The following is a 68,057-nucleotide window of genomic DNA, read 5'->3' as shown; positions in this document are numbered from 1 at the left end:
TACTCGTTTGTGATTAAAAAAAAAGTTATAATGGGCCATCCTCTTTTTTTTTATTGTTGGTTTATTTATCTCAGTAATAAAGTATGATTTTACATTATTTTCGCGGTTTTATTTCGACCTCTACGTTTGGCTCGATTTAGGTTGTTAAAAATCGATTTTAAGATAGATTTTGGCTCTTACCTCAAAAACCACTGGTCTAGTGAGAAGAGGCATAACAATCAAAGTTGTAAATAAGAACATTTTCCATCAAAAACGTTCCTTGCAATTTTCTTGTCTGCCTAAAGTATTGAAAAAAAATTATATTTCAACTTATCGTTGGCGAAACGCTAGACTAAAGAAATACACGCAAATTCGAAAAATATGCTTTATTAAAATAAAGAATGGACATTAAAAGTACGAAAATTGAGTAACATTTGATAGAATATATTCTTGTCATAATAAGTAATTGGGTGCATCAATCAACTCAGAAGGGCGATAGTCTGGAAAAGAAGGAATGTTGGTTAGGCTCTTAATCAGTCGTAATTAACGTTGAAAAGTGTCCAATTAATTATTGGGAACGTTATGTTTATGAGGAAGGATTTGGGGGTAAAAACGTGATTTTTGGTCGGGAAATTTTTTTTTCAAAATATAGGGCGAGTCCTGAGGATGATTTAGGAATGAAAACGTGGCCGTGAAGGATTTATAGGGAGTTTGGGGTAGAACATTGAATTTCAGATCAAATCGAATATTTTTATGGAATATTTTTTAAAGATCATTTACCATTTTTAATGGATTGTCCTGTATTTCTCCAATGGTTCGGCTTCCTCGATAAGTTTTTGGTGAACATCACTCAGAGCCTAAAAACAGAATTTTAAGAGCAAAAATCGTTGAAACAAAAATGTGAATTTGGCTCGTTAAAAAACCAAAAATTACATTAAAAAAACCTGTACAATATGGAATTAACAAACTCAATATAAATCGATTATATATGTTACAGGGTGTTTCAGAACTATGGGATCAAACTTCTAGGGGTTGTTTAGTGCAACAGTAAAATCCATTTGAGTACAGGAACCCATGTCCGGATATGTGTCACTACGGCCCTAAGACGCGTTTAAATTTAGAAAAAATATTAATTACCTAAATAGGATCTGATGCATTTATTTTTACCATTGGTATATGATACCATCACAACAATTGTTCAAAATGTCTTCCTCCAACCTCAATACACCAATTTAAACGCCGCACATGATTTCGGCGGAGTACACTAAAAATTTGATTCTCGTTTTGAATGATTTCAAATGCTGCTGTTATTCATCCAATTAAGTCTAGCTCTGATTCTATTGATGGAGTTTCGTAGACTAAAGACTTTACATGTCCCCACAAGAAAAAAATCGAGCGACGTTAAATCGGGTGACCTAGGAGGCTAAGAAACTGCTCCACCTCTGGCAATCCAACGGTGCCCAAACCGCTGAGCCAAATACTCGCGTACTTGTACAGCAAAGTGAATCATCAACAATGCCTGCCCATACGTTGACAGACCAACGATTCTGATGTTTTCTTGGAAAAATTGCATGCAGATTTTCTTCGTCCCAAACATGGCTATTCCTACTATTAAAAATACCGTCTCTTGTGAAAGACGCTTAATCAGTCCACAAAACATATCGTAAAAAATTTGGTTGTGCAATGATGTGATCCAGAAGCCATCAACAAAATTGAACTCTAGGATGATAATCGGTTGCAGTCATACCTTGAACTTTCTGGAAGTGGTAAGGATGGAGTTGTTGCTCGTGTAGTACCCGCCAGACAGAAGCGTTACTCGTATTCATATTCTTAGCGACGTCACGTGTGCTGTTTGATGGTTGACCGTCAACTTGCTGAAGTACCTCTTTTTTAAAATCGACCGTTCTTACGGTTCGAGCAACACCAGTATCATGCATCTTGGTCTTAAACATGCTTGTCTCAGCGAGTTGCCAATGAACCACAACAACTTTTTGTATCCAGGATGCTGTCGTTCGGGATAATGTTCATGACACAACTGCGATGCTGCTCGTGCATTGCAGTTTGTTGCTCCGTATGCCAAATGCATATCCGCCAATTCTTGATTGGTGAACTTTTCCATTAGCAATAAATGTTTAAAAATTGTAAGCTATAAAATTTTTAAACATGACATTGATAAGCCTTGATTTTAAACAATTGTTGTTATGGTTTCATGTACAAAAACAAATAAATGCAGCAGATCCTATTCAGGTAATTAGTGTTTTTTATAAATTTTAACGCCTCTTAGAGCCGTAGTGGCGCATTTCCGGACATGGGTTCCTATACTCAAATGGATTCTTCTGTTGCACTGAACAACCCCCAGAAGCTTGATCCCATAGTTCTGAAACACCCTGTATACATACAAGCTGCTGTAGTTTAGTTTTGGTATGGATAATTGTCGCATAGACAAAGACAATCATCTATTGAAGAAAAGCACTGCCAACAAGGCATCAGAATGGTATAGGTAATGTGCAAGTGACAACATAATTTGCACTTTTTAATACATAGTTCATGAAAAGAAAAAGGTAACCAGGTTGGCAATAGGAATCTCACATTAAAAGATCACAGAAAACAAAAACTATTTCCAATGCCTGTAAGATATATTGTGTAAATAAAACTAGAAAAGTCTGGACCCCTTCTAACTCAATGATTATAGGAGATATTTATTAACTTACCTTAAAATATTTAACAGTCTTAACTCTCAACTCCAGAGTGGCATCCTCGTCGCAAATAATCAAAGTATGGGGGTGCTGTTGAAAGGCCGACACGGTCCACATATGATTCACGCCCTCCTCGATCGCTTTGTAAAGGGCGAACGCCTTATGGGACCCGGTGATTAGGATCATCACTTCTCTGGCGTCCATTACTGTGCCCACACCGACGGTGAGAGCCTGTTTCGGCACTTTATTGATATCGTTGCCGAAGAATCGGGCGTTCGCCTCCAAAGTGTCCTGGGCCAAAGTTTTAACGCGAGTCCTCGAAGCCAAAGAGGAACCGGGTTCGTTAAAGGCTATGTGACCGTCGGGACCGATTCCCCCTATAAATAAGTCGATTCCTCCGGCCGCGGCTATTTCTTCTTCAAATTTGTTACATTCCTCTATTAGATCCGGTGCGTTTCCGTCTAGTAAATGGGCGTTTTTCGGTTCGATGTCGATGTGTTTGAAGAAGTTGTTCCACATGTAGTAGTGATAGCTTTCCTGGTGATCTCTGGGCAATTTTACCTGTTATGAATAATGAAGAGTTTAGAAATTGCAAAGAACTTAGCACAGCACTCTGTTTAACAGAAAAACCCCAATTACCAAACAGCAGATTAAATAAGTATTACTCAACTAACAATAATTCACTTACTTACTAAAATAAAAACTAACAATATTTATGAACATATAACAAGGTATTATACTAGGTCAGATTAACAGGAGGAGTAAAGATCTAAAATAGATACTTTTTATTTTTTGCAAGGCAGGTATTAAACTTATCTATAAGATATGTTTAATACCTGATATAAATAAGAGAAGGCCGCAGTTTATTGGTTTGGACTCTACATGACATGAAGAGAATAATAAATTTTGATGTAATGATTGATGAGGTACTAGAAATTTAATTTTGTGTAATAACTTGTTTGAAAGCGAAGAGGTTTGAAAAGTAATTTATTTAAAAAAGGAATTTAAGATCATCACCATAAAAAAGTACTTGTGAGTTAAGTAAGTACTTGAAACTTATATATTTCCTACTATTGGGCAAATTAATGAGAGCATACTGAATCAAATCATTAGGACAATAAACCTCCTACAAAAAATTTAATTTTTTTTAACTGTATCTACTAAAGAATTAAATACTGTAGGGGGAAACTTTAGTTCAATTGCTTGAAAGGAATCATAAATGACTCCAAATGGCTGGTCAATTATTTTCTCATCCCTGGAAGATGAAAAAAAGTATGTCAAGTGCCTGGTCTTAAATCTATTTTTGTTATAAATTAAGCACATTGTTTCTTATATAAATGTCAAATGTGAGGATTACAGCTCAAAACAGCCAGATGTTTATTCTTCCATAATGGGAACAATAAGGAAGGTAAATTTAAAGGACCCTTGGAAGATAGCATTATGTGAAAGACGAGGGTGTCTTTTCAGAAGAAGGACCATCAATAAACAAGACCAGTTTAAAACACAACAAATACAAATACCAAAATATACTATCAAAATGTAAGAAGTCTTAAAAGCAAAATGGAGGTATTTTATACCCATATACGTTCCGAGGACATAATTGCTCTTATTGATACCTGGCTGTAGTTAAGAACAGAAGTAACTGGTAGTCTACAATGCTTTTATGATCAGCTCTATGCTCTTTTCAATAGAAATTATTTAGTCAAATATTAAGATTATGCTACTATTCTACCTATATTTGTATATATCAGAGGCAAAGTATGACGGTCATATTAGAAGTACTTCTACATCCTACCCCTATATAAGATTTAAATTTTTATAAAATCAAATGGTAGTAACTTACATATTCATCCATATTAAAAGTTTTAACATATTTGAATGAAACTTTTCCGGCCTTATGGAACTCGATGAGCTTTTGGTACATGCCATATGGAGTGCTTCCTATATAAATCAATTAGGTAATAATTAATATAAGAAATTTCTAACTTATATAAGGAATTTAAATGAACTTACCAGTGGGCAGGCCTAACACAAAATATTTATCTGGCCCTGGATGGAATTCATTGATTTTCTTCATAACATACATGGCAGCCCATTCGGCTACTGTACTAGAATTCTCTAAAATCACTAGCCTCATTTTTTTGTTTTGTTCTGTAGTTTGAGAGTTTTATTCTGTTTAATGGTGACAACGTTCTCAGAAACGTAAATAATACGTGGCTGCAGGAAAAAAATATTTAATGGAGGACTATATAAAGCCAAACTTGTTTTCCCAGTTTATCAGTTTATTGACCTCAAGAAGGTTTATGGGAGGAGGAGGAGGGAGATAATGCAACTAATTACGATAAGAGGTGCTGATTATCGTTATTGAACAAATAAAGGTTTAATGGCAGGATGAATCGGTTTCTGATAAGACTGAATGCATTCTTGTTTGTTTATTATATCGTTTTGAAAGTTGTATAAATTTTAATAACTTTGAGGTTATGTTGTTGACAATAGCTCGCCCAGTGTTGCCGCACTTGACCGACAGATGTCTGGTAAAGAAATTTAAAGGTTAATAACTGATGTTTGTTTCGCGTTTATTGAATTAATGTGGTACATAGTATAAATATTAATTAAATAGTAAAAAAATATGAGCATTATTTGGTGTTAGTTTAAGTGAGTTCATTAGTATTGGCAACACTGTATTAATTGCTGCGATTAGCGTTTCGTTAACTGACGGCTTATTTTCGGTGTTGCCAAAGTGAGGAAAAAATCCCGGCTTTGAGTAAACAAGTGATAATAATTCTTTATATTATTATTATTAATTTTATTATAGACTTTGTATTTCATTGTATTATATATTATTGAACATTTGTTTCATTAATCATATTATAAGAACTTAGTAAAAGTGATATAATTTCCCTAAGATAGAGAAATTTTTTTGTAAGTCTGGCAACTTAGTAAATCAAGCACTAACAAAAATTGTATGGTCCACAACATTATCTTATTTTTTTTAAATAAAGCAGGTAAAAGTCTGATCTGAGAAAAGGCTATTTGGGATGACTCTTCTACTTTTTTCATAGCCTTTGCTACAAAGCAACTGGGCTTAGTACTATTAAAGTAACAGTGTCGCTACGCTGCTTATACTATTTAAATATTTCTGACTTCACGTCAGCCATATATGTCTTTCTCTTCAAAAAAGTTTTCAAATCTTCTTTTTATGTAATGGACTTTGCTGCAAAACAGCACGCTGGACTTATAACATGTTGCATTAATTCTAGTAGGCTTTTATAACAAAAGCAATAGTGTTGTTACATTATTGACCCTTGCTAATAGATTTTTTTCTTCACGTCAGTTACATGACATTTCTGTTTGTGCGCTGACGTGAGGTTAAAAACTATCAGAGATATTTATTTATACAGAGTGCTTCAAATAAAAAAAAACTCTTATATTAATACCATCAATTTGCAAAAACAAATAACAAACTGTTGTATCAGAATCAATTACTGTCTCTTGGTAGGGTACTTCGGTTTGGTGACCCCCACATAGCCGACCACCTCGATCGGTCTGACCCCCTCTAGCTCCCCGTGCACCCCGGTGGCCTTCACGTCAGTCTCGAAGCCCCGGGCGCTGGCCAGGGCCGCCTCCTCCACCAGTTCCGGAGGGGCGGCATAAGCGGCCGCCTCCGCCGCCTTTACCGCCCCCGCGAACGCGCACATCGCTTCCGCTTTCGCGTATTTGTCTACTGCGTCGGTCAACTCTAGAATTTTCCCATAGTTTCACAACAGTTGCTTGTTTGTCAACCTCTCACCGCTTTAACAAACATTAATGTGGCGGTGAGACGTTGTACAAACCGAGAAGTTGTATTAAATTACCAGTATCTGGTTCCTTTCTTAAATCAAAGACGATTTCCACTTGACTAGCGGTAGCCTCAGACACCCGTTCCATAACCCCTTTGGACATATTGAGCAGATCGTTTTCATCCAATAAACTGAGGGCTATATTGGCCGGGGCAGCCTCTTTGCCTATACTGGAGGATTTGTGCTTTTTCAGTTCCTTTTCCACTGACCTATCGAACCTGAATTGAGCATTGAAGTGAATCCGAAGTCATTTATAACGGAAACATTATTTCCAACCATTCCAACAAAGATTCTTCTCGCACCCCATCGGTTTTTTTCGATTGTGCCGCAGCTTGGTCTCTGGATTGCTCTTGGCTGAGCAAAGGGTTCGCGTTCGAGGGTGTCTCTGACACATTTAAATTGGTCGGAGTATGAGTGATATTCTGCTCCATCCTTCTATACCTGGAAGACATCTGGCTCGCAGTCTACAAAGGAAATGGTTCAAGACAAAAACTTAAATCCTAAATCGCGTCTTTATAATTGGCCACCTGATCCAGTAATTCGGATAAATTAATATCCTTGGGCATCCAGCTCAAATTATAATCGATTTGAGATCCGAAAGTGTCATATTGACTGGGATATCCGTATGGGCCAGGTGTGGAAGCTCTGGCTGCTGCCGGAGGGATTCTCATGGCACCATATCCGGAATACTGGAAAAATAGAGACTTGGCTACTATACTAAATGCACGTGTACATTTCAGGATAGCGTAAAAGTGTCAAAGACATAATATCATCATGGTTAATTGACCTCAAACTTTTTAAAAAATCAATGGTTTACCTGTTCGTTGAAGCTGGCCCCAAGTTGTTCAATCGGTGACGTTTGGCCGCGATCCATGGAAAGATGGATGGTCCTATGGGAGGCTCCCCCGACCGCCGGGGTACTGGCCGCAAACGAGGCTTGAGGCTGGAGAATCCCAATATGGCTTACAAAATATCTGACATTAAATTAATCAATTGAAAATGTACTATTTACCAAATTTCCGGGAGCTCCGCCACATCTCCCTCGACCTCTACAACTCATTTTATCAATCAACCTTAAAACTGGAAATTTTTCGATAAAATCCGGAAGGAAATTAAAGGAAATTCTTAAATGCTGTAACCGTTTTTTTTGAGTTTTTGTGACAGTTGTCAATTGTATTTGAGGTTCGGAGGTTATGTGCCAGCAGGTGTGGTGCCAGGTCAATTGGTCGGTTTTCATGGAAACTTATTCCTTATACGAGTATAATTTTTCCTAAAATCGCTTACTGGAGCACCATTTTGAAATTGGGAGATTTAAAAAATTTGAGCGTGCCTTAAGTCAACGCTCCTTTTTTTTTATTTAAATATATCCAATCACCTTACAGGTAATAAACCTAATTATAAGTATATAAATATTAAAAATTTTATAGATACCTAGTTACTAGAAGATACGTACGTTACAATTTAAATTGCAAAAAGCAGAATTTTGTCCTTTCTACATCATAATGGCATTTTGTCTGCAAATCAGTTTGGATTTTAAGCCGGTAAAGGGACTCATGATGCTGTTTTTAGCTTTTTGGAGAGCGTCTATGTGTCCTTGAATTCTAGAGAGTCATCGGCGGCAGTGTTTTGTGATCTATCGAAAGCATTTGACTGTGTGGATCATGGAATAATGTTATCTAAGCTCGATAAATATGGTTTTAGGGGCGTAGCGTTGCGATGGTTTGAGTCCTATCTATCAAATCGTACTCAGAAGGTTACAGTGTCTGGGCGTTTGTCTGCTTCTAGATCCCTAAAATGCGGCGTTCCCCAGGGTTCAGTGTTGGGACCACTGTTATTTTTACTGTATGTGGATGACTTGAGTTCATTGAAACTGCAGGGCAAGGTGGTTCAGTTTGCTGATGATACCACCATACTATGGAGCCATAAAAATTCTGATTATATTAAGACTTTTTTATCAGGATGGTGTGCTTGCAACAGGCTCGTGTTTAATGTAAGAAAGACGTCTATTATGGGGTTTAAGTGCGATGTTCAGGGTCTGATGTTTGACGAAAATTCCCTCTTGCAGAATAAAGAGTGCTGCAAGTTCCTAGGAATTACCATTGATGGTCGCCTTCGGTTTGAAGATCATATTTTACATTTAGCTGGGAAATTATCTTTTGGATGTTTTGCAGTAAGAATGGTAAAACAAGAGCTGGGAGGGGTGGTTGCACGTTCAGTGTACTTTTCACTTATTAAATCTCATATTCGGTATGGCTTGCCTTTTTGGGGTTTAACCAATAAAGGGCTACTTAACATTTTCTTTGTTATTCAGAAAAAAGCAGTTAGATACCTGTGTTCTGCTAAGTAAGATTATTCTTACGTAATATAGCACATTTTCTTTCTTTCTTTCTTTCATTTAATGAGTTATTATGTAAGAAATATAAAACAATTAATTTATGTATGCAGTGGTCCTAAAACAATCAGAAATTGATTCCTTGACTCTAGCCATTTGGCATATAAATATTAGCAAAGTTAGCTTTAAACATGCGCCATATCTCTACCTCAAATTGCTCAAAGCCTGCTAAATTGATAGAAAGTAGAATATTATACACCAAATTGAAGCCAATTAAATGATCTATAAATTGCTACCAAAACAATAATTCTAAGTCGGTTATTCATTTCGAAAATGAAATTCAAAACTCATTAAACATTACGCAAACAAAAAATTTATACAATATTTGCTTATGCCCGGGACAACACAGTAATAAACAACGAAAAGCCAAAAATAAATTGAAATAACAAAAAAGTGACGCCACTGGCCCCCAGGGGTCACTGGAAGCACAAAACATTCGATGATAGAGTCCGATGATCAAAGTTAATACAATTAAGAGGATTTTAATATGGACCAAGAACAACAACGTACGTAAGAGCTCGTACCGTGTTGTAAGCGTGAATTTGCAATTTAAAAAAAATGTTTAAAAAACATTTATGGCGAAATAGGGACGTTTTAAGGACTTTTAGGAGTAAACATTCGGAAAAGTTTTATAGTAACGATGCCAGTTTACCCCGGCAGGCTGACGTCGTGATTATCGGTAAGTCTGGATAATGTGTTTTTTTTGTTTTTAATATAAATTCGGTTATGTAATGGTTTTTGTTAGGTGGTGGTATAGCCGGATGCAGTGCGTTCTATCATTTATCCAAAAGGGGAATTAAGCCGATTTTAGTTGAAAAAAGTAAAATTACGGCCGGTACGACTTGGCATACGGGAGGTTTAGTATGGAGTCTAAGGTTCGATTTTGATTTTTCTTAATTAATTTTTTCGTTAAATATGAGATGATTTTAGGCCTAACGATACCGATATTCAAATATTGCATCGCACCAAGGAAATCTTAAAAAGTCTGGAAAGCGAAACCGGAGTGGATCCGGGATTTCATAATAATGGAGGGATTTTTATTGCTCGCACTCCTGTAAGTTAATATAAAATGTTACTTTTGTTTAGACCTTAAATTAATCTAAATTGTCTTTAATTTATTATGTAAAACATAAATAAATATTTTAAATGTTATTAATTAGATAGTGGTGCCAAAACGTTTTATATGAGTCAAAAATTAAGTCACTGGTGCGCCATTTCATTTGGAAGGTTATTTTCGCATTGTCCCGTTACTACCTCAAATTACTTTAGGTCTAATTAATTTATGTACAAGTAGTATATATCAAATTAAAGGCAATTAAACCAGCTATACGGTGGTATTAAAACACTTGGCCTAAGTCAAAAATAATTTTCATGGCCTGCTATTTTGTTAAAAGGATCTTAGGAAGGTACATTTTAAAGCTGACATGCCTCTGCCTTAAAGTACACAAAATGTAAAATATTTTATATCAAATTAAAGACAATTTAATTAAGTAGACAGTGGTGCTAAAAAGTTTTTTAAAAAAGTGAAATTTAGCCGCTGAAGCGCCATTGTGTTTGGTAAGTTATTTTCGCACTTGGCCCGTTTCTACTTCAAAATATTTAAATTTGATTTAAGTTAAAGTATTATATAACAAATTAAAGGCAATTAAGCAAATTATACAGTGTGTATCTTTGAAGGATATATTTCGAAGCTGCCGTGCCTCTACCCCCAATTAAACAAAATTTAAAATATTTTCATTAAGTATTACACATCAAGTTAAAAGTAGTTAAATACTCCATACATCAGTTTCAAAACATTTCCGATAATTTAATTCATGTTGTCCTATAGGAACGTCAAGAAGAGTACAAAAGACTGCACACCTTAGGGCACTGTTTCAACATCGAAAGTCAACTGATAACCCCAAAAGACGCCCAAAGGATCGCCCCTATATTGAACCCCGGTTCGTTCTATGGGGCTCTCTACACCCCCACTGATGGTTATGTGGATCCGTCTATGTACTGCAACGCCTTGATCAAGGGCGGCGTGGCCAACGGAGGACAAGTAAATAAATGCTTTTTTCTTGGTGCGGAAAGTGCCCACTTTACGCATTCTTCCGTCATATAGGTATATAATAATAATTTTTCTTTAAAGGTTTTCGAGCAAACGGCCGTCAATAAGATTTGGACCCAAGAAGCGATTCAGGGTCTTAAGAAAATCGTTGGAGTGGAAACTGATAAAGGTATATATATAACTCTTTAAGAGTGAGGCAATTTAGTATTTTTTTACTTCTTTTAGGGCCAATTAAAACCAATACGGTGGTGAACGCGGCTGGGGCATGGGGAAGGAAAATCGCGAACATGGTCGGCATCGAAATCCCATTAACACCCATGAAACACGCGTATGTGGTGACCAACAGCGTGGAGGGTGCAAAAGGTTCGCCCTCGATCAGATGCCACGACAGTTCCCTTTATTTTAGGCCCCAGGGGGACTCCATTTTATTTGGCGGCTACGAACCGAACCCCGTGATCCTTAAGGAGGTACCGGACGATTTCGATTTTAAACTGTTCGAATTGGACAAGAGTGTGTTCGAGACTCATTGGAAACACGCGGTGGAACTCTGCCCCTCGTTCGAAAAGGCCGGCATCAAATCGGACGTGTGTGGCCCCGAGGGTTTCACCCCCGATCATAAACCGTTGGTCGGCGAGGATCCCATCGTTGTCGGTAAGGGATTTTTATGAGACATTGATTTTATGACACTGATTTGTTTGCATTTCCAGGAATGTACTACAATCTTGGCTACAACTCCATGGGAATGATGTTGAGCGGGGGCGTGGCCGAGCAACTGTCCTATTGGATCGTCCAGGGCAGACCGAACTGGGACATGCACACGTTTGACATACGGAGATTTTCGCAACGACAGAAACCGGATCGGGCGTGGGTTACCGAGACGAGCCACGAGAGTTACGCCAAGACTTACAGCATCGTATACCCGCACGATCAACGGTTGTCCGGAAGAAACCTTCGGATCGATCCATTTCATGAGGTATATAATACAACCACTACTAGGGCATTATAATTCAATAGTTTTGTTTTTAACAGCACTTGGTGGCAAATGGAGCCGTGATGGAAGAAGCCCTGGGATGGGAACGTCCCGGTTACTTCATAACCGAAGACCGAACCGCCCCAGTACGCGGCTACGACTGGTACGGGTACTACGACCACGTGAGAAACACCGACCAACGCTACGAGAAAGAACTGGAACGAGATTTGACCTTTGACTTCTCCAGGAACATGGAACTGGTGAGTCTTCAATTTTCCCCACGAACAGATCCTGGATTTAGTGAAGCATTATTTAGATCAAAGGGGAGGCATTGGCGGCGAGAAACAACGTGGCCCTCTTCGACCTCTCTTGCTACACGAAAATGTACCTGGCAGGTCCGGATGCCGAGGAGGCGGCCGATTGGCTGTTCACCACTCATTTGAGTAAAACCCCAGGGAAAGTCTCTTACACCCTCTCGTTAAACTCCAAGGGGGGGATCGAGTCTGACGTCACAGTAACCACTTTGGAGGAGGGAGCCGGGACCCTTGTGGGGCCCATTTTGAAGGTATTCAATCATTTGCTTTGATCTGAGCGGCATACTGTATATAGTCCAGGTGTATCAGAATTTTGAAGATTCATGTGAAATATTGTGCGTGCAAAAGGGTCAAAAAACCTTAGGTTTAACCCAATAGATTTAAATTTATTATTAATATAACTTATTAGATCTAGGCTTAACTCTGTAAAATATAATTTAAGTTTTAGGTAAGAGAAAATTTTATTTTATAGGGCAAAGGGTATTATATAGTAGCAGGAGGCCAGTCTGGATACCAAACAAAGAGCCACCTGAGAAAACAGCTGTTTAAGAAGAACTTCCGCTCCAGAATAACCGAAATAACCGACAGATTGGGAATATTATCGCTCCAGGGGCCGAAGAGTCTGGAACTGTTACAATCGATCACGGAATACCCGATTACCGACGAACGATTCCCAATCGGGATGTCCCACATTATCAAAATTAATGGATACACCTGCCGGGTGATGAGGATCAGCTACATCGGAGAGATGGGTTTCGAAATTCACATCCCCTATTCGCATTGCGTGGCGGTTTACCATAAGGTGATCGAGGCGGGGCGTGGTTTCGATCTGAAGCATGCCGGTTTTAGAGCTTTGGACTCTTTGAGCATGGAAAAAGGTAATAAGGTCTATGAGGTCCAACGATTTCCTTCCAGGCAGTTGAAGTAGTAGAAACGCTCCTTAATCACCTAAACTTCTTCGTATTCCAGGTTATCACTTGCTAAACAAAGACATCAGGATTGACGATAATGCGGTGGAAGCAGGCTTAGAAAGGTTCTGCAGGAAGGACGGCCAATACCAAGGGAAATCCGTGGTAGAGCGCGTGAAACAAGAAGGACCGTTAAAAAAGAGATGCTTTTTCACTTTACAAGATCCAGTGGCTTTATATGGCCTGGAAACTATTTGGAGGGATGACGTCATCGTTGGGTACTTAAGAAGGGGGGATTACGGCTACGCTCTGGATTCGCCTATAGGAATTGGGTAAGTGCATTGAGTCCTCCATATTGGTCACATTTAACGTGGGGGAGGATTTTCCTTTCTCAGCTACGTGCGGCATCCAAAAGGTAAAGTCGTGGGAAATGAATTTTTGAAAACCGGTGATTACCAGATCGAGGTGAGAGACAGAAAATATCCGGCCACCTTGTACTTGAAAAGTCCCTTCGATCCGACCAATCAGAGGCTGTTGGGCAGATACGAGAACCAGTTCGAGGAGCAGTCGCATTTTGAGGATTAGGTTTAGTTTAGTGAGGTTAAGTGTAAACGGTAAAAGATTGAGGGGTTAATTTGTTAAAATAATGTATGTTTAAATAAATAACAGAAAAGTGAAGTAAGTTTTTATCCATTTTTAAGTGTATGTCGCCATACTATCTTAATTGACCGCATTGACGAACAATTTTGGGGTGAAAGTTCAAAAAATAATTTCATTAATTCCGGATTATTTTTATTAAAAAAATGGCTGGATTATAATGCTCTCTATAGAGAAGGACAACAACAGATGTCCTCGCTGTAACGTAAGACAGAAATATTGGGCATTGTCAAGTCATCTAAAAGATGTGTAGTCCAGGCCTTGTGACATAAATTTTAAGCTAAAAATAAAAAGGGCAGGTAAATATTCTTAATGAAGCACCCGGACTAAAGCGTATAGTGATTTTTATAGTCGATAATATATTTACGAATTGAAAAAAAATTCTTAATAATTTTCCGTTTTGTATCTTTAAGTAAATATGGCCCCTTTTTGCATTAAAACGCTCTGTTGTTCCCTCCGTTGTATGTAGTCCAAGCGCTTATGACATCAATTTTGAGCAGAGAATTGTATTTGAGATTTTAACCCTTTCGGTACCGGTAACGGCAAGTTCCGACAGGAAGAAACTTGTCCCTAGGCCCAGTGTCGGCTGTATACGACAGGGGTGAAACAAACTGATAAAACCAATGTCGCTTATTTGCGACACCTTTAAAAATTAAATTTCTCACAGGGACCAGTGTCGGCTAAATCCGCTCAGTACTGCATTCCCCACAGGCCAATGCCTTGAGATTCCAACACTGTCGAACATAAGGAATGTGATGTTGGGTTGTGTCCAGCTCCATGCTTCAAAATATATCATGAAGAAACCCACTTCTGAAGTGAATATGTCTTTTGAGCTTTTTTAGTATGATGGGCTCTTTGTTTTTTTTTGTATTTGGGTATTAGTTCTAGGGCTTCAATTTCAGTATTAATTGACCTTCTTTAGTTCTATTTACTGTTGTTTGTGTTTCTAAGTATGTTTTAATAAAATAAAAAAATATTTATACTGTTTTATGTTTTCGTCGGATATAGCCGTCACCGGGTCATATGACCATCCAAAAATTCTGGTCCAGCAGGCATGTTTTTTCGTGGACGCATCGGTCCTGAAAGGGTTAAGAAATAGTTTTATTAAAGCTCCTGGACTAGCACGTAGAATTTTTTTTACTCGATTTTGAAAAAAAAAGCCCGGACTATGATACTCTCTATAAATAAGAGCAAGAATAGTTATCTTCGCGTTAAAGTAAGACAGAAATATTGGGCGTTGCCAAATCATCTGAAGGACATAGACATGTAGTCCAGGTGCCTATGACATGAATTTTAAATTGACAGTTTCTTTTAAGGTTCAGAAAATTTCATTAAGACAAATAATAATAATTTATTTATAAAATTACCCTTAAAATAAATAAAATAAAATAAAATCGGAATGCATCTAGTCCAGTTGGCATAACAGGGCCATGCTCCTTTTGATCCAATGAGAGGGAGGCTCCAGGGTGTTCAATAAAATTGGCAACACGTAATTGGTGGAGTGACCGGTGGTGGATAACACCCCCCTTCGAGCAGAGGTTTTATATACCGGGGATAAGTAGCGAGAACCTGAAAAAAGATCAAGTTTTTATCTACAGGCTCTAAGTTATTAAGTTTAGGATCTCCAGTAGGTTTTTAATTTTAATTTTGGCATAATTTTCAGATACATCCAAGACATTTGAGGACTCGTAGCTTCTGGAATTTTTTCCTTACTCTCCGATTTTGCCTTTTATTAGTCCAGGCTTTTGAAAAATAAACTAACTAAATGAATGGGGATTCTCCAATCTATTACAGGCATTTTAAGTTCTTTATCTTGCATCATCCAGACATTCTTTCTCTTTTTAAGAATTTTACGCTTCAACTTCAAAGAATTTTCAATTTTATTCCAGGCATTTTTTGCACCGAGGCTTTCGAGGCAATTTCTTAGATATTCCAGACTTTCAAAGTAGCTTTTCTTTGCAGCCATTTGGAGCTATTTTCTTATATTTTCCCTATAAGGAAAATTCCCTTTCATTTTTTCTTTTAGTAAAATCGTTGTTTATCAGCTTTCCGGAGAATATTTTCAAATACTTTCCAAATCCTGGAATATATTTTTCAGGCATTTAAAGTAGGATTTTCATTAGCACTTTTGCAGCCACTTTTTTAAACCTTTGATAAGGTCTTAGTAAGATTAAAGTAATTTTCTGGATTTTCCAGGAGTTTCCAAAAAATTTTCCACATTTCCGAAAAGCCAAGTGATACTGCAAATCTGAGATGTTTTTGGGGATTAAAAACAAAAGAAAACTAGAGTAACTGATTAAAATTTTGAAAGCAAAAAAAAGTGAGACAGAAAGTGTTAAGAAGACAATAAACCTCTTCCTTGAACTCACCTGGATTGTACTGATCCATTTTGATCGGTATGATCCATATTTGAGGCATGACGTCATTGAGTACCTTCGGTAAAAGCTCGGCGATCACCCCCTTAGTCCGATCGTACCTCGCCCCATCGGTAAATAGTCCGTAGATGTAGGCGCCATCTGGGGGCGCGGCCTCTACCACGTCAGTCTTCAGAATGTCAAAGTCAAAAGTCAACTTATCGATCGGGATCGTGTACTTCCGGGCAAAGTTCTGCTTCACTCCGGTGAGGAAGGCTTGAGTGAAAAAGAACCCGGACACCCAATAAGTGGCCGGTTTGCCGGATTCGAACCACTTTTGTAAGAATTCCAGGCGACTCAGAAAATCCCCGACGTAATTGGGGAGATTTTTCAAGGAGGGATAGGAAACGGCCGTCCATTCGGTCGGTAGCCTTGCCAGGATTAGGGAGGTGGCGAAAGCCTCTAGGGCGGGGGACATTGCTACCAATCCTATACGAGAATATTGACTATAGATTTAATTAAAAAAAAGTCTATTCAAATAGTACCTTGAAGGGCCTTTAACATGGTAACCAAGGAGCCCTTGATGGTCCTCAGAAGTTTATTGAACCGCTCCATTTCTTGCACCAAGACAGTGTTCATGGACTCGGTATATTCCACCGGGTATTTCTTGTAGGCCTCGGCAATGTTAAACGGGTCTGGGACTTTTGATAAGATGTCCGAGCAGACGGTGCTGATGAAGTTATCCGTATCTCCTATACAAGAAATAAGAGTCACCAGAAGACATTATGAGAATATATTTGGGAAATTTCGTTACCTCCTCCACCTCCCGACGTTTCCCCATAAGCCATCAAAACCGAACTGAGCAACAGCCGGGAGTCCTGTAGGTCCCTGGTGATCCCCGCGTTCGTGTGCAACCCGAAAACTTCCGGCGGGTGTAGGGCGGGCAAAGTCTGGATATGTCGGATGAATTCCGGGTACTCGATTTTCTCCGGTAAACCGTAACAGTCGCCCACTTTACTGAACACGTAACTCTTTTTGGAGACGATTTTCGGATTCAGGAAGTCCTCGAGGATGGTTACTATCAGTCTTCTGTCCCAATCGTCCGTTACTCTACCTATAAAGGCAAATTAATTAAATAGCGAAATGCTTAATAAGTGTAAAAGTAAAGTTTCACGGTTTATCAACGTTTTGGGAGTCACATGAAATATTTTCATGATTTTCTCCGGACAATGTCGAGGAGTTCCTGAGAATGGATTTGAGATTAAAAACCTCATTGTAGGTTAAAAATTTGGTTAGTTAAGGCAGTTTTGGTTGGGCAAAGTGTTTTTTTTGGCTGTATTTTCTTTGTAATTTTCGAATTTTTTGCTAAATATTAGTTAAAAATATTATTATAGGAGTCTTACTCGAAGAAAAGGCGTTTCTTTACCAATAATTTTATACCAGAACAATATTTGTGGCTCAAAAACTTACTGAGTTAGAAAGAATTTTATCAGTTAAGGACCAAGTGCCATCGAATTTGAAGTTTTTGAAATTCATATTCATTGATAAATCTTTTTAGGCGTAATTCAGAAACCATTCAAGATATTTTCATGTACTTTTATATTTACGGATTTAGGACGGTTCCTAAGGATTACTTTAAAAGTAAAAGCATCGTTGTAGATTATATATTTGGATCGTTAAAGCGGTTTTCGTTTAGGCTCTTAAAGAATATCAAGACGTTTATTCGTGGATATTTTGGGAACCACTGGAAATAATTTCATGATTTTTCTTTCATTGATATTGAGGAGTTCTTGAAGATGTATTTGGAGAAAAAAACATTATTGTAAGTTAAATATTTGGGTCGTAAAGGCAATTTTGGTTAAAGTATTTTTTTTGACTCAAATATGTCTCTAAAAATTTTAAAGAAAAATTTTTTATTTGTTTAAAAGAGTTTTACTGGAAAAAGGGGCATTTTTTTCAAAGTATTTTCATACCAAAACGATTTTTGTGCTTCAAAAACTCACCGAGTTAAAAATAATTTTATGAACCAAGGTCAAAGAGCCTTCGAGTTTGTAGTTTTTCAAACGCATATTCTAATATCAAGATTTTTATTAATTTGCGGACATTTTTGGCCATAACTCGAGAACCTCTCAGGATATTTTCATAATTTTTTTAGGTTAATGTAGGGTGCTTCCTGAGAATTATTTTCAGGGTAGAAACGTGGTCGTAAAATAAGAATTTATATTAATTTACTAAGAGAGTTTAAATGCAAAAAATATTCATTATAATTATGATTTATGTTTTTTTTTGGTAACAAGAAATAACTGAAAAACTCAAACTCACCTCCATAATTACACTCTCCGATGAGGTAAGAGAGCGCCTCGAAAGGATTCTCGCTCTCGTTAATGAACATTTGCAATTGCTGCACCGATATGTCGAAATCTGAATCGTTGAACCCGTAGGGGATGTTCCAGCCCAGGGGGCCGAAAGTCCGTCGTTCCTGCACCACCGCGTGGAAAAATGCCAAACCGTAGAGGAGCCGCGCGAACATTTCCTCGTGCCCCTCGCAGCCGTTGTAAAAATCCGGATTTTTCACCGGATCGTTGATATATGACTTCAGCAAGTTGTTCTGCAACCCTTTAGAGAGACATTAAATTATCATGACGGGTGCATGCAATAAAACGAAAGTCTCTTCTGTTTTCGAGTACCCTGTACATACCTGTGGGTGGCTCGTTGGTCATTTTCACCCCCTTCTGCAGCAAGGAAACCGGAAACTTATTAGACGGATAACTGGTCAACCACAACCGGAATTGGTCGTGGGTGTTCGAGTAGTCGAGACCCTCGAAGATCTTCTCCAGGCTGGGCATCCAGGAGGTGGCCAGATGGCAATTCTGGAGACAGACCCACGAGCCGGTTTCCTGGCCCTCTTCGATCATCGCCTGGGCCATCGGACCTTGACCTTGACCCAAAGAAATCGAACGAAATCTGAAACGATAAGGGTCGGGTGGTGTGTGGTTAAACAGGATGAAAACAGTCCAGAGGTACCTCTCGGACATTTTCATTTCTTCGGCAAATTTGACCAGGGCGGCCATGGGATCGATGCCGGGCGAGAGAATGAAAATCAAAGGACAGAGCGAGTATGAGTCGCCGTACGAAAGGGCGATATTGAAGGGCGGGGGACGCACGAAACGCTCGTCCAGTTCGTTTTTGACGAACAGCAGGATGGCTCTGGTTAGTTTGTCGGGACGTAGGACTCTTATTAGAATGAGCCGCCTGAAATGCAATAAGAATATGCCAGATGTCTTTGGTAAATACATTGACGTTTTTCCCCCCCCTTAAAGCCGGCCGCACACCTAAGTTACAAAGGTGGCGCCACATTTGCCTTTCGACATAATTTCGTTCAACATTTTGTACATTTGCCACAAATGCGGTACAAGCACGCACATCAAGGCTTAGTTCTGTTCCGCATTTGTAGCCATGTTGTCGTCTTCTGATGTGGCAATTATTAAGTCAAAACCGAAGAAAACGTCGTTACTGGGTTTATCCCTATAAAAATGGTTGTTCCAAAAAGGGAAATTTTGAAGTATCAAAGCAATTATTAAGTCATGATGAATTTCAAGCTTACTATAGAATGTTACCTGCAAAGTGTGGTCATATAATATTTCTCTACTTCCTGAATAAATAAAATGGTCTATGTAATGTCGTTCTTCATTTTTATTTTAAAATGTGACACGACACGTCGCAATAAATATCGGACAGGCTGATTATCCGGGGAGTAAACCCAAATGCGGTGTGGCTTCAAATGCCGTTTGGTAGCAAATGCGTCTTAGGTGTGTGGATCCAAATTAAATAACACGCGCGTGTTAAATACTGTCCGATACATTTGTGGAAAAGCATTTGTGGCGCAACATTTGTATCGTAGGTGTGCGACCTGCTTTTTAAAAAAGACTTTTTAAAAAGTTCCCATGCAACTTTCTTAAACAATGATTTTTCTTACCCAAAATTGGACAAAGAACTGTGCCACGGTTCCGGCCACACCAAGTCCTCACTATAATTGTCATAAATCTTCTTCCACTCCTCGTGTTTCGAGTAGAAACTCTTCAAAAACCCCTTGAAAATGGTTAAATCGTCCAACCGACAAATCTCGTCCCAAGAGTTCGTTGGCAGCCAATGCTTACAAGGGTTCTCCAAAGGGTTTTCCACGCTCACCCCTCCGGTGAGGAAAAACATAAATTCCTTCTCGTTCAACTTATTCTGGGCGATCATTATTTTCGAGCACAAAAGAAAGGAAAACAGCAGCTTGTCCTTTTCGAACAACGACCTGGTGATGTTGTTGTACAAGTCGAAAGTGAACGCGTTAATTAAACTCTGGCAACGTTTCTCTATACTCCGGAACTTTTCCGCTTTTTGTATGGATCCGATGTATAAATTGATAAACCATTCGAGGGAGTACTGGTACATCGGATCCACATTGGCCAGATCGGATATACAGTAATAAAGCACGGCCGAATGATCGGCCACCCCTTGGTACTTCACTCTGAACTCCTCGATGGATTTTTCGATTTCAAACGATTTCTCTTGCTTCTCCCGGATTTCTGCCGACAGAATCTTGGAATCGTCCAAGATCTGGATGGCCGTCTCGTCCTCTAAGATGTCCCCCTTAGTTTCCGACAAGGTTTTTAAGATTTTCTCTTCGGTGTTTTCCAGGGCGGCCTTGTTTTCCGCCTTTTGTACTATGAGTTCCTCTTTTAGTTGTTGGAGTTCCGGCTTTTCTACGGCAACGACGATACCTAAAAATGAGGAAAAATGAGAGAAAAGTTCTGTTTTGGGTTAAGGAGTTTTGGAGCAGTTTTACTCGAGGTAAATATTTGCTATTCTTAGAAATATATTCGTGAAATGATTGAAATACTCGTAAAAAAGATTTGGCAAGAGAAGGAGCGTTTTTTGACCAATAATTAAAGATCAGAACGATTTTTTTACATCAAAAACTTTTTGATTTAATGTTTTTAAAACTCAACTTGCAATATCAAGGTTTTATTGATAAGAGGATATTTTTGGCCCTAATTTAGACACAACTTAAGATATTTTGATAATTTTTTCATAGCGTAATATTGGAAGCCGGAGGATGGATTTGAGGGTAAAAACGTCATTCTGGGTTACAGATTTTGGGAGTTAGAACACTTTTGGTTAAGACGTTTTTTTTTGGAAATTTTCTAGGCACATTTTCACTAATCTTGCGAATATTTTCATAAAATAATTCTAAAATTTTTAAAGGAACTTTACGGAAAAATCGGCATTTTGTATCCAATAATTTAAGATCAAAACGATTTTTGTACCTTAAAAACTTTACGAAATATGTACAATTTTGTCAACGACGTTAAAAGTCATCAAATTTGAAACTCAAATTGCTACATCAAAATGTGTATTCCTTAGAAGACATTTTTGGACAGAACTTAGCAACCTCCAAATATATATTTATGATTTTTTCACATTAATATAGAGGAGTCCTTGAGGGTAGAACAGTCGTGAAATTTTCAACAGCTGCCGTGAACCAGACTCGCTAAAATCTACTTCACTGACAAAAAGGGTGGAGTCAATTTTTGTCCTAACTTACCTAACAATTGGTCCTGTAGTCCCTCCAAAGTCAATGCAAAGTTAATAATAGTGACCCTATTGAACACCTCCGGTAAATAATGGGGATTTCTTAGCTTTGACGTCATGTATAACCTAGAAATCATTGAAAATTAATTTAAAACTCATGAAACTTCCAAGGAAACTTCCACCTGAAATTCTTGTTATATTCGATAACGTCTTCGCCTACACTGATGACCTCAATGCCCGCTTGTTTATACGTTTTCTTGTATAGTAGAGGGTCCAGGGCAGCCTCTAGTTCCTCCCCAATACTCTCTATCTATACAAAATTAAAAATAATTTGATCCTTTGAACCGGATTTTCGTTCTTACCAGAACCGGATATCCGAGTTGCACGCATGTCTCGATTTTTTTCATATAATCCGAATAGGAGAACTTGACCACTTCTAAATTGTTGGATTTTTCCATTTTTCTTATCCAGCTGCTCGCTTGCGCCTGCGGATCGATAAACAAGGACCATCTTCTGGAATTATCCATAATTATACCTGGAAAGTCATTAAGTTGAATTTATATGGGACTGGTTAATGTGGATTTTTCGCCAATTAAAACTGTGAGTGGAGTTTACTTCAGGGAAACCCTCTATCCTGAGGGGAATTCTAGCTTGAAAAGGGTGAATTTTTTTACCATTTTCCGTAGAAAAATCATCCCTAGGCAACCCGCTAATATACCATTGCTGAATTTTAACGTCTGATCCAAGTACGGAGACCATGCTGAAAACGTCCGCCGTGGGAATTTTCAATTGTTTCACGTATTTATGCCAGTCATTCACCAAACTAGATCGGAAAATGCTGTTGAACGGCGATAAATAAGAAATGATTCCACAGGCCAGCAGCATATCTCCCGCTAAACCGTCGTATTGGAGTTGTAGAGCGTCCGCGCAAGCTGTCCATCTCACTTTCTCACCACCTGTAGGTAAGAAAAAATCAGTTACTTCTAATAAATCAGGCATAGAAGTAAATCCTAAGTCATACATACCTAAGCCACCAATAAGCTTCTGTGCCCTAATCAACTTATTATTGCACAACTCCACGCTGTCCTGTAGCTCCTTCTGTTTCTTCAAGGCTTCGTCGAGTTTCTCGTTCAATTCCGCCAACTGTTGCTCCAACCTCTTCACCTCGTTCCTCTTTTCCGTCAACATTTCCATCATTTGCGCAAACTCTTTCTCGGCGGCATCCAGTTTCGCCTTTTTCGGTGCCACGATCTTGTACACTTTATCATACATTTCCATTGCTAATTTGCAACATAATTCATGTTATTTTACACTATTTAAGTTTGTTGATTATTTATTATACCGATAATCCATTTGCAGAGCCCCTCGGCGGCACTGCTCGCCTTGGCCACCACATTCGGTTTAAAATCCTTATTGGACAGATACTCTTTTCGTAGTTTCGCCATTACGTCGGGCTTTATGTTGTCTTTGTCGAAGTCTTTCAGGGATTGTAGGAAATTCATGTCGCCCAATAACCTGGAAAGAGAGTTATAATGTTCAAAAGTAGGTGAAATAGACTCAGGTTCAAAAGGCTCCACGTTCCTATATTACCAATTTTTTTTTTAATAACAAAAATTTAATTTTTAATTTTTTTTTCAACAATTTAAATGATATTGTCGAAAAAACAAAGAAAAACACAAAGTCACGGTCTCACAACATGTAATTAAATGAGCTACACGTGATTCGCTCTACGGGCTGAACGTGTTTCGAGCTACACGTGTAGCCCGTTTAATTACATGTTGTGAGACCGTGACTTTGTGTTTTCGTCAATTTTGTATGTTGGTCTCTTAGAGAATAATGGATGAGATTTTTGAATTTAAATGAAATACTACATATTGTGACATTATTTCATTTTTGAATTCTACGTAAAATTTCATGAATTTTGTATCAATAAGATTGTTGAAAATCGACTAACAGGCCATGAGGCCTCAAGACTAGTTCACTAGTGTCAGAAAAAAATCATTACAGACCTTTTACTGGGTCCCCAATAGTCCAGCAACATTCTGCCAGTAGAAGGGTCCGGAACTCGATCGGGTTTCATCCCCTTAATGATACAAACCGCCGCCATCACCAATTTAATGGCGTCGGGGGGGTTTTTCATCGATTTCACCAAAGTGATATCGGCAGGTTTCAAGGTGTCGAGGGCGGCTATGGCGTCGTTCAAGATCGGCATCGCCTCGGCCAAATCCGCCTCGCACTCTTGTTTTAACGCTTGCGCCGCTGCCGCTTGTTTATTCGCCACCTAGAATAAATGCCCGAAATGTCCATAGAATATCCAGAAAATATTAAAATACAGGGTTTCCATCTATAACCTGACACATTTTAACTGCTTATAAGTCGATAACGAAAAATGACACAATGTGCGGTTTTCACAGAACTTCAAAAGTTTTTTTTTGACAGTGTTGCCAAGTTTCAAAATTTACCTGAAATAGGAGGAAAAAATTGATGATTTTCAAGGGCCGATTTCTCAAAAATTTTAAATGTAACACCCTGTAGGTACTTTTTAATTTCACATGAAAGCCTGTTAAATCCCCTTTCCGAAAATGTATAAATTGTCTTAAATTCATTATTTTCTTTTTAACAGAGCCAATTTTAGTAAATGACACCTTTTTGACAATTTTCCTACAAGCCATAGCCATGATCAACTATAGCCAAAATCATCAATTTTTTTCCTCCTATTTCAGGTAAATTTTGAAACTTGGCAACACTGTCAAAAAAACCGATGAATGAAGTTATGTGACAACAATGTGAAAACCGCACATTGTTGTCATTTTTCGTTGTCGACTTATAAGCAGTTAAAATGTGTCATTTTATAAATGGACACCCTGTACAATATGACTTACGACTAACTCCCTTATTAAGCACTTCAGGACCGGACTTACCTTCTCATCCTCTCTGACCACAGCGGAAATCTTCTCGACCGTTAGAGTTTCCTTCTCGATTTTCTTCAGCATCTCGGTGGCTTTTTCGCTCATTTCCTTTAATTGCGGCTGCAACTCGGCCAACGATTTCTGCATTTCACTGATGCTCACCGAGGCGTGGTGCAATTTCTCCAAACCGCCCAAATAGCGATTCTTCGCGGCCATAATTTCCGTCTGTTTCTTATTTGTTAACACCGTAAACGATTTGATCAGCTCCAAGTAAGAGGCAGAGGTTATGTAAGTTTTCCTATTGGTTTTCTCGTAAAACTCGTTCGAACCTTTGATGGATTTCACGTGGAAATATTGACAAGCCTCCTAAAAATTTCACTTTCATCCTTTTAAATCTTAATACTCAACTTAATATATAAACTTACCACGGAGACCCGCTTGATTTCATCAGATAAATTGATCTCGGCCATCCAGTTATGGGCGACTTCGATCAGAGACTCCTCCGGCCACAATTCGAACCAGTCGATTGTGCAGCAATTGATCAGAGAGGGATATAATCGGAGACGATTCCTGAAGGTGGAGCCCACCGGGCTAAAACACAGGATAATATGGAGGCGTTCTTTGCAGCGTTTGGTAAAGAAGAAGAATACTTCCAGGGGACTGATTTCCAGGTTTCTGTTGCCGCCTGGAATTAAAAAGAATATTTGGGATTTTTATACAACACCGACATTTAGGACAGACTTAGGTACCTTGCGCCGCCAATCGTACCATATCCAAAATCTCTTGTTTCTCATCGATTTGATACATATTGGGTACCTCCCCTAAATTCAGTAAACAATCAACATCCTGCAGAAAGTTTTCCTCCTTAATTTGGCCCTCTGATATAAGGAAAACGCTGTGCTTCCCTTTACCCCCGGACTCTTTCAAGATTTTCTTAATATCATCCCTCCAGTCTAATATGGTGTATTTGTTAGTGATTTCCGGTTGAAACAAGGTGTGTCCGTAGATTTCACTGGCCAATCTCGTCAAGGATTGACGTCCCGAACCACTAATTCCCACCTAAAAAAGTGGGTTAGCAGTAAAACTTTTAACTGCAATTATGGCGTTTCAATTACTAGCAAAGCGCTTCCGCAATTCATGGATAACACCCGGCAAATCTTAGATAAATGCTCCAAAGCGTAGTCGAACAAGATAATATCCATTTTGGTTTTATGGGTGGCGTTATACTCGTCCAAACAGTTCTGACTGAGGTTCCTAAAAGCCTCCAGGTCGGCCACTTCTTCGTATCGTTTATCCTCATCAGAATCCTGGTCGAAATACGTGCCAAACATTAAGTTTTTCATGGACTCTTGCTGCACCAAACCTGGAAACAATATCGTAAATAAATCCACCATATATTGCTGCATCCTTAAGGCATAATAATTACCATTTTGATCTCTAGGGAAATTATCAAAAAGCTGCTCAAAAATGTCCCTAAAGTTGTCCTTGACACAGTTGCGCAGTTTTCCGTACAACCAGTCCTTGTCCTGTTGCTCGATTAAGCGGTCGTAGAAAACCCTGAGCACCTCGTGGACCCAAATTTTCGAGAATGTTTTCTTGTTGTCCGCGGATTCTTTGCGTAACATAGCGCAACCTAAAATCCGTAATGGAATTGGGTTCTTAGCAAAATAAGTAGGGGTTCATAGGATTTAAAAATTGATTTAAAACCTTAAATTGGTAGCAGAATTTTAATTTTTGAATATTTTTTATACAAGAAATGATAGATTCTGAATAACGATTTTTGAAGTGAAGTTGAAATATAATTTTGTAACGCACTTTTGAGTATACGAGTATAAATCGATCTGAGTCCCTCGAATCTTTGACGATCGCATTAAAATGATTTGTCCCGTTTTTTAAGATTAATAATACGTAAGAAAAGTACAATTTCATTATGATACAAGGTGTTCCTGTGAGGTGAGATGCGGTAGAAAGTGAAAAAGTGGACTTTTGACCTACTTTTAGGTAAATAAACGAGTCCCTGGAATCTTTGATGATCGTATTGAAATTACTTGATGTCATTTTAAAATTATGAAAATTTAAGAAGAGTACTATTTCAGTATAATCCAGGGTGTTTTTAAAAGGTGAGACGCGTTAGAAAGTGAAAAAAAGTATACAAAAATTATTACCTTGAATTAACCTCGAAAAATCCCTCAAATTAAAGACGTAGTGACTCTTCGACGGGGTGGGTCTCAAGTTCTCTATGGCCGCCTTATAAATGTCGAGGGTGGCCGCCACCGTCTGGTTCACCACCGAAATGATCTCCGAAGGAAACCCGTTGTTCTTCCAACCCAACAGGAGAACGTTACAGAATATCTTCGACATACTCTCCTCGCTGAACTCGTTTATGGAAAATATGTTAAAGTGCCTTAGGAAACGAGGGTAAACGTCTTGTCTGCTGCCCCCCACTAGGCCCATCGCCCCCATGAACAGCACGTCGTGCAAGTAGATCGGTTCGGTGTTTTTTAGGTCGTACCAGTTTTTATGATCGAAAAATTGCCTGTTAAAAAAATTTTTTGATTTTACCAGAAAAAATTGAGCCGTTTTAAGGTTCAGTACCTGAGCAGTTCTATAGGGGGCTGGGCCCCGTATTGTTCCTTAAAAGGCATATTAACATCATCGATAAATAATACGGCGGTTTTACCCTTGTGGGCCCCATAGTGGCCCCTGCGTCGTTTATTCAGCTTGGAAATGACCAAATCTTGGGTCTGGTTGCAGGTGATTTGGACGGTAAAAGTGATGAATCCCGGTTCGAATTTTTCTTTATCCAGGCCGCTCATCAGGAGGTCCTGGATGTAGAAACTTTTGCCGGTACCGGTGGGACCCATGAGTAGAAGACGTTTCTTGTAGCGAATGTGCATGTCCACTAGGTTCATGTACCTTTTAATGAGAAAATAAATTGGATTTTTTTTTTGGAGGGATGTTTTGTAGTTGCATAGGTTGGATATTTTGTTTTAGAGGGAATAATTGACAAAGAAAGCCAAGGAAAATCAGAAGGAATCTGAAAGGAAACTGCAAGAAACTCAGATTTTGATTTAATTTAAGGTTATGCAAAAAATTTAAAAGAACCTTATGAGACGTTTAAGATGAGAGGAGGAAACTTTTGGAAAGGTGCTTCAGAAAAATCTTCGGAGATGTGAATTAAGAGCATTAAAAAATCAAGAACTCCAAAAACAAAAAATCTGAGAATCTGGAAAAACAAGGCATTTAAGAAATGTCAAAAAAAAACCAAAAACAATTTTACTTTATTAAGATTTTTAGGCCTTTCTCATCAATTTCTAAGATATCCTTGACTTTCGACACATTAAAGCAAAACCACCTTCAAGGAACTGTTTTTCAGAACCAGATAATTCAACTTACCTGACTGTATCGACTGTGGGTATAAGGGCCTGTAAGATGTTCTTGCACTCGTCGACCCTCTCGCTTCTCACGATTTCCGGCCAGTATTTCCAGTTTCCTGGAACAAAAAGAACAACGTATATATTTGCTTACATAATGCTAATATTCAAAACGTCTATATGCTGACAAATATTTGTCTCGTCAAATACTCCTACCTTTCATTTTATAATTATAAGCATAATCGAACAGAATCCCTTCGTTAGGTATAGCGATCTCCACCTTTTCCTCCAAGTACTCGGGATACTGTTGGTCCTCGATTTGGTTCCTCCACAGTTGCTTGTAGTACTCGTCAAACATTTGCCTCGAATTAAAGTCCAATATGGAGGCGAGTCCCCAAACCTAGGAAAACAAGTTTTTTTTTTAATCCCGAAAGTGCCCTTGGCGATGACCTACTCCCGCCTGAATTAAACTCGCTTGGATCCAGATGTACATGTTCTTAAATTCCTCTTCTTTTTTCGTGCTCGCTTTGCAGGCGTCGTTCAGTAGCATTTCCAGCATGCACATGAAGTTTTGCACCAGACAAATTTCGCCGGGATTGCAAAACTGGAAATTATAAATAGAAAGAGGACGTGAGTATAGTGTCCTTTATACATAAACATGCACACTGAATTTATTATAATCATTTGTTTTTAGTTCTTGATTTATAAGTGAGCAAGAGATAAATAAACGTTATACTAAATAACGTAGACAACGTGTGAGTTTTAGGATTGTGCCTTACTTGAACACATTTACCCTTGATGAACTCCAAACAGGGCGGCACCATCCAGTCAATGAGTGCACTAACGTACTGCCTTTGTTCCCCGGAACACCACTCCGGATTGCAAGTGGGCAACCAAGAATCCACAAACGGTCTCCAGCCGAGCGTTTCCGGTTGCATATAAATCATTCCGCACCTGGACACCTAAAGATAAAGTCGAATCCCTATAAACCATTAAATGAATATCTAAAAAATATCAAATTGCCCCTTTGCAATTTATTTTGCAGATTTAATTAGTTAATTAATTAATAAATAATCGTACAGTGGCGGGTGAAGCTTGTTCCAGATCCATCGCCTCAAAAATCAGTGACATACAGTTGGTCATAGACATAACCTCTCCGGACATAAGGCAAAGTTTCTTATTATCGTCCAGTACGCTGTTCATATTCTCGATCCAGACAGCGTCCACTGGACCATCGAAAATGATCCATTTCCTATAACAAGACATTGAGGTTATGGTTTTTGGGGGGAAGAGAGGGAGATAGGTAACCTGTTGGGGCTGAGGTCGGTGGCGAAGTTACGAAATCCGGTAGCGACCACGCCGTCGGTCCACTCGTAGGAGATCGGGTCGAATTGGCCGTAAAGTTGACCCATCGTTATGGATTTGGGGTTCAGGGTGAGAGTTTCCACCTAAAAATGAGGATGAGGGTGGGAAAATTAAAATTAAGAAGAGTCTTTAAAAGGAGGAAAATCACCTTTTCCTCCCCGTGCCCCTGCTTGTTCAGCAGCGTCAAACTATCGGCCAAAACCCGTAGAGTGGAGGTTTTACCCGCATTGGGGTACCCGACCAGCATAAACCCGTGCCGCACGATCATCATCTCATAAGTCTGAATGATTTTTATCAGAAAACTCTCTTTTGGCTGCAAACGTCTCTTGTTGGCGCAGGTCACCATCGCACCCCTCAGAACCGAATAATCCGCCTGCGGCAACACCACGCCAGGAAATAAATCGGAAATTATACCTGGAATATCATTGATTGCAAATGTCCCCATTAGAAGACTTACCCGGGGTTACCATCAAACAGCGGTAAGTCGTGATTAAGGAACTTCGGTAGGTTCACGTCCAAAATCGCCCTTAGCAGTAGAATATTCTCGTTTTCATCGGGGGTTTTTCTCTTATTATTACCTGCCGCTGACAGGACAGATTTTACCGCTCTCATGCCTGAAATCTTGATGATTTTTTTAAAAATCTCGCAACCCGGTTTCTCCTACCGTAATCGTAGTGGTTCTGAGAGGATAACTGCTCAGAGCAGAGCCGGTAAGTGGTGACGATTTTCACCGAAAGGTTCCTGGCATCCTCAAAACCGTATGAGTACAGAGAAATTTCTCCTATCATCGCGTAATCTGGCACCATCATCGCCACTGTTCTGAATAAAACCTGCATTTAAGGAAAAACGAATTTGTATTGCAACAATTGGAAAATATTATTTTATACTAACCTTTAAATTATCAGGTAATTCGGATCGACCGGCATACCCGGGATTCATGGTGATGCACACGTAACACGCGGGGTTCAAACTGATCTCGGTTCCCTCAAAATTGAACTTTGACGAATTCGCCCGGACCGCCATCACTATCGAGAGAATCTGTTGAGCTACCACCGATAATACTTCGATATCGATACGGTTGAACTCATCAAAGCACACCCAAGCCCCGCAGGAAGCCAATCCTGGACAAAAATCGGTTTTTTATACATCATTTCTATAAGCAATTAATAATGATCCATCTATACCTTTAAAAAACTTTCCCATGGCCTTATAATCCAGACCGTCAGAGCAATTGAAGACGACACACTGTACGGCCAGAGCCTTGGCCAAGTCTTTGGTGGTTTCGGTCTTTCCAGTTCCGGCCGGACCCTCCGGAGCCCCATTTAGATGAAGATGGTAGGCACCAATTAGCGTGCGATAGCATCTATCCGTTAATGGAGTGATTACTAATCTATCGGAGTTACCTATAGTATTAACAAAGTTGCAGCAGCATGCCTATTAAAAAAAACCTAACCTCACCTAAATACTCATAAGCATACTTTACTGTAGCGTTAATAAGCCTGACCAAGGCTTCATCCTCTTCTAGATAATACCGCATCTGAGACAACCATTTGAACTCTTTGTCGTTTTCCACCTTCTTCTTCAGCAAATCCTCCACCACAACCACATCCTTGGCATGGACGTCAATTACGATCAAGGCCTTAACAGTGATCCTGGACAAGTTGGTTAAACTGGGATCACGTATTAAGGCCACGATGTTGTTCAGAGAGACCCTGAGGCTCTCGAAAAAGGTGGCAACGGTGAGGTTTTCCTCGTTGTTAAGAGCCTTATGGACGTTGTAGGTCCAGTGTATTTGTGAGACGCATAGGACCACTTGTCCCGGCCACTTTTGCACCTAAAAACCCCCCCCCTTGTAAGGATTAAAGGGTGTTTTCCATTAGACATACCCATTGGGTCCTTGGTATGAGGAAGTAGTTCTTATAGCTTTTTAAAATTTGGTCCCTAACGGAGACGACCATTTGTTCCTCGACCTGCACCAGCCATTTCTCCACGCTCCCGCCCGCCTCTTTGGTGTTCACTTGGGCCCTAAAGTTCACTTTTTCGTTTTCCTGACTGTACATTCCGAGGATTTCCAGTTTGTCGGTGAAGTGGAGCTTGTTTATGGCTTCGAAGCATTTTTTTAAGTGCGGTTGCACCCTGAGGGGGTCTTTCGTTTCCGAGAGGATTTCCAGCATTTCGTCGTTGGATAGAAAGAAAAACCTGCAAATTTTCGGTTTGGGAGAATAGGCTCGGAAACTTCTACAGATTTTTGAATGTTCTTGGAATATTTATTTACTGGATTTGAATTGGTTAGAGAACATTTTAGGACGTAACTCAGGAGGTACTTAAAGGATTGATTTAAGGGTACAAATTGAGTAGTTAAGATAGGTTTGGTCGAAAAGTGTGTTCTTTCCCAATAATTTCATTTATGAACGTTTCTTATACCTCAAATATTCATTGAGCTAGGGGCAATTTTGTCAAGAAAGTTCCATCCACCACCAAATTTGAACTTTTGAAACGTATATGCCAGACATTTTTGGTTATAATTTAAAAACCACTAAAAATATCTTAATAACTCTTTTACACAAACAAACAAAAATTCCCAAGGATGGATTTTGGGGGTAAAAACGTCATTTTAGGTTAAGGATTTTCGTAGTTAGGAGAGTTTTGATCGGACCAACTTTTTCAGTAAATTTGTATTATTCTTTGGAATATATTCGTAAAATAATTCATCTACGATTTATAGATCTAGCATCAATATTTCCTCAATATTCCTCGTACCTCGGAAAGAAAAGTCTCTTCTTCTCTAAATAATTGGTAACCCCCTCATTGATTTTCTCCAACAGTTCGATGCAGTGTCGCATAATTTCCAAGACGCCTTCTGCACCGGCAACAACGAACACCCTCGGATCTCTCAACACCACATCCATGTATCTCTTGTACGTGTCGTTTACCTTAAATCAGATTAATTTAGTGAACATTTAGAGGTTATTGTATGGGAGTTGCTACCTCTTTAAATAGCGTTCCCTCTTCAGGCATCTGAGCCACGATATCTTTAGATGAAAAAATCGGCAGTAAATAGAGCCATTGCGATTGCACTTTGCCCCATTCGTCGATCGTCGAATTAATCCTCACTAATTTATCGTAAAAGCCTCTCACCTCGGTTTCATACGGTTTTACGAAGATCGACCCTCTCATCGTTAAGGCTTTCAGTATGTGATCATCCAAAATAACCTAAAAAATATTGGTTGGTACGCCACTGCTCATAGAGCCACACCCCAACCACCATGATATGATATAAAACACTAACATGATATAAAAGTAGATTAAAGACGATCGTGGCAGGCGTGGTTTTGAGTATGGGGGCGGAGTTTAAAAGACAGGGACGTATCATTTCCATATTATTCTTACCTGGATGTCGTCCAAGGCAGTTAAAATGGTCACTCCGGTGTCCTTAAATTGTCCGGTTTTAAACATGATGTCGTCCCACTCTTTTTGCATTTTTATTAAATTTTTGTAGAGTTCTCTCTCCTTGGTGGCACCGGAACTGTTAAGAATTTATAATTTTTTTATATTAAAAAGAATAATAATGATAATGAGTACCTAATGACGTCATATTTGTCCAAATCTCCTTCCAGGCCCATTTGGGTGAGTTTCCTTAGGGACGTGCCGGCGTTCGGGGTGAGATCGAATCCAGCGATTGCGCTCATTTCTTTCCAATGTCTCTTCATCTGAAGAACAGTTAAATATTCCAATCAAATTTTAACTAGAAAATTTGTCTACAAAAGTTCTCATGTAAACGAAGTGACACTACATGAGAAAATCACAATTTCCAATTGAACCAGGACGTAATGGAGAAGTGATATGTGACGAGTAGAAAGGGCAAAAATAAAAATCATCATTTTACCAAAGCATCGTTGCACATAATCCTAATCAAAGTCATCGCGGGCCTAAAGTCTTTCAAAGTCTGAATCCCTAGGGCGGTTAACTTCAACGGGGAGGGCCAGGCATATAAATCGGGATCGTCCAGGGCCCCAAAGAACCTCAACTGGTTAAACTCCGTATTGGTTTGCCTAAAACAACGATACGTTGTTAATTGCACATTAAAATGCCCCCTTATTTCCACCTCAGTTTAATCCGATAAGTTTTCTGTATCTTCAGCAGTTCCTTCATGTATTCCTCCACTTTTTGCTCTACCTCCTCGCTGTTTAGAAATTCAAATTGACCGTCTAGCCACACGTTAATGTGCCTCCGGATGTTCATGCAGACCTTTAATAAGTGGAAAAATGGGTATAACCAGTTTTCCACCTCATCAACGCTCTTAAAACTGCTCGGATTGAATCCTAGGCACAACTGTTCTTTGATTATCCACGTGATTTTCTCCCTCAGGTCCTTCAGGACCACCAGGTGAACTTTGATATAGTTCACGTATTCTCTGCAACGTTCGAAATCGTCCATTTCGTCCACGCAAGCTTAAAAACAGTGTAAATTGTAAAAGCCTTGGCAAAATTGGGCGGAGCAATTAGAGCAGGTTAAATAATTTCTTACCTAGCATAGGCATTAAGGTCTCTATCGTAGTGTTAACGTATTTAATGGTGGCCTGCAACCGTTCCTCATATTCGAACTTGATTTGTTCGTACATGCTCGAGTTAATGTCCAATATCGGCTCGATATTCTTAAGCCATTGCACCGTGTAAGCGTTCATGGCCATATGCTCCTTGGTCAGTGTACCGTACTCCACTAGTTTGGTAATGTTTGTCAAGGCGAGCTCGATGCGTTCCCTCAACTCGTGCAGTAAAACCGTCTTTACCCATATCATGTATTTGCCTAAAAAATTTTAATGAAAAATATATGTATTTACCATTTGACGGAGTAACTAAGACAAGGTCGTGTTTAATAATAAGTATACCTTGGGCGATTAAGTCCTCACTAGTAGACGGTTTACTCAGAGCGTAAGCCTTTAAGTCCTCGAACGCTTGACATATCTTATCGTCCTCCATCAAGTGAATGCCGCAAAGTTCCTTAAAAATGTTCTCGATCACCAGGGCGAGGGACTCCTTCATCGTGATGACGTATTCGGATAGGATCAGTTGACCGATGGCAAAATACTCGCTGCTCAGCATGCTGCTCGCCTTCCTGATGTAGTCCTGGTAGTGTTGAATTTGTTCGCAGCCGAAATTGAATTTTGCAACTGCTTCTGCGTCGTCGGACGTCTCGGTAAAGTTTCCTGCAAATCACTTGGGTCAATCAGTTAATTTATTTAATTAAATGTCGAGGCAGTTGAGCGCATTCCAGCAGCTCATATAAAAATATCAAATTTCCATTCAACTGCCTGGAAGAATATTTTTCTTTCTTCCAGGCATTTGAGGGCATTCTACCAAGTGATATAGAGTTTATAGAAAAGCAGACTCTAACTCAATTATCCGTAAGAAAATTTTTATTTCGTCCAAGTAGTTGAGTGCATTTCAGCAGCTTATAGAAGAATATCAGATCCCCATTAAACTGCATCCTATTTTATTAATAGGAGTACCTAATCGTTGCCAGTTTGAAGCTAGAGGATACTTATCCTGTTTCTTAGATTTTATTTATTTTAATTATGAAGCAGTAAGTCGTGTTTTTAATTATTTTAGCTGATATTTTATCAAAGTCCGAAAAACTGTTATTTTTAAGATATGTTTTGTTTAAAGTCATTGTATGTCACCAGAATCAAGTTATTAACTATCAGCTTAGAACATTGAAAGAGGGCAGTTGATTTGCCTGCAACATCAATTTTTAATTTTAATTTTAATATCAATTTCAATTTCAATTTCAATTTCAATTTCAATTTCAATTTCAATTTCAATTTCAATTTCAATTTCAATTTCAATTTCAATTTCAATTTCAATTTCAATTTCAATTTCAATTTCAATTTCAATTTCAATTTCAATTTCAATTTCAATTTCAATTTCAATTTCAATTTCAATTTCAATTTCAATTTCAATTTCAATTTCAATTTCAATTTCAATTTCAATTTCAATTTCAATTTCAATTTCAATTTCAATTTCAATTTCAATTTCAATTTCAATTTCAATTTCAATTTCAATTTCAATTTCAATTTTAATTTTAATTTTAATTTTAATTTTAATTTTAATTTTAATTTTAATTTTAATTTTAATTTTAATTTTAATTTTAATTTTAATTTTAATTTTAATTTTAATTTTAATTTTAATTTTAATTTTAATTTTAATTTTAATTTTAATTTTAATTTTAATTTTAATTTTAATTTTAATTTTAATTTTAATTTTAATTTTAATTTTAATTTTAATTTTAATTTTAATTTTAATTTTAATTTTAATTTTAATTTTAATTTTAATTTTAATTTTAATTTTAATTTTAATTTTAATTTTAATTTTAATTTTAATTTTAATTTTAATTTTAATTTTAATTTTAATTTTAATTTTAATTTTAATTTTAATTTTAATTTTAATTTTAATTTTAATTTTAATTTTAATTTTAATTTTAATTTTAATTTTAATTTTTAATTTTTAACCTTAGCTTTCCTTTGTTGTTAGTTGTAATGTGATCTGTATAGGTCCAGGTAATGAGTTTTATCATAATTTATAAGCGTTCTTTTTGTGTTTTGTGAAAAATATCTTAATGTATTTTTTAGGCCTGATGATGCACCGATAGGAGCGAAACACGTGTAGCTTTGAAAAAATTATATGGATTTGATTTGATGAGACCTTGACTTTGTGTTCTTACCTTTCTTTTATTAAAACTCTTTTAAAAATGTGTGTAAACTTGGCAATAGAGAATCGGTGGATATGTATGTAAACAAAACCGCCTCCTTACCCTTGAGCACATGTTGAACTCAAAAGAAGTTTTTGTCTACTCATTCTAATGTTTTAAGACAGATTGATAATGAAAACTTACTTAACACCCCCAGGTCTGTATAAATGGCAGAAAAGTCCTGGTCGAGTTTACTAACGTACACCCGTATAGGAACGTACAGGGCTGCAATATTGCTCGCCATCTGTTTAATCTTTTCAAAGACGAAGTCATCGGTGACGTTGACGTACAGATACTTCAATCCGTAGTTCTTCTTCTGGAAATACTCCAACACCAGAAACTTCTTCGCGATATCCACCAACTTGGAAATGAACAGGCTGTAAATTATGATCAGGTCCTCGGAGGTGGGCTGTAGGACTAAATTCTCTTTATAATTTATCGATAATTTCAAGTAGGGGACCAGATCCTCGTTGCCGGTCACTGTGACTATGTGACCGATGGTCCTATACAGGGCCTGACCCAAATAGACGGACATTAGGCCGTTGCAAGTGCGCAAAATCCGATAGTAGACCGCGGGGCCCATTTTCGACTTTGTCCGGTCGTGTTCGACGATTTCGACCACTTTGTTGTGCAGCTTTTTCATGGAGTTTTCCGCTTCTTCCACGCATTTTTTGAAAATCGCTTCCAGTTCTCTTATGTCGTTCGGTTTGCTTCTTAAATTGCTAAGAAACGAAGAATTAAGTCAATATTTTATCCTCATAAAACAATTAACTGTATATACAAGCATAACTCCACCACTAGGAGACAAAAGGAGAGTCTTAATGAAGAAGGCGAAGTGAATAGAACAGGGACGTGCTTAAAACATTTTATCTTGTTGTGAAACTCACCTAATATTGCATAATAATTCAGGCAAATTAACGACACACTCGTGCAGAATCCTGCGCACCAAATGATGGTGCAGTAGCCATTTCGTGGCCATTTCCTCCCGCATCAGCAGGAAATTCTCGTAACGTTCGGTCCTGCCCAAGTATTTGTAAGGGGGGATCACGAATCTGCCCTCTTCTCCTCCCCTCGTGAGGACCTTCAGGTTCACTCCTGCCGAGTGGGTCACTTGGACGAAATGTTCTTTCGCTTCTGTCATTATTCCGTCGATTATTTGAGGGTATTTCGCTTCCAGGGACTTTTTTTGAATCTGGAATTATTGATGATAAACAGAAAGGAACGTTTTGGTTCTGGCGGTAGATACCTTTTTACGTATGGCTAGTTCTTGGAACCAAGACATTTTCATAGTGGGACACTGATCGGCGCAACTCCTCAAGGTACAATAAGCGGTATTGTACCTGGGGACCTCGGGGAATAAGGGAGTCAACTTTCTCCGGTACTCCTTCAGTTTGGTCATTTTACAGTACTCGGATTGGAAACTCTTCAAAGTTTCACGGTGACTTTTGTTGATTTTGAATTTTTCCATTAGGTCGTCGGAGAGATGTTTCGCCACCAGGTCCTCCAGGGTGAATTTCGAGATGTCCCTGCGACTGTTCAGGCGACATTGTCGCGCCAACCTTTTCGCTTCTTTCGCGTCCCTACTCATGACCGGATTTGACAAGAAAACAGCGCGAGTTGACGTCAGGTAAACTGACGGCAAGTTCGGTATTTGAACGGATTAAAAGGTTTAGGATTTCAGATTTCATGTAATTTAAATAGTTAATTAACGACTAACCTCATACTATTGTCTAGTTTTGAACTATTTATTGCTGGTGGATTAATTTTCTACAGATTTACTTAAGATGTCGAACATCGAATCGCAAGTTGATTTTGATGCATTAGAGGCGAATGTGCCCTTACTTCTACAGAGAGAACAACAACACGAGTTGAGTTGTTACAGAGATGTCCACAAGAACACCTACTACAATCATGACCATACAAGAACTACAGGAGATGTTGTTTCAACAGACGAACCTGTTAAATAAGTTTATGCAGCAACAAGCTCGCGTAAACAAAGTTTTGCTTGGGACAACTTCCGCCGGAGTGGTAGCACAGATCTTCCACATCATCGTTGAATCATGGTGCTGTAGTTAGTGACTTTGAGAACCCAGAAATGGTATCTACTCCTACATCCCCACATGGCGATGCGGTAAATATAAGTTCGGTGCCTCACATTGGTAATAATACTGTAAATGACAATTTGCCGGGCAATGACAGTTTAGGGACGGATTGGAGAAGTGTAACTTTAGCATTAACGGCACAATCTTTTCATATGACAACGGCAGAAAAACCACTTTTTCGCTCATCCGAGTCTCACAATCTCGTTTTATTTTTAAAGCGTTTTGATAGGTTTGTTAGGAATATAGGGGCGTCACCTACTGCTCAAACTTTTCATATTGTAAAGGATTGCTTAAAGGGTTCCGCATCAGAATGGATGGACATGACCGAGGGTTGTTGGACCACTATAGATCATTTTAAACGAGATTTTCTTGCATTTTTTTGGTCCGAAGAACGACAGTATTTTGAGCGTATACGATTTTGGGTAACATGAGATATTCCCCTGAAAAAAATTTGGTTGAATTCTTCAAAATTCTTGAAAAACGATGGCTGAATTCTTCTTAAGACAAGTGCGGTCTTATCGCCTATTATCTCCTTCACTTCCTGAGTTACAATGAGCGTTAGGAAAGATCCTAGGTGGCCTTGACTAAGTCTGATGAGCATGCTCAGTAGGCTTCGGATGGTCAGTTGGATTCTGGCTGCCGTATTGGGCGGATGGAGAAGTGAATGCTCTTGTGTTTAAATTTAACGTTTGTCAGTAGTTAGAGTCCTCTCCTTATAGATCTATTTTGCCATTTTTCATACAGTCATTTATTTAAATATGACCTAAATGAGTAAATTAAAAGGGGAAAGTATTGTGTTCAGTAACAAAATCTGAAAGCGAAGGTCAAAACGCCACTGAGAGATCAAATTTGCGTTCCTCTTCCGCATATAATTATTATTTATTTGCTCGGCGCTCTTTCATCGACAATTTACGGGTTAATCATTGTTTATTAACGGAAATTCCCGAAGTCGCGCGAAACTATTATACCATTCATTTTTTTCAACATAGAAAACGCGATTTCGGCTTATTATTGTGATTCACGGTGTTGTGGCGGATTGTTTGCTTTAGAAATTCAGCCAGTGTAAGTTTAACTATAGAATTAAATATTTTTAGGCACGTGTTTTATTTATAAAGCACAATATAAGAACGATCAATAATAATAAATGCTCTATAAAAGTCTTGTGGCCAGCATATCGAACCGTAGCACTGCTAAGTGATGGCAAACATTGATGCCAAATAGCAAATACCTTATGCTAAAAAATTAGATTATTTTTAACTCAACTTTTTGTCATATGATAGGTCGATATGACTTCTATAAACCTTGGTTTCTTCATTTGTGACATTTAATGGGTTTCATGAAAAGAGACTGATCATATAGCCCTTCTTAAATGTAACTGACTCTGAATGGATCTACTCTGCACATAGTTAGTTTTCTATCGTAATTTATTTTGGTACCTTAACAGTTACTGTTAATATACTAACAAAAAACAATTATTATTAATGGTTTGTAAACAATAACACTATCAACTGTAAACAAATGGGTCGAGCCAATTAGAAGGAGGAACACTTTAGACCAACAACGCGGCTGTGTTTTTGATTCCAGTTTTCATTTCATCTCTTTTGAGTACACACGTTTAGCATTCGTCTTTACCTCTAGTCTCCTCGGTTTTATGTTATTTACTCAACCCCACAAAAAACTGTAGACTATTATAGTCTATACTCTTCTTGCTCAATCTGTTTCTTACCTTGACATCTACGATTGACGAGAACGTCATTAGATTAAGGCGGGAAATTAAAATATTTAAAAATAAATCATTTGGTAATAAAAGGTTCTTTCGATGTTTAGCAGAGGGTATATATTTTGTTAGAGTAGCCCCAGGAATAATGACATTAAAAAAAATAGAATTTATCTTGAAGTATCATCGATAAAATGTATAATGTTTCAATACAAGTGGCAATTAAGCAGATAATACCTATATTATCACTGTCACATATGAATTGATAAATATGTACAAATTCTTGATTTTTTAATATAGATATGCCTTGCATCAAGTATAGACAAACCTTTGATGTAGCACTAATAATTTTGCGTCAAAATGGCGGCCGGACACCATCTTACACCCTCTCTCCTTTCCTAATTTGATCTAGATGTCGCTGATAAAGCTTCTAAGAGCCACATAGTTTAAAAAATAATCGCATACATACCTAAGATATGCTCTACCTACTGGCCTTGATTCTTAATTATCATCTGATTAGTGAACAATAAAATAGATTATTTAGAAAAAATGCTGAGATGTTATATGAATTCCTATCAATTCCATTAAACTGATAACATTATAATCATGCACTGAAGTAATTTATTAAGTAGTTCCTTTAAAATTATTGTAGCGGAACGGCACGTTGTACAATACCATCATGCCCCCCGTCGATTATTCCATAAAAAACATCGAAGAAGTAGTTCGACCCCATTTGGATGGTACCATAAGAAATGCGGACCACGCCCGTCTTACGGCTCCCGGGGAGAACTACCTCAGTTTAGTACTTCGAGTGGACTTTGAAGTGGACCAAAAGGGTCTCAGAAAGAAGGTGAGCACCGTAGCCAAACGAATCCCTATGGGAGATCAGCAGCATATGATAGATATGCACTGTCAAACGATGCATAACGAAATCAAATGGTATAAAGAAATAGTCCCGTTGTTGGTGTCTTTTGGGGAAGAATACGGGGTGAAAGTGGATATTTTCCCGAAATGTCTTGGGGCCAGGTACAGCTTGGATCCGACGAAGAAGCGAGCGGATTCCGAGTCGGTTTTGGTGTTGGAGAATTTACATCCTGAAGGTAAACGAGATTATTTTTAACTTAATTTTATAACCCTAATCTTTAAGCCAGAGATGTGTTTGAAACCTTAGAGAGTCTCTTATATTTTAGTGCAAAAATTATGAAAATATATACGGTGGTTCCCATGTTATGAACGAAAATGTTCGTTAATGAATAAAATTCTTGTTGTTGCAACTTAAATTTTAAAGAGCCCAAATTTGGTCGCTCTTGAACCTTGGTTGACGAACTCGTCTCTAACTCAATAATTTTTTGAGGTACAAGAAACGTTTTGGTATGAAATTATTGATAATTAAATGACCGTTTATTAAGTAAAAGTCTTTAAAGGCGATTCTAATTATTTGATGAAAATATTCTCATGGAAAGCGAGAGATTTTTATACGCTCTATGCCTCCTTGAGTAAAATATAGATACAAAAACTTTATATTTTCTTATCACATATAATTTTTTAAAAAACCATTTTTTTTGAGGCAATAATTTTTTGCAAAAAAATAGTTTTTCAGTAACACTACGCGTAGCCCCCCACCCACCCCACACAACTTACCAGTAAAAAATTGTTTTCAAAAATCATTGTTTCCAGAATAATATGCATGAATAACAGCTGATTTAGTTGTTAATATTTAATGTAACAACACAGTTTGTTTATATAAATTTGATATAATTATATATAAGTATATTAATAAATATTTAATGCCAAAACAGTGCTATTAGATTGGATATTATAAACGAAAAACGGTGATTTTTCAAAAGAATTTCTTACGGGCAAATGTTTGGGGTGGGTGGGGGGTGCAAGGGTTGTATTGATGAAAAACAATATTTTTGCAGAAAATATATATTTAATTTAATAACACTGTTTATTTATTAAATTTATCAAAAAATCAAGGATTTGGTAATAACTTATTGGGAAATGAATGCCCTTTCTTCGGATAAAATTCTTTTTTAGGGTGATTTCAGTTATTTATTGAAAATATTTTCGAGGAAAGCGAGAATTTACTCAGAAAATTATCAACAAAAAAAGCCTCAATCAAAATTGCCCTAAATACTGAAATCCTTAAACTAGCATCACGTTTTTACTCTCAAATACATCCTCAAGAACCTCTCATCGCCTTAAGTTATAATTAATTGAGTCTCTATTTCCAGGTTACGGTAACGCAGACCGTTACATAGGTTTCGACCTGACCGCGACCAAAGCGATCCTGAAAAAACTCGCCCTCTTTCACGTTCTTCCGATCGCCGTAAAAACAAACAAACCCGAATCCTTCGAAACGTTAAAACGTTACTTGGATGAAGCGAAACCGCGACCGCCCCCCAAAGACGGCGATAAACCGCCCCACGGACCGCCCGGCATGAAACCGGGCGAAAAAAAACCGGAGGAAATGCTACTGGAGGCGGTAAAGAATCTGCCGGAATGCGGCCCCTATATTTTAAAAATCGAGGATGTACTGAAACGGTGCAAAATGGGCCCCATGGAGGAGTTTCATTTGGCGGAGGAGCCCTGGAACACGATGGTGCATGGGGACGTCTGGGTTAATAATATTATGGTTAAGGAGGATCGCAAGGGGGTGCACGTCAAACTGGTCGATTTCCAAATGATGAGATATGGTTCGTTCGGGCACGATTTGGTGTTTTTTTTGTTGAGCAGCGTTAGGAACGATGTACTCAAGGAACATATTGACGAGTTGCTTAAGTAAGTCTTTTTAGATTAAATTATATTAGAGACCCAATAAATTGATTGTTTCTTCCAGGTTTTATCATGAAGAATTCAACTCTTTACTAAGGCAATTCAGAACCAATCTGGAACTCCCTTACGAACTGTTCCTGGATATGGTGAAAGAAACGGCATATTCAAACGAAGTGGGGCACAGTTTAACCTTCTGCACCGTAATTTTTGGGGAAAAGGGCACCGGGGTAGACGTGGCCGTCGAAGGGCACGACTTTTTCGCCCTTATGAGGAACACCCTTAGCAATATGAACTCGTATCATAAAGAGAAGCTTGTACATATAGCAGCGGAGTCCGTGAGGAAAGGGTGGATATAGGGCAGAAATGAGTTTAATTAAATTTTAACAACTAATAAAGATAAACTTGTTACTGTCCATCCCAAATAAATATATAAAGAAGCAATTTTAGAAAACTTTTTTTTTTCTACCTAAAACACTTAATTAGTTTCAGAAAGTTCTACTAATATTTGACTGTTCAGAATACGCCCTGGAATATTTGTTTGGATTTTTACCGGATTTGTCTTGGTTAGAGCACATTTTAGGACGGTACTCAACATATTTTCATAAATATTATAGGAAAAGTCTTGTGGATAGATCTAAAAGTAAAAACATCATTTTAGGTGAAGAATTTGGAATGTTTTAGTCAATATATCATATACTGAACAATCAATACCGGCATACCTATACCTTATATATGCCCTTGAATTAAAATTATTATCAGATTAATCAACGAAAAAATAGATTAATGAGATAAAATTCTATATATATATATGCCTATACAAATTATATATAAAACTGATAACAGAAGTCACATATCAGATGGTTTCCTGAAATTATTGTAGTGACACATTATATACAGCACCGTCATGTCCGCCATCGATTATTCCATAAAAAACGTCGAGGAAATAGTTCAGCCCCATTTGGATGGTGCCATAAAGAATGTGGACTATGCCCGTCTCACGGCCCCCGGGGAGAACTTCGCCAGTTTAATCCTTCGAGTGGACTTTGAATTAGACCAAAATGGCCTCAAAAAGAAGGTGAGCACTGTAGCCAAAACAATTCCTAAAGGAGACCAGGGTATGATGCACTGTCAGGCCATGCACAACGAAATTAAATGGTATAAAGAAATAGTCCCGTTGTTGGTGTCTTTTGGGGAAGAATATGGAGTGAAAGTGGATATTTTCCCGAAATGTCTTGGGGCCAGGTACAGCTTGGATCCGACGAAAGAGCGCGCGGATTCCGAATCGGTTTTGGTGTTGGAGAATTTACATCCTGAAGGTAAATCGGAAAAGTTGTACTAGCTACTTTAATTCTTAAGCCAGAGGTATGTTTTTACCCCTCTACTATAATATAAAAATTTTATATTAAGTCTCCTATAAGTAATAATCAATTTTCCATGTATCGGCTATCAATATAAACATTCCCACTTCCAATAAAAAATAAGAAAGACACGTAAATTTTATTTGTCAGTGTATTGTGTTAGTCAAATGTTATTCAATGTCACCATTGGAATTATAAATAAGAATGAGGGTCAAGTGACATCGTTTTAAAGAGCGTTCAATTCTCTTTTCAGTGGTAACCAACTTTGTTGCTGTTTGCTTAAAGGTTTCCGAGTAATCACGTTTCAAAGTTGCAAAAATATTTACAAAACATCATAAGCATTAACGTTTCTGTTTTTCTCAAACTCAACGTTCCAAACTTTATTTGGGGATGTGCAAAGGAACTTCGAAAAATGTTTTTTCACCAAAAATTGATTTTTGTCGAAATGAAACTAAGTATACCAGCGTCTTATTTGGGTCACCTAGATTACGAAAACACCGGGTTATAACGGGATCCGAGCAGAACTAAGGGAATGAGAGCACTTTGAAAATCCTGAAAAAGTCGTTTTCGACGTCCGTTTTTGAGGCCAAAAATGGGCATCAAAAATGCCATATCTCGGCTATCGTAAAAGCTACGACCTTGCGGATGGTCTCGTTGGATTCAGAATGACGAAACTAAGACAAAACCGTTGGAATTTTTCCGATAGCTCCCATAGAAGCCGAGATATCGACCTTCAAAGTTTGGAATTTTTCATTTTTCGGGTATACCCCCCCGTATCGAATTTTTTCACCAAAAATTGATTTTTTTCGAAATCAAACTAAGTATACCAGCGTCTTATTTGGGTCACCTAGATTACGAAAACACCGGGTTATAACGGGATCCGAGCAGAACTAAGGGAATGAGAGCACTTTGAAAATCCTGAAAAAGTCGTTTTCGACGTCCGTTTTTGAGGCCAAAAATGGGCATCTAAAATGCCATATCTCGGCTATCGTAAAAGCTACGACCTTGCCATTAAAAAGTAATCTCATAAAAGTTTAATGATACTTCTAGTATGTAGTTAACTTGAGTTTATTCGATACCAGTCTTCTATATCACTAATATTCCACTAAAAGCCTTACTATTTTATCAACAATATACGTTATTCTTTTAACCAAACAGGAATAGTGCTTAATGTTAATTAGCTTTTGCTTGTTGGGCTGATCAGTGATAATTTTTATTAAGTTCATAAAGTGTGAGAATGATTTATTCTCTTCAAAAAAAATCTTCAATGAAAAATATCAAAATAAGTCGATTTATGTTGAATTAGGTGGTATAGCTTGGGAGTATTTGCTGCACACGAGACAGTAAGAAGGCATTGAAATTGCATAAACTCCATCATCAACATACATAGAATAAACATAGAAATGTGAAATCATGATTCGTCAAATCAACGACATCCCTAATATTCTACCGAATTTATTTCAGCGATAAATATATAAATTCTATATGAAAAATTTTTTCGAGAAGGACATAAGTACACAATATTTCCAAAAAGTTTATGTTTCAACTGTTATTCTTATGCCCTTTATTTATTGAAGACAAGTTATCTGTACCTTAATAAGAAACTAACTATTGATGCTCTTATCACCTATGATCAAGAAACTCAAATTGAGTCAGAGGTTATTTCAGTTTTATAGTAGATTTTATTAATATCCCAGGAGCAGAATGGTGTTCTACCTCATTATTTTTTTCCAGTCCAACAGATGGAGCGAGACATTCCCGATTGATTGGTTAAAGAAACTAATTGAATGGCCTCCAAGATCACCTGATTTAATACTTTCAGGTTTCTTTCCTTGGAAACCATTATTTATGAAATACAATATTAGGATGTTGTTGATCTTAAAAGGCGAATTATAGCAGAATGTCGGTCAATTCACGGTGAAATTTTCCGAAATGTTAAGGAGAAGTTCGAAAACGGACTTTATGGGTTATTTACGAGAAAATGGATAATGTTTTCTGCAACTTATAAAATAATGCGTATCGTAAGTAAATTCCATATGTATTATTGTAGAAATTACTTTTTCCCAAATAAAAAAATATTTTTGTCGAAGTAAAATAGTCAATAAATATTTATTTTATTTATTCTATCAAGCAAATTAATTAGAATATTTATATACATAACGTAGAATAATATTTCTAAAAATTCAAAAATTTTTAAAATCTAAACAGTAGAATCGAAGTTAGTGCCGATTATTCATATTTAGTAAATTAGATCTTCGAAGATACGGCGTAATGCTAGTTTTTCTATTTAGGTCATAGATAAGTCTGGTATCTGTATTGATGACGATTATTAGGGCATGGAGTGGTAAAAACTATTGCAATGGTTGCAATGGCTTAGTAATAAAGATTGACATAAAGTGTTTACGAGTACAAAGTTTTTGTAACCGTAAATAAGTTTTAGATTCAAATAAGCGAATCAAAATTTTAACTGGATATGATCTTATATCTTAGTATAGTATGCATGACTAAGCCTAGACTCTTACAAAAGTCAGAGGGAGATAAAACGATATTATTTAGCAAAATGTTTAAATTTTTCTTGCAAAGAGACTTGGCTATCGTTGCCAAAATACAAAACAAATCTTTACAAAAAAAAAGAGATGTATTACTGCGTAGTGTCGGCGTAAAAGTGAGACTTACAATTTTTAAATTGACAATTACTACAATAAACTAACAATTTTTACGCTATACTAAGGAGACGTAATGTGTTATTTTTATGTAAATACTAACCTAGAAATTAAAAATATTTTTATGACCTTTAAAAATCGAATATTTCGGAACCTTTAGACAAAAAGCAATAAATTAGGATACCAATAGAAAAAGAATTGAATGCTCTTTAGAATAGAAGTCTATGGGACTGCTACACCCTGCATATACATTTTCAGGTTACGGTAATGCGGACCGTTACGTAGGTTTGGACCTGGCCGCCACGAAAACGGTCCTGAAGAAACTCGCCCTGTTCCACGTTCTCCCGATCGCCCTAAAAACCAACAAACCCGAATCCTTCGAAACGTTAAAACGTTTTTTCGAAGAATCGAACCCTCCTCCATCATCTCCCAAAAATGACGACGATCAACCTGCGCGGAAACGGCCCCCGATAAGACCGGAGGGAATCCTGCTGGAGGCGATAAAAAAACTGCCCGAATGCGCCCCCTACATTTTACAAATCGAGGACGTGATGAACCGCTGCCACATGGGCCCCATTCAGCACATCCATTTGGAGGAGGAGCCCTGGAATACGGCGGTACATGGGGATTTTTGGATTAATAATGTTATGGTTAAGGACGATGATGAGAGTGAACAGGGGGTACAAGTGAAACTGGTCGATTTCCAAATGATGAAATATGGATCGTTCGGACACGATTTGGTGTTTTTTTTGTTGATCAGCGTTAGGAATGATGTGCTCAAAGAACATATTGACGAGTTGCTTAAGTAAGTCACAATAAGATTTATTTTTTAAATTTATGGAAAGTTTTGTTCTCGGCCTGAATTTCAAATTTAAAAACATATCTAAAATACAGGGTGTCTGCGAAACTGGAGGTACTACAGATCAACATATGTGAATTGACCCACACGTACGTTAGTCAAAAACTTGATAGTTTGCGAGATCAACGTTAGAACTTTATTTTCTATTGTTCCTTATTGCTTAGAAGTATTGCAAAACTGCTGTATTGCTTTGGATAATATCTGAGTATAGTATTGGCTTTAACAATAACCAATGAGGATGGCAACAAAATTAATAAAAGAAAATTCTAACGACAAAAATTGTTTACAGTGAGCACCATATTGCCTGTTACACTCACAAATTAATCCTTGCTGCACTCTTCAAAGCTTTAAATCTGGTGATCTAACCGGCCACAATACAGGTTTAGATGTTCTCTAATTTATAAACTATAATAAGGTGTAGTGCCGTCATGCATAAACCACATTCTTATGCGTCTTTATAATGAAAGATCTTCCAGCAAGATGAAGGATTGTTCTTCAAAAAACTGTAAATATCCTTGGTCTATAGTCTAGGTGTTACCTCATGAATAATCTCGAATTATTCCTGCCCTATAAAGTAATTTAAAATTAAACTTTTTACAAGATTTTCCAAACTTTCGTAAACACCCTGTATATTAAGTATATACTGCAATCATCTTCCAGAAAAATATTTATAAACTAATAATTTGTCTGTATAGCCATACTTGAAAGGTTTCCATGATTATATTTTTTTTGTTGCATATGTTAATCTTTTTAAGGTAAATTCTTCTTGGAGGTTGTTAAATATTAACCACATTTTGCACACTCTTGCAATGGCCCTGCAGCATTGATATAACGTCAGAACATCCCAAACAGTACTAATTTATGCAATGCACATCCAAACGTTTCCTTTTTTTTCCTAAATATGAATGTCCAGCGGACATCCGTTTAATTTCTGATATCCATACAAATATCACAAACTTTAGACTAATAAAAAAAGATTATCTACTGAACAGGGAATCAACAAGGAACAAGGAATATATAAAATAGAAAACAACCTGCCAAACAGCTTAGAAACTACAGAGACTGAATATATACACCTCTATTATAGGTACAAATATCAGTTCTATCCATTCATTTTTATGAATTGATGTTAAAAAGGTTACCTTCCAATTATCAGGAAATTTTCCTGATGTCAAGCAAAGATAATGCAGAAGCTTGCTCGCTCTCTTAAAATTAGGCTTAAAAAAAAATAGCTCCGTGCGGAGCATTTACATCTGTGGTATTACTCTTTTGACCCTGATGGTAATCATATCTATTTTTTTTTAAGCCTAATTTTAAGAGAGCGAGCAAGCTTCTGCATTATCTTTGCTTGACATCAGGCAAATTTTCTGATAATTGGAAGGTAACCTTTTTAACATCAATTCATAAAAATGAATGGATAGAACTGATATTTGTACCTATAATAGAGGTGTATATATTCAGTCTCTGTAGTTTCTAAGCTGTTTGGCAGGTTGTTTTCTATTTTATATATTCCTTGTTCAGTAGATAGTTAGTTCAGTTAGTTTAATAGTTAGTTCAGTAGATAGAATAGCTCCGTGCGGAGCATTTACATCTGTGGTAATACATGCCAATTTAATTATAGACACTGTGGTTATTCTTTTTTTTTCTTCCAGGTTTTACCATGCAGAATTCAATTCCTTACTGACGCAATTCAAAACCAACCTGAAACTCCCTTACGAATTGTTCCTGAACATGGTAAAACAAACGGCATATTTAAACGAAGTAGGGCACAGTTTATTTTTCTGTACCATAATTTTTGGGGAAAAGGGCACCGGGGTTGACGTGGCCGTCGAAGAGCACAACCTTTTCGACCTTATGAGAAACATGCTTAGCAATATAAGCTCAAGTCATAGAGAAAAAATTGTACATGTGATGGAAGAGTCTATGAGGCAAGGATGGATATAGGGTAGAAATAAGTCAATAAAAAATAAAAAACATTTTTATTATTATGTCTTAACAAGTAAAGATAAACTTATTACTGTCCATCCCAAATAAATAAGCAATTTTAGAAAATGTTTTTTTTTTAACCTAAAACATTACTTAATCAGCATCTTCAAACATCCAATCCTCATCACTTACATATGAATTATTAGATATTAATTTAAATTTATTATGTACAAATTGGTGTGTTGTTACTTCTACCTCATATTCATAATCGGACTGAGTTATATCCGGATGTTCCCTAACTAATAATTCTCCACACTCCTTATCCCAATCCTCTTCAATATCACAAATAGGTATCAGATCAGAAGTGGGATTTTCATCAAAATCACTATCACTTGAACAGCTATAATCATCATATTCTAAACTTGACTCCTTGAATTTGGGGAAAGAGCTTCGATTTTTGTGACCATACATGGATCGGTATTGGTCCCTTGAAGTGCAATAATCCTTAGAGTCATTTAAATTTATATAGTTATAATCAAAGTCTTTATATTTAATTTTTTTAAATGTGGAAATATTTTGTATGGTCTCAAGTTTGTTATCATACAAGTCAAGCACCTCCAAATTTTCAGGCAAATCAGGCACCTCATCCAAAACATTATGAGCTAATAAGAGCACTTTCAAGTTAAATAAATGGCAAATTTCTTTAGGTATTATACACATGTCGTTATTAGAGACATCCAAGCATTCTAAATTAACTAAATACTCGATCCCCTCGGGGAACCATGATATCACATTATGAGAAACATTCAATTCTTTCAATGTGACTATCCAGAAAACTCCTTCAGGAAACATTGATATATCTAAGTTGCAAAGGGTTAAGCTCTGTAAATTAGTCCAGCGGGGATGTTTGAACAATTCATTTAACTCCTTAAATCTATTAATGCATTTCCTATCCAATTTTAATGATTTATTGCTAATGTCAAGTATTTGTAGATTTTTCAAACACTTCAACCATGCAATGTCCGAATCAACTAAACAAGTATCACGCATTTCCAACTTTCTTAACCTCATCAAACTGAAATTGCAAAAATGTTTTAGGAAATTATAATGCTCTGCACGATTATTGCTATAGTTCAGTTCCTCTAACTGCATACACCTAAAAGTCAAAAACCAGCTGGGAATGTTTTCAAAGCAGTTATTGTTTATTAACAATTTTTTTATTGTTGATATACAGTCAGGTTCCAAGTTGAATTCTGTGATTAAATTATGGGATAAATCCAAGATCTCCAGTTTCTCCAGGCCGTTTCCATAAAGGCATAACGGGGGCGCCGTAAGCTTATTATGAGACACATTCAACACCTTTAGGAAAAGGAATTTCAATTCTTTAGGCAGTTCGGTTAAATCACAATAAGACAAGTCCAGGATGGTGATTTTGTTTAAACCCTGCTTAATACTGTCGGCTTTTTCATCTGATATTATGTTAAAAAAACTTGCTAATTGATAAGTTTTTTCAGACGGATTCGTATCTTCTTGTTTTTTGATTATAAGTTCGCCCTTATAGTTGCTTAAGGTAATATGGTGTTTTGGTGTGTAGTCAAAGCCTGAAAAAAAATAGTATTTAATGATATATAGAGTTTATGTTTTATATAGAACTATTTACTCATTGTTGATCCGATTAGTTATAATTGATATATTATGTACATTGTTTAAAAGTAAAATTTGGTAAGTATATAAATAAAGAGGTTATGTTTTATGTTGACACTTTTTTATGTCACACAGAGTAGTGACAACTGACAGGAGACATTAAGGTCTTCTTCCTTTTCTTTTAGCGATATTTTAATCCTTTTTGAAAATTGCATTGAGGTCTTTTTTAATCTTTGACAGCAAAATATTCTAAAAAAATGTTTAATAAATTCGACGTAAGGGCAAGGATAAAAGGTTATTTCGTTGTTCTTCTTCTTCCTTCTTCAAATTGAGTGTCTAGAGTGACATTAAGTCTTCCTCTTCTTCTTCTTTCAATATCGAGCAAACAGTATGAGAGCATTATGTTCGCTTTATTACAAATAATATATTTGCTTCACGTCTGCGATAAGTTGTTTCTGTTTAATAACGTGAAGTTAATTTTAGAACGTGTCACATTTTGACAGATGCAAACTAATGTAAATTTAAAACAAATTGAGGGTGAACATCCTTCTTTAATGGCGTAGAGTTAACAATCATAGCAGTGTCTAATACGTACAAGTCGTTCATATAAGTGCAGAAACTTTAATACGTAATAACTAAGTAGCTATACTAATTACAGTAGTAACAGCATTTATTATATTGTATATATTCTTTATCCTTATTTTTTGCTTTACATCAACCATAGCCCATCTTTGTCTAGTGACGTGAAGTTAGTTAAGAATGAAAGTGGTCTTGGATACATAGCAACAGTGACAACTTATATAGTTAAGTTTTTTAAACAGTCTAAGCCGATATTTTTTTCCTTTACGTCAGCATCATTGTTTCGACCTGAGGTAACAAGCATAGGAAAACGTGTTGCTACGTAAATAAAACCTAATAATATTGTAACGATATTGTAAAGGAGGGCGCCCACTGAATCGGATCGGTACGTTCGGTGCGTAATGGCGCGTCCACATTATGCCGATCGGCCTGTGCCGCTCAGCACGTTCGGTTCGGCATAATCAAGTCGGCATTGCGTCGGCAATTCGACATCCGATCGGTGCCGGCTGCCGAATCATCATTAGTGCACTGCGTTTGGAACGTAGTAGTGACGAAGACGTTGTTTTAGCTGCTGCTGCAGCAATCATAATTGGAGTAGTCGCTAGTGAACGTCGTTGCTTTCGCTCTCGGAGATTTTGGATTCGCCCCAGTATCCTCAATGGTAGAAAGAAGTATAGAGCTAGTGAATTTATGAAAGATTTACTACTTGATGAGGTAGATGAGTTAAATTTTGAGTACAGAAACGACGTGGGGTTCAGCAACTTTTTCAGAATGAAAATTTCTGATTTTGAGGTTTTATTGAATATGATTGGACCAAAAATCTTTAAAAAAAACTACATCCTTCAGGGAAGCTATTCCTGCAAGTGAACGCCTTGCAGCCACACTGTGTTTCATTGCGACTGGAGATTCGTACCATTCATTGATGTACACTATGAAGATATCCAAGCAAGCTATTTCTCGTTTCGTGCCAGAAGTTTGTGACGCCCTTATCGAAACTCTTTAAAATTACGTCAAGGTAAGAAAAATAAAAAAATAGAATAAAAAACTGTATTATTAAACAAACACTGTCCGGCATCAGACCTTTAAATCTAAAAACAATGTAGTTAGAGATTTCTTCTTTTAAAATTGTCTTAAGAAACCATACGTGTTAGTAGAAAAAGAGTACTGAAAAATAGTTTTACAAATTCAAAAAAAAAAGTAAATAATTCAAAATTAGAAAAAGAAAAATGATGTTTGAAAAGATAATCCATACCATTTTGGTAAAGATCTTCATGTGCCAGAAAGAAGCGTTAAGTGTGTAGAGTCATCCTCATGGCTGGATCGTTCTTGAGAGTGCTGCTGGGAGTAGTTGTCCATAAAGCCATCAGAGAAAACAGATCCAGGTGACGGCGCTTGAGAACATGCAGGCGACGGCGACTGGGAATATGCAGGTGATTCCATCATTGTATGAGTCTGATTGAGCACCATGCTAGCTGATAAGTGGTACGTCATGGGGAAAAATGACTTGGAATGTTTGAGGTAGAAAGTGCCATGTTACTGTATGCAGCCCTAGTTGGTGCACTGTATTGTTCATACATCCCCATTTCTGCGTCAAAAATCTGGTTCGCGGTGTAGCAAGTCTGCGTATCTTTATCACTACCTGTTTACCAAACAATAAATATTCATCCACAGTTGTCCACTCTTTTTGACTGAATGGATCTCATGAGATTCACCGCTTCATCAAAGATAGGTGCCTTAGCAGAATTACTTAATGAAAGTTTTGCGGATTTGCTTTTGAGGGTTTTCGAAGATGTAAAAACTTTGGATTTGAGTATTTTTGTAGGAGTCTCCGCTGCTGCCTGTTTCTCTTGGGAAGTTGATGGTTGAGTTGAAACTTGGCCTTGAACTTCTCCTCCATTTCCAGTGTCTTCCTCTTGTAAATCTTTAAAGTCCATAGTTTTGAAGAAAAAAATTCTTGAGTTATTTTAGGTTGACCTACTAACGGACAAACTTAAATTTTCAAATCGACAAATTTAAAAAATAAAAATATGAACTTACCTCAACATTATCTACTGTTTTTCGTGGTTTATTCTTGTCGGTTAAGAACAACATAGTTTGCGTACCAAGCTATGTTGTTTTTGCTTACCATTGAACCATGAACCATTTGCTTACGTACGCTTCGTCAGTAACACTTCTAGTTTTTTTGCTTTCGAGTTCTTTCTTTCTTTCCCTTGAAAAACCAAATGAAACAATTTCTCCAATTCAACTTCTCTATACCAAATGAAACAGCAATTTCCGTGAGAGCGTCATGTCTTCGGTTTTTATTATTGTAATCGGAATTTCAACTGTTCCATAATGAAGAACGAACACGATACATATCAATAAAGGCCAACGTTTCTTCGTCAGTCCACGTCATAATTCTGAACTAAAAGCAAAAACTCCGAAGTCAATGCAAAAAATAACGTACTGTCACCTACAAACTCTAAACATTTAAAAAACAAATAAAATAAATTTGCACGCATGCGACTTTCCTTCGACTGAGACTAAAGCCGCCCGGCATGTACACACTTGTGGATTTTGATTTCATTCGGTTCGGTTTTCTTTGAAGGAGACCGACTTTAGTCGGGTTGAATTCGGCATGATTCGGGCCGGCTTTCGGCAAGGCCGACCGGTACGTCTACACTAATTCGGTTTTGTCGATCGGCATAAGCCGAATGATGCCGATTGGCATAGTGTGGACGCGCCTTAACTAGCGCTCATACAATCGGCAGAACGAAGACACGGCGACGTTTAAAAGTGGTTCGACTATTCGAGCATATAGAACTATTGTGATTAAGCTCCCGTTTAAGCGTTTTTAAAAAAAAGTCAGCAGTTCCCATAGAGAAATGAATATTAAATATATAATACTTTATATATATATATATATATATATATATATACATACTTTTAATTACTCTATGGCAGTTCCTCAGATTCTGAAGAGGATGTTATAATTGCAGTAGCCTGTGCTGAAGTAGAAGCGGTAGAAAAGCGTAGAAGATTTTGGATTTTTTTAAAGAGAATGGTTGTATCATTAAGAGAACTGGTTTTTGCATTATCTCAAAATTATTTTAGCAGAATTGCGCCTCAACGTTGGTATACTGTCAAATTTTAAAAAAAGCCGGCATTCGTTGTGGGACACCCTGTATAGAGTCAAATAAAATAAATTATAACATAGCATTCCAACGTGCATTTGAATTTATATAATAAGCTGTCTTTTTTGTGTATTTATGTAAAAACATAAATTATATTCAAAGCAAGAGTTGTACACCACTTAACACCAAAACGAGAACTTTCACACTCGCACATTTCGCCGACCAAGTTGGCATCCTCAGATAATTGAAACTGAGTTTTAAAATCTCCTGATGAAACCGAAAACACCGATTTAAGATATAATAAATGACACTTGCCAGAACATCCAGTTAATTTGGATATCATCTCCCAAGCGTTTACTTTCCTTAAATTATCAAGATGATATGTGATTTGTTTATAATACAATATTCTAAAACTGCGAACAGCTTCGATTAAAATTTCGTTTGTTCAAATTCAAAAATTCAAATCAACGGTTTTTAAGATTTTTTGAAACAGTTCCTCTCTCTAGTCGCAGGCTTTCGGTGCAATCGGCAAAAGTTGCCCTCCCCACAATATGAGATCGTCGCCGGAGAAAACCGAACCGACCGATCGTACCGAACCGATTCAATGCGCGCGGCTTCATTCAAATACATGTGAAGCAAATCCGGCCGATTGTACCGAGACGGTCGATGCCGATTCAGTGGGCGCCGTGCTTAAACACGGAGAAATCAGCTGATTCTCCGTCATTCCGGATGACACAAGTGGCATACTGCACGACATCTCGAAGATCAGCGAATTTTCTCGAACTATGGTCAGCCGAGTATATCAGGAGCTGCTTCGCCTCTCGTAGTTAGTTCAGTGAAGTTTGGAATATTGCCGCGAGATTTGAACCGGACGTAAATATTTCTAGTAGTCTTAAGTGATCGTTTTTACTAATTTAAATAAATTACTTGGACTATTTTTATGCAATCGAGTAACAGTAAAATCGCTACAATACGAAATTGTTTGCTTATTGGCTAATTTGAAAACGTGTCGGAAATTATCCAAAGTGATTTACGAAAAAATCCACAGTTACAAAAAAAAACACAATTTTACTTACTAAACTTACATCTATTTTCATTTCATCCATTTAAATAAACTGCCTGTATTACTTAGACATCAGATATCGAGTATACTGGATCAAATTAACAACCAATATCTATTAATTACAACAATAAATAAACAATTTACAATATTATTACTGTTCCTTTTTAGTCTCTTGGGGCAGAGCGACTGCGCCATTGTTCTGCGCTTCCTCTTGCTCCGCACTGTACCCGTACTCGTTCCGTCTCTTCTTATCTACAGGGTAAATATATCTTTGGTAAAGAAAGACGAGGAAAACGATATCGTCCCTGAAACACCCTATCCGATACATCGTGGGCATTTTGATAACGAACGCGAACATATCGTCAATGAACGTGTTAAGGAACTTGTAAGTTAACATCCTCCAGGGAAGATGCGCCACGGATTTTAACTTGTAGTTAATAAATAACTGGGGGGTCATCATGATAAACCCAAAGGTTAACAGGTAACCATAGAGTATATCCAGGATAAAAGAGTACCACCCTTTGTGCTCTAAATATAATAGAGCGTAAACCGAATAACCGGCCAACAAAGGGAAGCACAGCCAAGATAAATACTTAAAGGCCAATTCGTCATAAACTTTAGTACTAGACTCCACGTAAGAGCCTTTATCCTTGAAAACGATCCGGCCATTTTCAAATTTAATATCCACAACTTTCCAGATTTTCCACAATTCAATCCCCAATCCGACAAAACAAGAGACTCTTATGAGTATATTCGTTTCGTTATCGAGCACATAGAGCAACACCACTAAACTCTGGAAGACGCTGAAGAACACCGAACGTACCGACAAACCCTCCAAAGAATTCCGATTGTTCCAGAACTGGATGTCGTTCTTGAAAGCTAAAAGTTCGAACACCGAGTGCAACAAGGAAACCGCCACCGTAATCCCTAACAAATAGGGATTCGTGTCCATAATCGTTTCTTTAAGAGTATCCTGCTCGTCGTCGCTCTTCTCGGCATCCTCCGAACCCTCAGAGAACATACTAAACATATTATTCCTCATGCTTTGCGCCGCGTATATCTGCCACCTGAACAAACTCAACGGTTGAAAGGTCAGTCGCAGAGCGAAACTCTCGTTTAAGGGTTTATAGTCTCTGGCCATGTTCCAGTAATCGTTCGGATATAAAATCGGTTTGTAGTGCTTCAGATCGTCGGTGAAATGGACGTATACGTCCAGGGGGGCCGGTACGGAGCCATAAACCCACTGCGTTTGATCAGTGACGAGGTTCAACGTGAAGTTCGGATGCCAGTGGGAGATTATTTTACCATCTTCCACTTGGGTCTTCTCAGTTTCTCCAGTAAGCAGATTTTTCGTTTTGCTCGCCTTTAGCTTCTTATATCTGAAAGGTAAAGTGTTAAATCAACATTATTAGAGTTTTTTCCGCATATGATTTTCGTTTGTCGAAGAAATGAAATGAAACAAAACAACCGACTCACTCAAGGGTACCTAAGCAATAATCAAGGAAGTCTATGAAAAGACAAGAAATATCTAACTTTCTAGTTTTAAATCTTCATAACTCTAGAAAAATTATGGAGATTTAAAACATCTTTCAATATTAAAAAATGAAATAGTAGTGTAACCAAATTATTTTGTTTCTTACAGGCACTTCTGGAATAAAAATTCCATTTTCTTCACTTGTAATGAATGGACTTTAGAAAAGACTACTAAAAAGCCTTCAGAGCAGTTCATAAATCAATAATTGCAAAATTTCATCGCTAGAACTCAAGATATTGACGTAAAATAATAAGAGACAAATTGTCTTTTTCTTACAGGCATTCCTGGAATAAAAATTAAAATATCTTGATTTTTAGTTCATGGATTTTAGACATTTCCTCAAAAAGACTAAAAAAGTCTTCAAAGTATTCCAATAATGAATAATTTAACCAATAAAACCCAAGATAAACTTGCCAGTAAGAGACGAAGAATTTTGTTTCTATAGTCACATGAGAGTAAGTAGTATTGAATAAAGAGCAAACTAATCTTAATTTTTCCTTCTATCTCTCTCAATTCAAAATCCAGTATTCAAACATTCCAAAGAGAGAAAAACAAGGAAACAAATCAGTGCCGAAACATTGAATGGCTTGAAAAACACAGAAAAAAATTCTAATAAACCAAACCTAAACAAAACAAGAGTGTAGCAGATTTAGGGCCTAGTAGTGACGACATTCCGGCTTTTATTTAGGTCATCTTCAAGGCTATTTCTGTTTAAAAAGTTAGTCTACGCTCCATTCGAGTGGGAGCAATACCTCACACCTGTCCATAACAAAAGCCTTGCAAGACTGGGGGGTGGAGGCCCCCATCGTAAAGTGGACAGGATCAATGCTCAAGCACCGCTCCATCACAGCAGAAATAAATGGAGCGTCAGCAACAGTAACCACAGTAAAAGAATGTCCCCAAGGAGGGGTTCTGACACCTCTACTGTGGACATTAGTAGTAAACAAAATTCTTAACATATTAAGTAGATCCGGATTCACAGTTCTAGGCTACGCAGATGACCTGGTAGTAATAGTTAGGGGCAAGCACGAGGGCGTAATATCGAATCGAATGCAAAGTGCCCTAAATACTATACAAAACTGGGGCGAAACTGAAGGATTATCTTTAAATCCTAGAAAAACAATTTTAGTGCCGTTTACCAGAAGAAGGAAGCTAGAACTCAGAGCACCTATATTAAACGTATATACCTGGGGGTTACCTTGGACCACAAACTAACTTGGAACAATCATCTAGACAAGACCATTTCCAAAGCCATAGTGGCAATCTGGACATGCCGCAAACTCGTTGGCAAGACATGGGGGCTAAAACCGAAAATGGTATACTGGATCTACCAAACAGTCATTAAGCCCATCATCACATACGCTTCGCTGGTATGGTGGCCGAAGACCAAACAAACAACCGCACAGACCAAATTAAACAAAGTCCAAAGGCTGATATGTCTAGGAATAACCGGGGCAATGTCTACTTGTCCTACCACAGCCTTAGAGACACTGCTAAACATGCCTCCACTTCACATAAGCGTGAAAAAAGAGGCAATTAACAGTGCTCACAGGCTTTTCCAAACCGGCAAATTCAAGCCTGGGGATTTAAGTGGTCACCTGCGCATCCTCGAAGAAATTAAACTGGAAAATGCCAGCAAACCACGTGACCACATAACGGCCATGCTGGGTCTAGAAATTCCATTCGAAGTGATCATAGATGATCGCCAATCATGGGAGAAAAAAGAAGTACCAAAAGCCGACAATGCATCGCTATGGTACACAGACGGTTCCAAACTAACAGAAGGAGCTGGGCGTGTCAGGCCCTAACATTAAGATCTCAAAGTCACTGGACAAATACCCTAACATCTTTCAAGCTGAAGTGCTTGCCATAGACATATGTGCAAAAGAGTGCATCAACCAAGGCCTCCAAAGAAAAAGCATATTTATACTATCAGACAGCCAAGCTGCTCTAAAGGCCCTGAAAGCTTTTAAATGTGATTCAAAGCTAGTCTGGGAGTGCAAACAAACCCTAAAGCGCCTTACAACAAAGAATCAAGTAACACTAATGTGGCTACCTGGCCACCGGGGTATAGAGGGGAACGAAGAAGCCGATCGCCTTGCAAAAAAAGGGGCTAAAAAAAAAGCCATACTGTGGTTTAATGAAGACCCACATCACCGAAGACCTAAACAGGTGGGAAAAAGAACAATTGCTGTCGCACTGGAGAAGAGCACCAGGACTAAGACAGGCAAAAAAGTTTATAACCACTTCTAGAAAAAGAGCTGAACAGCTCCTAGACATGAACAGATCAGACATCAGCACAGCAGTCGGACTCCTAACCGGTCATTGCCCAGTGAAATATAACCTAAAGGCAATAGGTATAACAGAGGACGACCAATGTAGATTCTGCAGCAATGCCACAGAAACAGCAGAACACCTGCTCTGTGAATGCCCGACCCAACTCTGCAAGAGGCTCAAGTACCTGGAAGGGGTACAACCAACACCTCAAGAAGTGGGACAACTACCTCCCAAAAATATAGCTTTGTACGGCAGAAGTCTAAGACTTTTTGAGACAAACTAAGACAAGTAGAGTTATGCACAAAATATCTCACAGGTAGCAGTGCTGAGCGGCGGATCAGCCGAAACGACTCCCTTCTCAATCTACAATCTACAATCTAGCCTACGCTCCAGTGATACAATTAAACAATTGTGTTTCCCTCTATGGAAAAAAAAATCAGGCAGCAATTCTCCCCCAAGTAACTGTCAAGATTGATGTGGGTAATATATAAAATTGAGAACCCTTGCATTTGGTCAGATGGTGGAACATAAAAGTCAAGTTGACTAAGTAGCTCAGAGAAATCAAAGTGGTTGTTTAAAATTTTATGCAGAAAAAACTTACCCGCTCAAATAAGGATGCTATAGTAAAATGATCGTAAATCTATCAAGCGATAAATTTTGAGGATAAAACCCAACTAGTTTAAAGCATAACTGTTTTAGAAATTGATCCTTAAGACTCTATTGAGCAGTAGTAATGGTTGAAGTATTGTTGTAAAATGCAAATGTTGATGTTTGTAAGAATATTAACTAAGTATACTGTTTTGTGGATGACACTGAAAGGCTGCAATTGCAGTGGACAAAACCTTGAAAATTCTTGAGTCAAGTTGTCTCTATAACTATAGTTTGCAGATAACTGTAGTAACCTTTTTAACCTATTTAGTATGTACAAGCATACTTTTTGCCACAATTATATATTATGTATATAGTGTAGACCTCCAAGATTTACACTAAATTATTCTTAATAAAATCAAATATAGCACTTATTCCAAAGTCAATATGCAAAGAGTATGAATATAGATACTCAAAAAAAAAATTATTAATAAACTGTTTTTTAGTAGAAGTATACAACACATAAAACTACTTTTTTTAAACCATCCGAACTATGCCACTCAAATAAAACAAACCCGATTACCATTAACAGCACTTCGCCTTTACCTGTTAAGTTGTTTCATAGTAGAAGTCATCTGTTCCCGATCATAATTCTTAGCCTTAGGATCGGGACTGTTCCCTAACCGAGTGACGAAAGCATGCAAGAACAACGACCCATTATTCCTCATACCATCGGTTATGGGCACCTCCTTTTCAATCTCGAATATCCCGTCCTTATTAGGGCCCGCCGTCCAATCTCCATAAATAATGTTCTCTTTGATCCAAAATAGTTGGGAGTGATGATAGTTGGTTAACATGTCGGTCTCTGCAAGGTACACGTAGAGGGTCAGCGGGGTTCCATCGGGAAAAATGTTTTTCGCTGAAAATGTCGGTCCTTGAGCAGAGTTTGTGCTGTTCGGCTGCGGAGCTTTGCCTCTGAAGAACGACGATATTACGTAAATAATGAGTCCCCTCACGATTAGGGATTTCACTACCGAGAGGATTGTTTCTAGTTTTGATGGTTGGGGTTGGCCTGCGGTGCCATTTTGCTATAAGAAAACAAATTTAAATTCAGGAATATTCCCACTAGAAAACTGGTTATAGCATTAAAAAACTATTATCAGGTCAGGCCATCACTAAAATACTTCTCAAGAATTATAATAATACTTCATACTAAGTAACATTTTTTTAAAGCTATTTGAGTTCTTATTTCTAGAGGAAGGTGATTAAATAGTTTTTACCCATATAAAAAAATAAATTTTCAATTTATTTATACCAATAAAAAGGGGACAACAAGACTCATGGTTACTTTGGTTACTCTTGGCTTTACACATGGCTTGAATTACTCTTTTTTGTAATAAAAAAATTAGTTGACAAAGTACCAAGCACTTGAGCCCTTAAAACGAATCTACTAAGATATTTTAGAGATGATTTTCAGTAAATAGTAATCAGAACAGATCCCATCTTCAGCTGACTTTAAAAACTGCTGCGCAGCACAAAACAGAAATTCTGTGTTGGCAAATGCGCTTTTTAACTTGGCAATTGAAAAAGATGTAACCATAATACAAAAATACCTACAGAAGGGTCACAGTCAGATGGAGGCGGACAGCATGCATTCAACTATAGAGAGGATGATTAGAAAGTTCAGAATTAACGTACCAGCTGATTATGTTGCGATTTGCCAAAAAGCATGTTTGAAAAGTGCTTATAATGTAGAGTATTTGTCACATGATTACTGTAAGAACGTAGAAGGGAAGATAAGTTTTATTGCATCCATATGACCTGAAAAAAGAGTAGGAGATCTTCAAGTAGTTGACTTAAAAGCAATTAAGTGCACTAGAGAAAACATGTTTTTTAAATTATGACATTCAGAATTGCAATGGAAAACTTTTCAAGTCAGATTGCCTGCAAACCTCAAATAGATTTCGACTTCGATACCTTGCCACCATTGTACAGAACCAGACTCCCCATAAAGAAGGAAAAATATGAACACTTACAGCAGCTGAAAAAAAGTTTACCTTATGACTACCATGCATTTTACGATCAATTACCTTATAATAAGTAGAATCCTGTACATTTTATAAGCATCTAATTTCACATTTTTTTAAGTATTTGATCTTATTTTTTTAGTTATTTACGGTTAATTATTTTTAGGTCAGTCACTGGTACCTTAATATTTGTAACCTAATAACTTGTGACTTGACCAGTAAATTTAGAGTTATTTGTTGTGTTGTGACCAAGAAAGACAACCTGAATGAATTTTTATTTTATGTAGAGGAAGAAAATAAAGGCTATTTATTTCTAGAAAAAAAAACTGTATCTCCATATATTATTCTTTTACTTCACCTAACTTAACTAACACTCATTTAAACAAATTTCCTTTTAACCTATGTTAGTAGTACCCACATTAATCAGGTTTTTAGCTCTCCTGTAAAATTTTGCTAAATGGAGTTACACACTTTGCAAATTACACTGACGATATAAAGATAATAGTTTACAGAGTGAATGAATATAATGGCTGTATTTGTCATGAAGATCATTTGAAATATCTTTATTCAATTTTGTTTTTGCCTTCCTAAAAAGCAAAAATTATCTCATCATTTAATTAATTTAGATTCATTGATAACACTTGGAATGTTTGCATATATTTAATTCATAAGCAAATAATTGAAAAATAGAAAAAGTGTCCTCAATTTTATATAATTAATGGCCTCTATGTTAAATTTCCTAAGAAACACATGACTTAACAAGGTTTTTTCTAAGCATTCCTGAATTTAGGCAGGAGTTTAAATCCTTCATGGTCACTGCAGGGTCCAATAATAAAAAACCTTGTGTCACGGTGCTTACTAATTAAACGCCAAATTGATAAACTAATTAAAGGACTTTTTTAAAACGTAATTATTAAGGTTTTACTTACATTTTGGGCGGCAGCCTCTCCAACCCCATTGGCCTGATTCGCCACGGCAGTATCGGCCATTCTCACTTCTAATGTTGGCACACTAATTTATTATTTCGGAATTTACCAGGTCATTACTGGCGGCGTATTTATTATAAAATGATTTTTGATTTATTTGAGAGAATTGATGTAAAAATACAGTTTTTTTTGAGTAACGAAGGTTAAGCGGAACAGTGGCCAGTGACGTTACTGACATAACATAGATTAATAATTCTATCTCTTCTTCTTCTTCTTCTTGTATTAATACTAACTATAGATAACTGAATAATTTTGGTCGCATGTGGATCGAGTTTGTGCGAAGCTAACGTCCGATTGGTCGCTGACAGCCTATTTATAGTCCGTGCCCGCTGTTATTTGATCAATATAATGCTTTTCTCTTCTAAAATTCCTAAGGGATTTTAGTATTTTTTTTTCTGTCCAGATATTGACAATCTAAATGGATTTATGCTATTTAAAAGTGCACATTAAATATGCGGAGACTCTTTGTGTAGGTCTCTGGTTGTATCATAAAATTTCTTGTGATAATAATGCTGCTGTTGATTTTTAATGTCTTTAATGCCAAGATATCCACATACACTAATTGTGGATTGCTTTGTTACAACTTGATATTAAACTCAAAGATAAAAATGATGCAGGGAAATCGGCAAAGCCGCCTGATGATGTTGCTTGACGATTGAATTCTAAAGAAGTAATGACATATGACATGACCATTGACATTCGACATAAATGGCAATTCATCAGCGGTGTTGCTGCTCATTTCTTCAACTTAATCCCTAATATGACGTCACGAATTTAACTGCGCAATAAGACGTTAAATCTAATTTGAACATAAAATAAGTCTAAACAACTACATCTAACAATACAATAATTTTTTATGAAAAATATTTCATTCGTAGAGCTTTGTAACCATCTAGAGTCGGTTTAGATATTATTTATTATCTATTATAGAAAAATATTTTATCCAAATCCTTTGAGAATTAATGTCTTTCATTTCTTTAAAATTTGACTTTTAATTAATTTTCGCAACGAAACCTTAGTTTGTAGAGGTTTGGGATCACCATAATTCGATTTAGGGAATCATTTTTAATATTTGGACAGAAAATTACGAAAATCCCTTGGGAATTTCAGGAGATATGGGTATTATATTAATTAAATAACAGCAGCCGCGGACTACAAATAGGTCGCTGGCAACGTTATACTTCACACACAATATGACATTTTGTAGCGATGACATGTGACACTTGTGTCTGTGTCATAATTTTTTAGTAAATAGATACACGTGATTTTCTAATTGATCTACAAATCTATATATCTGTGTCATACTATATATTTGTGTTCTGTGCTACAAATATTCAGTAAAATTATTTATATAAAGCGTTTTTTCTCAAAAACTGACTATCACCGTCTAGTGCAAAATGGTAAGTAAGTTGCATGTTACATTTGACAATCCAAAACCCTTGTCTACCAAATATGACCAATTAAAGTTATTTTAGCCTAAAAACAAGAAAAAACTTAAAGGAGTTACTTTCCAATTGGTCCATAGGAGTCAACAGGATCCTCTTGTGGCCGATGAAACTGCCCCACAGCACGTTCTGGTTCCTTTAACTCAAAAAGAAACGAAAGCCGAAAAAGAGAAGAGAATCGAAGAACAACACAAATATGGAATCTATTTTGATGATGATTTTAATTATTTACAACATCTTAAAGGTACATACTTTAAGATTCTCATATTTTTTATTCTCATTATAAATATAATGGGCTCTTTTAGAACGATCAGATAATGTTGTGGAATGGCCCGAGCATGTTGAAGCAGAACTTAAAAAAAGAGAAGAAAAAAAGAAATCGAACATTGCTTTGCCTTCTTCTGTGTTCGCTTCAGAGGTAGAAGAAGAAGTTGGTATGCTTGGTAAGGCAGCCCCTATATCAGGTAATTTTTGAGGCAATTAGTATAAACAATGATTATAAAAAAAATATAATTTTTTAGGCCCACAGCTTCACTTGGACCCAGAATTAGTGGCGGCAATGGATGATGATTTTGATTATAACGATCCAGAAAATCAGTTGGAAGATAATTTTATGGAACTGGCGCAAGGGGTGGCATCGGATGATGAATTTAACGAACAGGATGAAGACGATTATCTGGATTCTGATTTTGATGGTGAGGAAATTGATGAAGTTGGGTAAGTGAAGCAAGGTTTTATGTAATTCGGTTAGTGCTATTTATTTTTTTTTGGCAGATCTCTAGGTTCAGACATGTCATTTTCAAAAGAAGAAACCAAATCAAGATTTACAAATTACTCTATGACAAGCTCAGTTATAAGAAGGAATAATCAGTTAACCTTATTGGATGACAGATTTGAAAAGGTTGCATATTATTTGATAGATTTTCATTTATTTATCGAGTTGTGTTTTTAGATGTACGAAGAATATGATGACACAGAAATTGGAGCATTAGATACAGAAGAAATTGAAGGACATGTATTAGAAAATTCTGATTTATTGTTACAGTGTGCCACTGAATTTGAGAAGGAACAAGCAAGAGAACATTTGGACAATGAAAAGTTAAGTCAGAAGATTAAAGAAAGATTAGAGAAACTTCAAGAGAGTGACAGTGAAGGTGTAAGGAACATTGAATGTAGCAAAATGTAGAATTTTTATATATTTTTTTGTTTGGATTGTAGGAAGTGCAATATGTTGAAATCAATGAACCAGAAAAGTGGGATTGTGAAACAATTTTAAGCACTTATTCAAATTTGTATAACCATCCGAAAATTATTAAAGAACCGAGGGTAGGTTTATTATAGTATTAATTTTACATTCCTCAGTTTATTTCTATTGATAAAAAAGTGTAATTTAAATTAAAGCAAAAAGGAAACTTAAAATCATCTGTTATACATCCCCTGCATAAGTTAAAAATGGGATAAATGTTACTTGAGTGAGTCAACTTCAAACTTTTATAGTTAAAAATTCAATTTGAAAAAGTGGTACTTTCAAAAGTTCTTACTGTATATAGCAAATGAATAATTTATTTAAGAAAGTACAAAAAAAATCAAAATAGTTAAACGATTTGCTAAATATTCAATATGTAGATTCAAATATACCTTTTACTTTTAGAATAACAAAATTAAAGTAGATTCGAGAACAGGAATACCAAGAAATGTCATTGGAGAAAACAAATTAACGGCGAAAGCTTTAAATCAATTGGATCAGCAATATACTGGAGTCCAAGGGCCAAAATCAGTTGGCGGTATTAAATTTTTTTTTTTTTAAATCTCTTCTAACATTTTATATTAAATTTAACTTATAGGGCAATCGATTATTTCTCAATTATCGACCCTCTCATTAAGACCGAAAGACGAATCGCCGGAAGACAGGAAAGAACGAAAAAAAGCTTTAAAAGAATATAGAAAAGAGCGAAGATTAGAGAAGAAATTGAATAGCGAGGCGTTTAAGGAGGAGGCGAAAAGACAGGTGAAAATTAGGATTAATAATAGGAATAATGTGCAGGGAAACCGAATATTATAATTTATTTATTAAGAGTTGTTGTATTGTACTTTAAAAACATTATTTGTTATAGTAAGCATTTTAGAAAAATAAATAAATTAAAGTTGTTAATGGAACATTTTTTCTGGTCAGATATTGTGTTTTTCATTTTTATTTTGTTTACTACATTTTTTTGACAATCGCACACGTTACACCCGCGCACTTAAGATAGAATTGAGACACATTTTTTTAAAATTTATTTGATAAACAAATGCAAAAGTTTTTATTTATAGAAAAATACGTAGAAAAGTATTTATTAAGTAGTAACCATTATTTCATAAACTAAATATTGAGTCAAAAAGTTTCCAAACTAAAAAATATTTTTACCTAAGTAATATTCTCTTGTTTATCAACTTACACAATACACAATGTGTCGTTTTTAATTGTTTGTTTGATATTTTGTAAGATGAATGTTTAGATGTTTTATTTAAGAATAATTGTTACTATACCAGTTAAATTCATTTATCGTATACATGAATTTTGTTTTTTTTTCTTTTTGTGACTTTGACTTGTCATTGCATACAGAGTGTAAATAAATAGATGCGAAAAAATTCAGGGGCTGATTCTTGGGTAAATTTTAAGAAAAAAACTTTATATGAAGGTATCTCCTAAAAGGCGTAACTTTTCAGATAAAGCTTGAAGAAAAATATTTGTTTTTTTTTATATTACCTGTAAAGGCATTTTATGAGGCTCACTAATTTTTTTATTTGTACCAGTGACGTTCGTGTAAGGTTTAAACTAATTATTTTTAATGAAAAGTATGGTACACCACTTTTTTTTTGTTTTTGTAATTCTCATTTATTTCTGAGCAAATTTGATATCCTGATTTTCTTTTGTCCGAGGTTGCGTATTCGATTAAAAAAATAAAATCCATCTACCTAAATGTATTACGTTTATTATTAATGTTTAGGTGTGATTCAAATTTTTGTTTTAAACCAAATGAAAGATTATAATTATTAAAAATGTTGAAAATGGCCACCCTCTTCTATTATGCAAGAGTCTATACGTCGACGAATCCGATAAAAAATTCTAGGAGAATTTTTTATCGGATTGGAAACACAGAAGCAAAATTAAACAGCATGTTATTTTTTTAAACAAGTTTTATATTATTTATTTAATGACAATAGGTATATAATTAGGGTTACAAAATAATTATAATTATGCAAAAAAATAAACCAAAACAA

At 36.9% G+C, this 68,057-nt stretch overlaps 10 protein-coding genes across 11 annotated transcripts in view; 5 read left to right on the top strand and 5 right to left on the bottom strand.

The window, feature by feature from the left end:
* The window catches only part of LOC126735966 (elongation factor 1-gamma), a 4,925-nt gene extending 4,828 nt beyond the window's left edge, over positions 1–97 (top strand). For both annotated transcript variants that reach the window (XM_050440090.1, XM_050440089.1), the window contains one exon: positions 1–97. This exon is cut by the window's left edge and continues 199 nt beyond it. The gene's annotated coding sequence lies outside the window, so the exon portion shown is untranslated.
* Positions 98–350: 253 nt separating this feature from the next.
* On the bottom strand, positions 351–5,126 carry LOC126735968 (glucosamine-6-phosphate isomerase). The gene is made up of 5 exons (XM_050440092.1): positions 4,689–5,126; positions 4,519–4,616; positions 2,691–3,236; positions 760–836; positions 351–479 (listed from the first exon to the last, which is right to left on the bottom strand). Exons 1-4 carry the CDS (start codon positions 4,810–4,812, stop codon positions 765–767), a joined length of 840 nt encoding a protein of 279 aa, XP_050296049.1. The 5' UTR covers positions 4,813–5,126; the 3' UTR covers positions 351–479; positions 760–764.
* A 955-nt stretch (positions 5,127–6,081) lies between these two features.
* Positions 6,082–7,697, bottom strand: LOC126735967 (uncharacterized). The gene is made up of 6 exons (XM_050440091.1): positions 7,527–7,697; positions 7,332–7,457; positions 7,042–7,203; positions 6,791–6,978; positions 6,530–6,732; positions 6,082–6,414 (listed from the first exon to the last, which is right to left on the bottom strand). The coding sequence occupies exons 1-6, from the start codon at positions 7,572–7,574 to the stop codon at positions 6,158–6,160; spliced, it is 984 nt and encodes a 327-aa protein (XP_050296048.1). The 5' UTR covers positions 7,575–7,697; the 3' UTR covers positions 6,082–6,157.
* A 1,673-nt stretch (positions 7,698–9,370) lies between these two features.
* On the top strand, positions 9,371–13,826 carry LOC126736428 (sarcosine dehydrogenase, mitochondrial). Its single transcript, XM_050440763.1, has 12 exons — positions 9,371–9,585; positions 9,652–9,781; positions 9,837–9,960; positions 10,735–10,947; positions 11,038–11,125; positions 11,182–11,607; positions 11,664–11,929; positions 11,986–12,186; positions 12,243–12,491; positions 12,713–13,118; positions 13,210–13,480; positions 13,544–13,826. Exons 1-12 carry the CDS (start codon positions 9,465–9,467, stop codon positions 13,731–13,733), a joined length of 2,685 nt encoding a protein of 894 aa, XP_050296720.1. The 5' UTR covers positions 9,371–9,464; the 3' UTR covers positions 13,734–13,826.
* A 1,314-nt stretch (positions 13,827–15,140) lies between these two features.
* LOC126736390 (dynein axonemal heavy chain 7) lies at positions 15,141–37,748 on the bottom strand. Its single transcript, XM_050440718.1, has 46 exons — positions 37,381–37,748; positions 37,022–37,326; positions 36,279–36,856; positions 34,276–34,593; positions 33,915–34,193; positions 33,493–33,838; positions 33,274–33,439; positions 32,970–33,097; positions 32,778–32,913; positions 32,376–32,600; positions 32,148–32,320; positions 31,274–31,586; positions 30,846–31,221; positions 30,572–30,790; positions 30,279–30,508; positions 30,052–30,217; positions 29,855–30,001; positions 29,536–29,801; positions 29,331–29,470; positions 29,103–29,274; positions 28,802–28,984; positions 28,477–28,626; positions 28,239–28,422; positions 28,045–28,141; positions 27,244–27,564; positions 26,814–27,184; positions 26,075–26,281; positions 25,764–26,011; positions 25,398–25,707; positions 25,074–25,333; positions 24,661–25,014; positions 23,749–24,020; positions 23,082–23,254; positions 22,765–23,019; positions 22,414–22,695; positions 22,102–22,274; positions 21,922–22,049; positions 21,753–21,865; positions 20,136–20,928; positions 19,184–19,411; positions 18,858–19,123; positions 18,482–18,775; positions 16,974–17,273; positions 16,705–16,911; positions 16,175–16,648; positions 15,141–15,374 (listed from the first exon to the last, which is right to left on the bottom strand). Exons 1-46 carry the CDS (start codon positions 37,720–37,722, stop codon positions 15,211–15,213), a joined length of 11,832 nt encoding a protein of 3,943 aa, XP_050296675.1. The 5' UTR covers positions 37,723–37,748; the 3' UTR covers positions 15,141–15,210.
* A 1,384-nt stretch (positions 37,749–39,132) lies between these two features.
* LOC126736408 (uncharacterized) lies at positions 39,133–43,172 on the top strand. Its single transcript, XM_050440739.1, has 4 exons — positions 39,133–39,298; positions 40,606–41,053; positions 42,191–42,737; positions 42,796–43,172. The coding sequence occupies exons 2-4, from the start codon at positions 40,633–40,635 to the stop codon at positions 43,085–43,087; spliced, it is 1,260 nt and encodes a 419-aa protein (XP_050296696.1). The 5' UTR covers positions 39,133–39,298; positions 40,606–40,632; the 3' UTR covers positions 43,088–43,172.
* Positions 43,173–43,561: 389 nt separating this feature from the next.
* Positions 43,562–49,663, top strand: LOC126736409 (uncharacterized). The gene is made up of 3 exons (XM_050440741.1): positions 43,562–44,047; positions 47,011–47,557; positions 49,264–49,663. Exons 1-3 carry the CDS (start codon positions 43,636–43,638, stop codon positions 49,553–49,555), a joined length of 1,251 nt encoding a protein of 416 aa, XP_050296698.1. The 5' UTR covers positions 43,562–43,635; the 3' UTR covers positions 49,556–49,663.
* LOC126736407 (leucine-rich repeat protein SHOC-2-like) lies at positions 49,574–51,442 on the bottom strand. The gene is made up of 2 exons (XM_050440738.1): positions 51,198–51,442; positions 49,574–51,138 (listed from the first exon to the last, which is right to left on the bottom strand). The coding sequence occupies exons 1-2, from the start codon at positions 51,199–51,201 to the stop codon at positions 49,691–49,693; spliced, it is 1,452 nt and encodes a 483-aa protein (XP_050296695.1). The 5' UTR covers positions 51,202–51,442; the 3' UTR covers positions 49,574–49,690.
* Positions 51,443–55,939: 4,497 nt separating this feature from the next.
* Positions 55,940–63,532, bottom strand: LOC126736531 (putative lipid scramblase CLPTM1). Its single transcript, XM_050440923.1, has 3 exons — positions 63,292–63,532; positions 60,942–61,423; positions 55,940–57,315 (listed from the first exon to the last, which is right to left on the bottom strand). Exons 1-3 carry the CDS (start codon positions 63,349–63,351, stop codon positions 56,088–56,090), a joined length of 1,770 nt encoding a protein of 589 aa, XP_050296880.1. The 5' UTR covers positions 63,352–63,532; the 3' UTR covers positions 55,940–56,087.
* Positions 63,533–64,575: 1,043 nt separating this feature from the next.
* Positions 64,576–66,945, top strand: LOC126736404 (protein LTV1 homolog). Its single transcript, XM_050440734.1, has 9 exons — positions 64,576–64,748; positions 64,824–65,037; positions 65,099–65,257; positions 65,315–65,510; positions 65,568–65,694; positions 65,746–65,949; positions 66,012–66,119; positions 66,445–66,577; positions 66,638–66,945. The coding sequence occupies exons 1-9, from the start codon at positions 64,746–64,748 to the stop codon at positions 66,853–66,855; spliced, it is 1,362 nt and encodes a 453-aa protein (XP_050296691.1). The 5' UTR covers positions 64,576–64,745; the 3' UTR covers positions 66,856–66,945.
* Positions 66,946–68,057: the final 1,112 nt, after the last annotated feature.

The sequence above is a fragment of the Anthonomus grandis genome, chromosome 5 (assembly GCF_022605725.1).
Source record: "Anthonomus grandis grandis chromosome 5, icAntGran1.3, whole genome shotgun sequence".
Taxonomy (NCBI): domain Eukaryota; kingdom Metazoa; phylum Arthropoda; class Insecta; order Coleoptera; family Curculionidae; genus Anthonomus; species Anthonomus grandis.
The sequence above is the reverse complement of the archived record's forward strand: the minus strand, read 5'-3'. Positions and strand labels throughout refer to the sequence as shown.

What these genes read in the sequence shown, in the direction of transcription:
- LOC126735968 (XM_050440092.1), bottom strand. Translation starts at nt 4,812, where the DNA reads ATGAGGCTAGTGATTTTAGAGAATTCTAGTACAGTAGCCGAATGGGCT. An exon ending in TGTGTTAGGCCTGCCCACTG is followed by an intron (nt 4,617 to 4,688) that starts GTAAGTTCATTT and finishes TGATTTATATAG; the next exon opens with GAAGCACTCCATATGGCATG. An exon ending in AGACTGTTAAATATTTTAAG is followed by an intron (nt 837 to 2,690) that starts GTAAGTTAATAA and finishes TTCTGTTTTTAG; the next exon opens with GCTCTGAGTGATGTTCACCA.
- LOC126735967 (XM_050440091.1), bottom strand. Translation starts at nt 7,574, where the DNA reads ATGAGTTGTAGAGGTCGAGGGAGATGTGGCGGAGCTCCCGGAAATTTG. An exon ending in GCGGAGCTCCCGGAAATTTG is followed by an intron (nt 7,458 to 7,526) that starts GTAAATAGTACA and finishes GGGATTCTCCAG; the next exon opens with CCTCAAGCCTCGTTTGCGGC. An exon ending in GGGCCAGCTTCAACGAACAG is followed by an intron (nt 7,204 to 7,331) that starts GTAAACCATTGA and finishes CTATTTTTCCAG; the next exon opens with TATTCCGGATATGGTGCCAT.
- LOC126736428 (XM_050440763.1), top strand. Translation starts at nt 9,465, where the DNA reads ATGTTTAAAAAACATTTATGGCGAAATAGGGACGTTTTAAGGACTTTT. An exon ending in GGTTTAGTATGGAGTCTAAG is followed by an intron (nt 9,782 to 9,836) that starts GTTCGATTTTGA and finishes AGATGATTTTAG; the next exon opens with GCCTAACGATACCGATATTC. An exon ending in GCGTGGCCAACGGAGGACAA is followed by an intron (nt 10,948 to 11,037) that starts GTAAATAAATGC and finishes TTTTCTTTAAAG; the next exon opens with GTTTTCGAGCAAACGGCCGT.
- LOC126736390 (XM_050440718.1), bottom strand. Translation starts at nt 37,722, where the DNA reads ATGAGTAGGGACGCGAAAGAAGCGAAAAGGTTGGCGCGACAATGTCGC. An exon ending in TTATGTGCAACGATGCTTTG is followed by an intron (nt 33,098 to 33,273) that starts GTAAAATGATGA and finishes ACTGTTCTTCAG; the next exon opens with ATGAAGAGACATTGGAAAGA. An exon ending in GAAGCTTATTGGTGGCTTAG is followed by an intron (nt 22,696 to 22,764) that starts GTATGTATGACT and finishes TCTTACCTACAG; the next exon opens with GTGGTGAGAAAGTGAGATGG.
- LOC126736408 (XM_050440739.1), top strand. Translation starts at nt 40,633, where the DNA reads ATGCCCCCCGTCGATTATTCCATAAAAAACATCGAAGAAGTAGTTCGA. An exon ending in GGAGAATTTACATCCTGAAG is followed by an intron (nt 41,054 to 42,190) that starts GTAAACGAGATT and finishes CTCTATTTCCAG; the next exon opens with GTTACGGTAACGCAGACCGT. An exon ending in CATATTGACGAGTTGCTTAA is followed by an intron (nt 42,738 to 42,795) that starts GTAAGTCTTTTT and finishes TGTTTCTTCCAG; the next exon opens with GTTTTATCATGAAGAATTCA.
- LOC126736409 (XM_050440741.1), top strand. Translation starts at nt 43,636, where the DNA reads ATGTCCGCCATCGATTATTCCATAAAAAACGTCGAGGAAATAGTTCAG. An exon ending in GGAGAATTTACATCCTGAAG is followed by an intron (nt 44,048 to 47,010) that starts GTAAATCGGAAA and finishes ATACATTTTCAG; the next exon opens with GTTACGGTAATGCGGACCGT. An exon ending in CATATTGACGAGTTGCTTAA is followed by an intron (nt 47,558 to 49,263) that starts GTAAGTCACAAT and finishes TTTTTCTTCCAG; the next exon opens with GTTTTACCATGCAGAATTCA.
- LOC126736531 (XM_050440923.1), bottom strand. Translation starts at nt 63,351, where the DNA reads ATGGCCGATACTGCCGTGGCGAATCAGGCCAATGGGGTTGGAGAGGCT. An exon ending in GAGAGGCTGCCGCCCAAAAT is followed by an intron (nt 61,424 to 63,291) that starts GTAAGTAAAACC and finishes GTTTTCTTATAG; the next exon opens with CAAAATGGCACCGCAGGCCA. An exon ending in ACTATGAAACAACTTAACAG is followed by an intron (nt 57,316 to 60,941) that starts GTAAAGGCGAAG and finishes TTTACCTTTCAG; the next exon opens with ATATAAGAAGCTAAAGGCGA.
- LOC126736404 (XM_050440734.1), top strand. An exon ending in TAAGGCAGCCCCTATATCAG is followed by an intron (nt 65,258 to 65,314) that starts GTAATTTTTGAG and finishes ATAATTTTTTAG; the next exon opens with GCCCACAGCTTCACTTGGAC. An exon ending in GAGGAAATTGATGAAGTTGG is followed by an intron (nt 65,511 to 65,567) that starts GTAAGTGAAGCA and finishes TTTTTTTGGCAG; the next exon opens with ATCTCTAGGTTCAGACATGT.